This window comes from Ixodes scapularis, unplaced genomic scaffold (assembly GCF_016920785.2).
Source record: "Ixodes scapularis isolate PalLabHiFi unplaced genomic scaffold, ASM1692078v2 PGA_scaffold3__209_contigs__length_174095766, whole genome shotgun sequence".
NCBI lineage: Eukaryota > Metazoa > Arthropoda > Arachnida > Ixodida > Ixodidae > Ixodes > Ixodes scapularis.
In genome coordinates this window covers 78619864-78691952 of record NW_024609868.1, presented here as the reverse complement: position 1 = coordinate 78691952, position 72089 = coordinate 78619864, and the positions used below count along the sequence as shown (strand labels likewise).

At 47.0% G+C, this 72089-nt stretch overlaps 2 protein-coding genes across 3 annotated transcripts; one reads left to right on the top strand and one right to left on the bottom strand.

Moving 5' to 3' along the window:
• The first annotated feature begins 37848 nt into the window (after positions 1-37848).
• On the top strand, positions 37849-39000 carry LOC8035480. Its single transcript, XM_029995662.2, has one exon. It carries the CDS (start codon positions 38114-38116, stop codon positions 38735-38737), a length of 624 nt encoding a protein of 207 aa, XP_029851522.2. The 5' UTR covers positions 37849-38113; the 3' UTR covers positions 38738-39000.
• On the bottom strand, positions 39001-70733 carry LOC8035482. Of its 2 annotated transcripts, none has more exons than XM_029995661.4 (8): positions 70456-70733; positions 66506-66691; positions 62525-62611; positions 62156-62219; positions 52497-52629; positions 51213-51381; positions 43273-43406; positions 39001-41661 (listed from the first exon to the last, which is right to left on the bottom strand). In XM_029995661.4, the coding sequence occupies exons 1-8, from the start codon at positions 70487-70489 to the stop codon at positions 41473-41475; spliced, it is 996 nt and encodes a 331-aa protein (XP_029851521.2). In that variant the 5' UTR covers positions 70490-70733; the 3' UTR covers positions 39001-41472. The 2 variants fall into 2 exon arrangements, with proteins under 2 accessions (XP_029851521.2, XP_029851520.2); XM_029995660.4 differs by having other exon boundaries at positions 52446-52629; positions 70456-70685.
• Positions 70734-72089: the final 1356 nt, after the last annotated feature.

The window sequence follows — 72089 nt, the reverse complement described above, 5'->3', positions numbered from 1 at the left end:
TGGGATATGAACCCACGACCCTTCGATTGCGAGTCAGACCCTTTTGACTAGGCCACGCGAGTCACGCTTTCGTGGCAAATGAGAGTGCGATGCAAACGAGACCTGTTAAGGCTATCGCGTTCCACTTTTAAAGGCGAAGCTTAAGCGTCCTCCAAGATTCTTTTTTGTTAAGTAAAACGAAATAGTATTTCACGTTCTACTCGACATGGCAGATACTTAATTGGACACTTTCTGACGGTTTGCGTGCGTAATCGTCATAGTTCCGCCGCACGCCCTTGTTTACTTTGTTTTTGTCCAGCCCACAGACACCATAAAAGTAATGTTCCCCACATAAAAGAGCAATAACAGACTTCTATATGCTTGAGAAGTTATATGTGTGAGGAACACATAGTTATTTAAATTAGCTTCAAAATCAGGAATGTGTGTTAGGCTGTCCCATATCACTTACAACGTCGAGGATAGAAACGACGAAAAAGGTTGGCAGAACAATTTTAAGATAATTTGGGGGGCATTGCTTTAGGGTGGTCGGCCACGTATTTATGTTGTCAAATATTCAGTTAGTAATTAAATATATTTTTATAACGATCAATACATTTTACTTTATAAAGTTCCCATAACCACTTGAGACCGACGCAGAAGGACGATACTCGAAACTACGCGAGCTGTGGAGTCTGCATAAAAGTGTTTTTCTGTTTGCTGATTGGCAGTGTGAAACATCGGGTTGCAGGGTACATTAAAAAGGGCTCTGTGGTCACATAATAGATTGGAAGTCAAATACATGAAATGTTCAAAAATAGAGAGATAAATAATGTAATTTTTCTAAACAATCCCTTACTTAACGCCCTACTGCAAAAAGATATGCGTAAAAATGCACGCAATGAAATTTATAATTTTACATAAATAGGGCGAAGTACAGACAAAGATTCTTAAAATCTTAGTATAAATCACATTTTATCAGCTTCCATGAGCTCGAAACTTCGCCAAATACTGCCTCGGGAGGCTAATGTTATATTCGGTTTTACCTGCACTTGTTTTTGCCCTCACTTTAGAACCCTATGCTTGAATAGCCATGCGCGCTAACATTTCTCTAGGCTGCCATATATCATCGCGAGACTGCTATAAAAATTGCACAAATTTACAATTAGGACATGTATTGCTAGTTTTGCAGACATCACATTTCACCAGAAAGCTTAACTGTTTCACATGGTATGCAAGTGACGTCATCACACTATATTCTGGTAGTCATTGTGATTTCTTCCTGCTGAGAAAATCGAATTCGATGGCGCAAAATGCATGCTGCATAACCTTCAAGCTCAGTGAAAGCCAAGTATTTTAAAATCACGTATTACTATTCTTAGTCGATCGTCGTGAGGAGCGGCGCGAGCGTCTGGAAAGACAAAAACGTGCTATTTGGCAAGAGCCTTTTGCACACAAAGTAGTTTCCGGGCTAGCGCTTTTTGATCTGCGCAAAAGATGCGGGGAAGAGGAACCTTTACAACACAGCCGGTTTTTAAAATTAACCCCCCTCTCCCCCCCACACACGCACGCGCGCACACACACACACACACACACTTCTTTTTACAGCGGAGCTATTAAGAGCTAGTTGCCCCAGTATCGTGTCCGTCAGCAAACAAATGACGACACTAAACTCTGGACAGCTACCGACATCTATAAGTGACGACAGCAACCAGACAACCGTCTTGCCGGTTATCTGGTTGCCGCCGTCGCGCATAGATGGCAGCAACCTCTCCAGCCTTTCCACTCTGGATTGCCGACTTGCGGCCGGCAGTTACTTTATTTCCACCATAGTACAGCTTCGCTGGTCTTCCTTCTTCACCGGAGTGGAAAGGCTGATGGTATTCCTGAGAAATTGTCTCCTCCGTTCGTGTGTGCTAATTCGACAATTTTAGTTTTCACTTGTTAACAGCAACCCTTCACTGCTTTTATTTTGCACCCCGTGAAGTTTAAAGGGGTCATAAAACGATATCGGGTTGGAATGTTCATGACTTTGCAGAGGCGTACTGGTCCTAGTCTGACCCAAGTATACTCGCAAAGGCCGCCACTGATTCAGAAGCTTCTTTTTCGCGATGAAATTGCGAGGCCAAAAATGAGACTATTTCTTTTAGTCTTGCCTTCGCAAAGATTGATGATGTAATTGTGGGATCAAACCCACCCGCCTGTCGACAGTTGAGGGCGGCTCATGGATTGGACAGGAGAACTGCGTGAGCACTGTACAACGGCTCGTAACAAGCAATGCCTCGGTGGACACTTGGGTAGTGGCTCGTGTCCAACCACTGCGGTAATGAGAATAGCCGAACTCTAAAGGCCGGTTCAGACACTTGCGTTTGAGTGCGTTTGACTGCGTTGCGTCGAGAACCGAAAGCGAGTCACCGACACAACTGTGCTTCATATGAAGCATGGAATCCAATTCAAGGATCCTCTTGGCACGCGACATATGCAGCAGGGATGTCCTGGTTTCTCGCTGCCGCAACGCAGTCAAACGCAGTCAAACGCAACTGTCTGAACCAGGCTTAACAATGCCTGGAGCTCCCCAGCACGCGTTTTCTTCCTTTCCAACCCCAGCGCGGGGGTATGATTAACGTCGGCGGAATAAAGGCCGGTTCTCACATGCAGCGAAGCGCTGATGTAGCGCTCCTCACGTGTCGTCAGCTACTTATCGTCTGCCATGAGCAGCAGTTTTGACGGTGCGATACAAAGCTGGTGAACGCTGCCGTCAGCACGCGCTTAGCGCGAGGTTAGCGCTATGCTTGTAGCGCTCCGCTGCACGTATGAACGGGCCTTAAGACAGGCACCAGGCCACGTGGCCGCTTCTGGCTCCGAGTTGAGGGGATGAACGATGCTCATATTTCTCTAACTTTTTGGCGACTGCCGTTGCCTAGCTAAAAAGAAGAAAAGCCAAGTTCAATCAGTTATTAACGTTAGGGAGTGATCCTGAGTAGAATTTAGTGATGTATAGGAATATTTTTATAGCTTCTTTAAGAGAAATACAGAGGAGGTCGAAACTTGGGATAACTTGAGAACGACGCTCGTGTGAGACTTACAGCGACTGCCATGGTTCGGCTGTCCCTCTGAGGTCACTAAAATAATTTTTTTTAAGTATTCCTTCCGTATACACATGCAGTTTTATCGAACGTCATATTAATAAGTCGCATTTAGTCATTTCAATATTTCTATTCTCGGCGACATCTTTCGGATGCAGTTCAGCAGCAACGAAAAAATGTTTGGGTGCCTCAATAATGTAAAATTGGTCTTGCAACATTTTTTTGTACTTTCAATAAATACTGCTAAGAAGTAACCCCTGACGTTTATAGCTTGCAAAAATATGCATTAGTTTTACTCTCCGCGCAATAGCAGATGCAAAAAAAAAAAAAAATAAAGGAAAAAGACAGCTGTCGATTCCTTCCTCAAGTCGCAATTTGAACAAGCGGCCACGTGATCTGACGCTAATTATATACCGTCAGTGTTCATCATAGTCATGCCCTAGGTGGCTAGGGTTTGAAAAGCAAAAGCTTGGGCTGAGCTTCAGATATTTTTAGAGTTGGGCTATTATCATATTTAATTGACATGACCCGAATGTTTGACCCGAATGTCAAGAACCCGTGCACTCGACTGGGTGTTATGAAAACCGCTTACGTCACATGTCTCGTGACTCGGTGCAAAATCGTGATGTCATGTTAAATCACGCTGTCAACAAGGCTAATGCATGTAGTGACTTCCTCAAATTAAATCGAGTTGGCGCAGTGAGTCACGTGACGCCACGAGGTCACGTGACATTACTTGACAACATGTATTGACACTATGACGTCACGTGACAACGTGACACATGGTTAATCATAGTGACAATACAAAAGCGCCACGAAAACCCACAATTGACCATACGTTGCAATTCTGTATAGGACAATTTGATCAATAGAAATACAGCCGCCAATTTTTTATTCCCATATGTTCATTTTGTGATACCAGCAAAAAATAAAATAATAAATTAACTTGAACCGTTTTGAACCGGTTACCGTTATATTTTTTTTCGGTTAGGTTCCGGTTCAGTTCCAAGATGGCGGCGACGATTTCGGTTCGGTTCAGTTCCGGTTCGGCTAAAAATAACGGTTCTGTTCCGGTTTTCGGTTCGGTTCGGTTCCGGTTCGACACCCTGCCCACAGAGAAACTGCTTAATTCCCTGGTTGGTGCAACCCACTTTTCAAAACTAGATCTGCTTCTGCATACAATCAGGTAGAGCTACACCCAGATAGCAGAGACCTGACAGCTTTTGTCACACATGAAGGCCTGTTCCGATTTAAGAGAGTATGTTTTGGCCTGGCTTCTACTCCAGCTATATTCTAACAAATGATGTCTAGATTTTTACATGGCTGTGAAGGAGTGCTATTCTAAAATTAAACGACATCATAGTCTTTAGCAGATCCAGCGAGGAGCATCTTGCTAACCTCCGAGCCGTTCTTCAACGCAACTCCAATGCGGGGCCACGCTTGAATGACAAGTGCGTCTTTGATGTCAAAGAACTCTCTTTCTTGGGTCACCAAGTTAGCAGCCAGGGAATCGCTCCTCTCAAGCAAGAAGTCGACACCATCAACCAGACACGAGTGTTAACGGACATCAGCCAGCTCAGGTCATTCCTGGGACTGGTGCAATGCGACCGAAGTAGAACCACTTCGCCGGTTCCTGACGTTCCACTCATTTGGGACCCCGAGGCTAACGAAAGCATCAAACGGTTAAACTTTCTCTCGTCGTCCAGTCAAGTGATGCGGATTTTCGACACCGCCCTGTCGATAACTGTCGCAACAGATGCGTCCGCATATACCATATGGGCTTGAGGCTGACCTCCAGCAACGAGCGGGGAAACAAGTCCATACTGTTGCTTTTGCCTCCCGTATACGCTCGCTCCAACAGAACGAAAGTATTCTGTCGAAGAAAAAGAAGCCCTTGCATGTCTCTGGGCATGTGAGCGATGGCATAGGTACCTATGGGGTCGCCGCTTCAGATTACGTACCGACCACCAGGCACTGATTGCCCTTCTGTCAACACGCGGTACAGGACATCGTCCGCTGCGCATCACGCGATGGTCCTCACGTCTGCTGATGTATCACTTCACGGTTGAGTATCAGCGAGGCTCTGACAACCGTGTGTCGGATGCTCTGTCACGCTTGCCAGTAGCTGACACGGAAGGTTGGACATCATTTGAAGAGGAGATCGTGGTCGTTCGTCACTCCTTGGGTCACAAAAGAACAGCTGCAGCAAGCCACGACAGATGACGTCATCCTAAGTCAAGTGATGGACTATGTAGTTTCATCCTGGCCATCGCAGAAGTTTTTGTCCACCGACATTGTTCCTTTTTCTCATGTTCGTGACGAACTCTCAGTTGTAGATAACATGCTGATGAGAGAAGAAAATATTGTAATTCCTACGACACTGAGAAATACACTGATTGAGATTGTTCACGAAGGCCATCCAGGAATCGTCAGGACCAAAAGCCGGCTCCGAGACCTCTACTGGTGGTCAGCCATGGATCGCCAAACCGAAAGTGTGATCAGAAGCTGCCCGGTTGGCCAAGCGACAGACAAGCCTGTCAAAGCTTCACCAACACCCTTGCAGCCAGTTCCACTTCCAGAGCGGTCATGGGCCAAAGTCGCCATCGACATTTTTGGTCCATTTGAACAAGCAGAGCCAGCATGCCGGTATGCCATCCCTCCTGTTGATTATTTTTCTAAGTGGCCAGAGGTTCAGTTCTGCCACGACGTGACCACCTCTCGAGTGACGACATTTCTGTCATCAGACTTCGCTCGGGAGGGTTACCCGGTTGCCTAGTGTAAGATAACGGGCCACAGTTCACGTCATTACAGTTTAACGACTTCCTAAAAGACCGAGGCATAAACCACGTCTACTCGTCGGTGTATTATCCGCAAGCCAATAAGCTCGTCGAAAGATTCAATCAAGTACTGAAAAATTTCATCCAGTTCGCTGCCGCTGAGAAAAATCGTTTACAAGAAGCAGTCACCGACTACCCTAGGGGTGCACTGGTGTACCCCACATGCCACAACAGGCCTGTCGCCAGCGCTTCTCCTCCACGGAAGGAAACCGAAGAAGCATCTACATATTCTGGGTCTGTCACCTCGGGAATGTCTCCGCAACCCAGTGAAGGAGATGAAACGTCTACGAGAATGAGTATGCCAAAGGCAACAGTCAAGCAAGAAATACACTGACCAGCGACGAGGAGCCAAACGACCGACATTTGTTCGTGGTCAGTTTGCTCACTACCGCTTCCAAAGAAAACGCGCTACGATAAGTCCAAGTTCAGCGAGCCGTTGAAAATAGTGGAACGAGTTGGAAGTTGGACATTCCACCTAGAGGACGGGAGAGCTTGGAATGCTTCCAAGTTGACCACTGCCGTTCCACCGGAGAAACAGACGACGCCCTCAAGCACGTTTCAGCACCGGCCATCAGGAAGCCTGACAGTTCACTGGATTCCTGAATCACCTCCTGTCGCGGATGACAGTCCGGTTCCTGCCCAGTGTACGGGATCCATCGGTCCAGCCTAACGGTGATTAGAACACTTCCGGTCGAAGATCCACCGGCAACTGGGCTGTGCAGTGGAACGAAGGTGCAGCGGCTGCATCTAACACCGCCGCAAAAGCGCCAGCAAACGAGACTTAGACGTTCTAGACGAGAGCGACGGAAACCTGTGAGATTCGGAGATGCTGTGTGAATGTTATGCATGTTAATGTTTTGTGTCACTGTGTGCGATCGTTTATTACTATTGGTCACATGTGTATCCAATAGATCCTTAGAACCGGGCGCGGAATTTATTTTTGATAGCATGATTAGCAAATGCCTAACGTTTATAACGTTTCGTATCTTTTGTGTGTGTCAACTGCTGTACAAAACTTGTAATTACTCCGTGTATATTATTATGTACAAACCGTGATGATTCCAATTGAGGTTATCGTACCTCTCTGTGTCTGCGCGCCTGTCTGTGTTTAGTGTTCCTTCCTCGTTGGTCCTTGGATTTTATTTTTAATAGTATGATTAACAAATGCCTAATGTTTATAACGTTTCGTATCTTGTGTGCGTGTGTCAATTGCTGTACAAAGCTGGCAATTACTCCGTGTATATTATTATGTACAAACCGTGCTGATTCCAATTGAGGTTATTGTACCTGTCTGTGTCTGCGCTCCCGACTGTGTTTAGTGTTCCTTCCTCGTTTGTCCTCGTCTCTTTGTGCGCGATTTTTAACCATGTTCGAGGGTATTGTGCATTCACTCATTCTTGTTTATCGTACTTCGTATATTGCATTGAGTCCTATGCAATTTGTATTGCGTTTGTTTTGTGCCTACTTCTTTCTTCTTTCTCTTTCTCTTCTTTACATTACGGGGGGGGGGGGGGATCTTGTATTCTCACTTTCTCTTTCATTGCCACATCTTTGCTACATCTATAATTCTCGACAACTAGATGCCACTTCGTCTTTCTCTCCTCAAGCCCCCCCCCCCCCCCCCCCCTGAGTCCTTGCGCCCTAAATAAACATCATTGGCCTGATGGCGGCTGTTCAGTCACGACGTCCCTGCCTTTGTCCCGCGCTGGGACACGACACAGATGAAATGCAGTCATGTGGTCATGTCAAAACTGCAGCTTGGGCGAGTTGGTTGAACATATTAGAGACTTCACAGCGTACAAATATCACACACACACACACTAGTACTTTGGAAAAACAACATACCCCGTACGAAAATGTCCAGGTATGGCCCTAACATATTTTATATACGGCCATATATGATAATATAAGGAGTCAAATATGGCCATATTCCGCAATATATGGGAGCAAATACAGTCATATTTCGCCATATAAGTGGGCAAATACTGCCAGATGTGGCCATATAAGTGCGTAAATACGGCCATATGTCGCCATATATGCTTGCAAATATAGCTTCTGATATTGATAAATGGGCCCGTTTCGGTCGTGCAAGCAATATGTCATATGTACTCGCCAAGTATAGTTGATTGATCTATATTACATGAGTCACGTAATTGGTTACCTACTGTTAACATCCTGGAAGTGAAGTTATTCCAGGTATTTCGACTAATTAATCAAATGCGTATTTTGAAGATTGAAAGACAAACGAAATGTGGTGGTATGTTTGACGTGTGACAATATGACGAAGTGCGATCGGAAAGCGAGTTAATCGAATAATGAATTTCAGACCGCAGCTCTTAGGCACCCGTTTCCGAGTTAAGCGGTGTCGGCGTCGCCATCGGTGTAACCGCCCCGCTAAATTTAGCGAGACATTGAATTGGTACGTATGTCACGTGGCGTCGATTCTCCCGCTAAATCTAGCAGTGAAACTAATTTTGTTCATGTTTCCCCGCTAAATTGAGCGGGAAAACACGAACCGCTAGCTTACTGAAGATGCAAGACGCTACTTCGTCGTCCCGAAGCCTTTTCCCTTCGAACGGCTGCAAAGCCGTTGCGCCCGGAGTAACCTACACAGCATCTTTCAAAAACCGTTCGCGCAGCATCGCATCCGTTCGTTTGCGAGTGTCGGCAATTTATCGTGTGTTGAAAGTCGGAAGATGTGCTCTCCGTGGTGTCTTTCATGTGTAACTCTTTCGTAAAAAATATTTGAATTTTAAAAACGCGAACCTAACAATGTATACATCATTTTAAATTTCTTCGTAAAAAATATATATATATTTACATATTTATTTATCTATTTATTTGTGGACATCGTGCGCAAAAAAATAGTTGCGTTTATTTTTTCATTTAAAATGTAAAACATAATACATTTAAAATGTAAAACAGCGTAAAACATAGTATCTTTAAACTCGCATCGTTTTGGGTCACTTTCGAGCTAGACAGCTTCTTTGTAAGTTCAAAAGCTGGACTTCATAGAGCTGTATGTTCCCTCGGTATTGACAGCAGGGTAGATGCTATGCATGTTTTAGGCCAATCGTGTCTCCAGTTAGGATCACGTGACTACAGTTTAAAAGCTGGTGATAAAGCAGTAGATGGCACCTGCTTGGAACCCAAGGTCAAATATACCATTCACTGCACTGTCGACCTTGGGTACAAGTGACAAATCTGCTCGTTGTGGTCGTTGATGCCCCATAAGATCGTGCACTCCCGTTTTAGCCCTTCATTCTCTCTAATGTGGCGATGCAGGCGAGTTGGTTATGCATGTTGAAAGTAGTGAAAGCGCACAATAAGTGTGGTAGAAGGTGCGTGGTCACGTGGTTTGACGGATGACGTTGGCAATATCCGAATGCGTTCGGCCGGATCTAGTTTGGTGTGGCGCCCTGCGTGGCTGCTACGGATTAATTTCTTCAAAGAAGTCCAAGAATTTTTTGTGATGCGTTTAGTGTTCGGTTCTACAAATGACAGCTTGTTGAATCGTGTGGAATCTTCACGGACACCTTCCTTCCCGTTTTTGTGTTTGAGTGGTGCTTCTGCCGTGGCCGTGTCGACATCTATCTCGGATTACACCTTTCAAGTCCCGTCTCGTCAACGTAAGTGCGCTGCATCCCACTTCGTGACGATTGATCGTTTTCCTAAAGGTACTCTTCCAGATTACCTCTAGAATTAGGCCGTGTCTATTTCCTGGCAGCCGAGAGAATAAGTGTGCAGAATGTTTCGGCATTGGTGCGATTGCGCTACGAGCAGAAAGTTTCGACATGCCACCAACAAAGTTTTGACGTGTCGCCAAAAAACAACAACAAAGACTCTTAATTACGCGTTCTAAATTTGACGAGCGGATTTACGAGTCGCTTGTAGAAAGATTGTTACGATTTTGCGAAGTACTGGTAAACAAAGCAAGGTTACCGTCATAATCTAAATCCTGAGATAAGGATAAATCAAGTAACGGACGGCTCTCATTGACTCAGTGTTTATATTATGCTGTTTCCTAACCGGCTTGGCCTACATACTTTCGCTCCTTGCAAAGGTTACCGTCTCCCGGACGGCACAAACCGATCCCCTGACGGCGGCGTCTCGGCGAACTTGCACACGGGGCAGCCGCCGACCGATCGCCGTCTGGCCGGGCTCGCGGCGTGACAATCGCCCGTGCTCGGCCGGGAGCCCCGAAGGTGCGCTCGAAGCGGGGAAACGGCGTTAGGCAATGATAGGAACAGGACATCTACTCCACCAATGGGCAGATTCCGATGCAAAGGCGTGCGCGAACGTAAACAACGGTAGAAAAGTACAGTTGCTCGCCGCTATGAGATGCGTGCCGCAAACTCGGTAATACGCGGACGTATCCCTCTCCTGCCGTTCGTACTTTCTCTAACTTAACGCGACACTCTGTCTCGCGGTTCATGCCGACGAAACGTTCGTCGGGATACCGGGTAATTGCTACAGCCGAGCGCGGCACAGTTTATCATTGCTTTCGCTGTGAAGGGTCGAAGAGTCAACCACCAGCATGGTGGATACCGGTGTTCGACGTCATGATGTGACGTACGTGCTAGGCATAGATACCAGGTGTTTTTTTTTATTTGCACATTTGTTTTAAAAGAAGCCGTGAAAGCTACACTGTGCAGTTCGAGCGAATGAGTTATACGCCCAAGGGGACATTATGTAGTTTGCTAATCTTTGCGATAAGTCGGATAATTAATTAAAATTCATCAATTAACTTTTAATTAGTGAAAACAGACACATGGTTTCAATTAGAAACTTGCTGAGCGTCGTCCAAAACCCCTAAATCAGTCATTTTTAGAAAGACTTTGAGCGCGTGTGAAGCGCAGTAGTGTGCTGAAGTTACCACTCGTGGACCAGGTACAAGGCTGGGGCTAGATAAGAGACGGAAAAATTGTGCGGGCACCTTACCGAAACCGCTAGCCTTATACCTGGTCCACGAGTGGTAACTTTAGTGCACGACTACGCTTCTCACGCGCTGAAAGTCTTTTTGAAAATGACTGATTTTAAACGACGCTCAGCAAGTTTCTTATTGGAACCATATGTCTATTTTCGCTAATTGAAAAGTTAACTAGTGTATTTTAAATAATTAGCCGACTTATCGCAAAGATTATCCACCCACATAACGTCCCCCTGGGCGTATAGCTCACTCGCACAAATCGCGAAGTGTAGCTTTCATGTCTTTTTTAAAAGACAAATCTGCAAGAATAATAAAAAAAAAAAAACATCCTGTATATCAAGGTTGCCTTATTTGATTGGGGCATATCTGCCCTAATATGGGAGGCAGATATACCCTTATTTGGCAGACCCAGATATGGATATATAAAAAATTGGGCAGATCTGGCTAGATGAGGCTTACATAAACTGATGTGCTTGATATGGCCACATATGCCCAATTTTTTATATAACCATATTTATATATATATATAAGTCCAGATCTGCCATTTTTGTAAGGGACATACCGTGTTGGACTCACAACTCCATTTTGTATTTCATCTTTGTTTTCTTCTTCGTCTGAAAAGCGCCGTTCACACTCTTGCAGCCGAGTACGACCGAGAGAGACCAGACCGGTTTTTAAGCCTTCTGCGACTTCTTAGGACCGGATGCGCGGCAGCGGAGCTGGTCCTATGAAGTCGCAAGAGGCTTAAAAACCGGTCTGGTCTCTCTCGGTCGTACTCGGTTGTAAGAGTGTGAACGGGCCTTCAAGCCAATATACACGAATTGTCCGCAATTATCTCTTCGTGGATAATACACAAAAACCATTACACAAAGTTTTCGAAATAATCTCCTTGTGGCCAGGTAAACTATCTTCGTCTCACCTTAGTATGGACTGTTGTTAGTCGCGCGTGCTAAAAGCGCAAGCTAGTCGCTTTGAATGAAGCCGTGGTGGCTGCACGAGCGCTCGTGCAGCAAGTGCTCTAGTCAAGGTAGTCAAGGCTGGCCGCTCGCGCTAGCACAGCCTTCGCGGTTAGTCCACGCTAGGGTGAGACGAAGTATTTAACTTTTTTTTTCTGACGATGCGCCAGCTTTGTTCAAAACACACCGCACCAGATTTGTTCAGTGCACAGAAAAATTGGTGCACTCCGTCCTTTCGTGTGGAAAAAGATACACCGGGCAGACTGGACGGTGTCTCAACCAGAGTCTCAACGTTCGGCTCCGTGAGCATAACAATATTGCCAAAGCAAACTCGGTTCATCTAGGTATACACTGCCGGAATTGCAGGTGTGTTGCAAGTGCGTACAAAGTTGCACCATCCTAAGCAAGCATGGTAGTCAGATTATTAGGGAAATCATTGAGGCCGAACATATTGCTAGGCTTGACGATAAATGTGTCTGTACTCCACCTCTCACGTTGACAGAAAAACAGTTTGTTTACCGGGCCACAAGGAGACAATTGCGAAAACTTTCTGTATTGGTCAAGAGGGGGAGATGACTGCGGACAATTTGTGTGCATTGGTTTAACAGACAAAGAAGAAAACAAAGATGAAATACAAAATAGAGTCTAATAGAGTTGCGAGTTCAGCGCGGTGTGTACGTTGTGCGTGGAGGAGCTATGTAGTGCCGCCTTTAGAGCGTCGGGTTTGGGTCTGCACAGGGTGGGTGGACTGACTTTCGGAAAAGTTTTATTGTGAGTCGTGAAATAGCACATTTCGTCTGCATTCTAATTTGTCAGACTACAGACTACGGTAACAGAAGTTAGAGGTGCTCGTTAACTATATGGTATAACAAAAACTGCAACTATGATCGAGGCTAGAGTGTTTGCGAACGACCGTGTAAGAAATATAGCCTTATATGGCGCGAACACACTCATATCAAGCGTAATAGTCCACAGATGTTTCGCGGTGATTGAATGTATTGCAGCATTGAAGTTTGGTCGTTATTAAAAATAAAAGACAAAAAAAAATATGCAATAACAACGCCAAGCAGTTGCAGCTCAGACGGATGGTTCCAGTTCGCTCTAATATCAGAAACTAAACGTTGTACACAGAACGGTAGAGAGGCACGCTAATGTCGTCGTCGTTGAAACAGAATGTATCATTGCACAAACGTTGTATCACGAATGAAAATACATATTAAAGCGAAGCTGTTTACGGCTAGGAATCCGTGGATTTTTCGTGTGCTGTGCAGCCTCCTCTATACTGACAAAGCCTGGCAGATCGCCGCGAGAAGCGGCCGCCTAAATTGAAAAGGTAGCGCGGCAGACAACGGATGAGAGGAGAGCCACGTGACGGGAGCCCCGCTGCGTCAAAGATGCGGAAACACACTTGTCCCGAGCGATGGAATGTCCGCTCGTGCTCCTCGCGTTCCTGCTTCTTTTTTCGTCGGGTTTGAAAACCATCTTTCGGGTCCTCGCCGCTGCAAAAGCTGTGCGCTGACATCCAGGTTCCCCAAGAAATGCTCTGTGCTACCAGATCCTCGCGCTCCAAATCTGCGACCGGGCACTCATAGCTCCGTAGTCGAACTGCCAGGCTTTGTGAGCATAGAGGAGGCTACGATTCAGTAGATTTGTTATTAATAGGCACCATTTTCAAGATCAGTACACTTTCAGGTAGATAATAAAGGTTTCTCAAAGACTTGCCGCTGTGCGACCTGCGTCGGCCATGTCACGCTTGCACCGCCCTCTCTTTGTCGTCATTCCAAGCGCTTGCGTGCCCAGTTTCGTTTCCTTCCGCTCTCCCGGGGTGGCGGTCCGATCGCGCGTGTCTACTTTCCACCGGGTGGCGGTCCTGTCACGCGTGTCTAGTTTCCTCCGGCTCCTCGGGGCGGGTCTACGTGCTAAGCAGCTTCGCTGGTCATCCACCTTCAGAGAGTGGAATGGCTCGAGATTTTCTTAATAATTTTACATTTCTATGTTACATAAAAACAGTCGCTGTTTTGAAGTAATGTGAGAGCTAATCGAGTACAACTAAATAATATTTATAATACGTTTTTTTTTTACCATAATTTGTAACCGCAATTCGTTACTTCGACGTTCAAGTAGCTTTAATTAGTTTCTCAGGCATCGGACAAATGCTAGATCGAGAAGTAAAGATAGGTTATTTCGGTTTGTTCGTCCCTAGCATTTGCACACGGTACGCAGCTGGTCCATATTGGGCCGCTTCGTTTCGGGGGAAAAAAAGATAACATATCAAATGTTGCCGTAATTTCTTTTTCGATAAACTCGTTTTTACGAGAGTGTGCGTTCATAAGCGCTTACAGCGCACAACACAAGGAGTTGAAAGTTGAGAGCTCTTTACACAGAAGTTGAAGTGCACTGCCTGTGTTTGTCCCTACATGTTTTATTCTTTCGTGTTTTTCAAAACAAATAACCCGGATACAACATTGGCACTTTGACGCAGTACCTTTTACAATAAAGGTTAGCGCTGGGTAAAGCCAGTGGATTAGCGCCGGGTACCAAACTTTACCGCCCGGTTAGGACCATTGATGAGCACATCCCGCGTTTCGATAAGGGCGCTCTATTATCCGTGACAGCCTGTTGGCCTTGGGAGAAAAACAGGGGGGGGGGGGGGGGGGGGGGGAATGGAGATCGCTCGTTGGAGCACGTCTTTGCACCTACGTTGCAGCCGCTGCCCTTCTATACCTCCCGACCGCGAGCTCGAACAATTGCTTTAAAAATACATATCTCACGTTCCCGCCCAGGAGGCGTAAAAGACGTCCCATCAGCTTAAAACCTAACCGCTCCACCGGCATAAGCACTTTGGACGCCACTTAGTTTTCGTACACCGTTCCGCGTTCCAGTCGATTTCGCCGCGGAGAGCCATTACGAAAGTATGGCACCGCAGGAACGACGCAACACATTCGAAACAGGCCGAACAAACGGGCGAAAGAAGTCCAAACAAACGCCTCTTTCTTCGAACGCCCCTCCGACACAATCGCCGGACCACCAAACATCCGACGGCGTAAAAAAGAAGAAAATCCCTTGAGGTCAAACATTCAGCCAGAGAACAGAAACCACTTTCGATCGCTTTGGGAGACGGCGACGCGTCTTCGCCGTCCAACCTCGTTTTCAATGCAAACGGAAGCGCCAAGAACCCGCACGGCCACCGCAACGCGGCGTCGGCGCCAACAGGCGTCATTATACACAGGCGCTCATTGTCCCAGTCACCTCGCTCACCTCGCGTGGCTGTGCTGCGCGTGTTGACGTGCAGCCAGACCGCACGGAACGAGGACTTAACGCAACGCGTCACGCCTCAAAGAACAGGCTAATATAATACCTCGATCTCCGAGTCACGGGTGGACGTGCGCGCCGAGCGTTTAGTCCGGAAGATTGACCTCGCCGCCGCACGGGCGCTCGGTGAAGGCTCGTGCTCCACGTGCTGCTGCCCAAACGGGGTACGCACAGGCGTGCACGGACCCCAAGTTTAGGGGGCGGAGAAGGGCTACCCTTTCCTTCCATCGAGAGTTCATTGACTACATGCTTGGCTCAGCTCGTAAAGTTCCGCTGTAAGAAGCGTGCTGCAGCTTTCTATAATGAATCACCAGCTCGCATAAATACATGCACACCAGTTTTGAGAGTTTTAGCTCCGGGTGTCCCGAGCAGCTCAGTTGCACTGCGCACGCTCTGTGCGGCGCCCCACGCTGCTCGGGGGCTCCAAAGCGCCTCCTACATCGAGACTCACTACAATAACCGGTGTTACAACTTCTTTCTGTGTACCCATGGTGAACAACTGGTTCCATACTGGTGGCTAGGTAAATAATTCCCGAAACGTGCGTGCTGAAATAATAATAAAAATTGGCCGAAATGAGTGCTGCCGCCACGCTGATCCTCGAAGAAATACGTTAGCATGTCCGAGTACATGGTGAATGCAGCCTCTCAGAGCTTTTCCACGGGGTGAACATTCGTGAAAGCCCTCTTCTCGCTGGTGCAAGCAGATCAGTTCTCCTCGTGTGCAAAAAAAAAACGGCGGCCGCACAGGATTGGCTGGTTATAGAGAGCGACGGCGTGACGTAACAAATAGCAACCGAAGTGCAGAAAGGGACAGCAGGGATAGGGCGTACCTGCGTCGCCGGCGGTGCCCCGCGAGGCGACGTGGACGGGTGGCCCAGTGGCCCAAGGTGGGCTAATATTTTGTAATGCGCCATCCGCAGACTGGCGTGAAAGGGGGGGGGGGGGGGGGAAGGGGGTCAACGCGCTTTAGTGATACACCTGTCGCCCCCCCCCCCCCCCCCCCAGCACCGCGCGCCGAAATTGGCGAAAGGGAGACGCCGTTGGCGTTCTTCGGTCGCTACGTGCTACGTCACGGTAACGAGGCAATCCAGTGCGGCCTCCGTTGCTATGCGTCCTACCGCCAAGTCTCTCGAAATATGCGCCCCGCCGCCATCTGTCGGTGCTTGCAGAAGGTATTTTTCCTAGCCTGTTTCCAGAGCCAGTAGCGCTGTGGGGCCATCCCGTGGTGACGTTGCGAACTTCATATACGTGTGCTCCAAAGTACTTCAAACCAGTCCAAGGTCAGCGCAGCGCATGTACCGGGGAACTCACGCTAACGCATTAATAATATATAGGGGGATGCGAATACCGTTTCGAATCGAACAGCGCTGAGGCGACTACTTCTTTGTGTGGTCGCAGAAAAGACACCAAACGATTTAATTGTGCTGCCTATACATTTTTAAGGTGTTGAAATTTCAACCCCAACCAAACGCCAAATTCAAAGGGACTCTTGAACTCTTTGCCTCTAAAGATTGTCCAAACTACGTTATTTTTCCATACTGGTGCCGTGCCCTGTCCCGGCAACTCGACAAACTGCGCGGCGACACGACTCCCACATAAGTCGTGCGGCGGTCCACTTCCGTCCGTTTTTCTTGCCGGGGGGAAAGTTCCCTCCGCCAAATTTCGCGCGTGTCCTCCGTGGCTGCGGACAGCCACTTACAACTTACAAGCTCTTCTTGCCTGTCGGTCAATCGCTCAAGGCCTCCGCTGCTCTCTGTTGTAAAATAAAAAGAAGAAAACGTGGAGATGCCCGAGCCGGGAAGAGGGAAGGAAGAGCGACTTCGAAGACGAGCAGAAACCGAGGCACCAGCCCCTTTCCGGGAAACCGGGGAGAGGGACGGAGAGCCGCGGGGAGAGCGCGCCCCACCGTGGGGTCATAAACGACGAGCCCCCCTCTTGGACCGACGCTTGCTGGGGGCGACTTCTCCCTTCCTGTTGGAACGACAGTCGAAGGAGGATGTGCCTTCTCTAACTTTGCTTAAATTAGTTTTCAGTATCAATGAACCATGTTCTGTTATTCTAAAAACCAACGAGTCCTTTCCCTAATTCCACACTGTTAAAAAGTTGGTGCCGAAACCCGGGATGAAGGAAATTAGGACATGACTTCAATGCAGAACATTTAACGTCAGAAAAGTGAAAACAACGAACGAGAAGAAGGCACGAGCCATCTTGGATAGCCATCTTGGATTCGCCAACGGCTCAGGCAACGAGAAGAAGGCAGGAGCCATTTGGATTTGCCAACGGCTGAGGAAACGAGCTCCGGACCATGGAACGACGTAAGGGGAAACGAACTGCACTGCGAACACAGGTGACCAAACTCGTTTCTGAAATTGGTTCGTACATCGAAAGCAACGAGAAAAACGAAAAGAACCTCAGCATCTCCTCCGCAAGGCTTAACGCCCTCCAAGCACAACTGAACAAGGTGGACGCCGCCATCGAGCCACTAGTGCCGGAAGGAGAAGCCGAGCAGAACTTTGTGCGAACAATTGAATACAATGATCGGGTCGTCACCTGTATTGCAACACTTCAAGAAGAGTTGAAGGAAGTCCGAGCAAGTGCACCACGAAATTTGGATTCATCGCCGATGAGCAACAACGGAAACGCGACAACGACTGCCTGCCGGGTGAAGCTCCCGAAGCTCGAGCTACACAAGTTCGACGGCAAAAGCATCTCTTGGCAAGAGTTCTGGGAGCAGTTCGAGCAAGTAATACACACCAACGACCAGCTAACGACTTTGGACAAGTTCGGGTACCTCAGGGCTGCGGTGACCGGCGAGGCGTCAAGTGCCATCAGGGGTTTGCCTCCCACATCACGGTGCTACGAGGACGCGGTGCTTCTGCTGAAGAAACGCTTCGGAAATGAGGACATCCTCGTTCAAACACATATGCGGAAGCTCCTAGATCTACAGCCAGTGCGACACGCCGACGACGTCCGGGGTCTCCGTCGACTGTACGACACCATCATCTCCCATCTCCGGGGACTGGAGGCACTCGGACAGAGGCATCAGACCTTCGGTGCTCTTTTGTTTCCTGTGGTTCAGCGTGCACTGCCAAAGGAAATCCTGCTGGATTTTAACAGAACGATCGTGAACGAGCAAACATCGGTCGTGTCGACGCTGGACGCTTCAGCCGGAGGGATGTCCACCAGATCCGAGGACTCTCAGGAACGACCGACGGAGACAAGCACCACTGAACGAGGTATCGTGACACTATTCTCACGACTGCTTGCCTTTTTGAGAGTTGAAGTCCAGAGCCGCGAGAACCTAGCTGCACAACAAGCTATGGACACGAGGCAGCAGCCGCGTGGATTCAGTTCAGAGAAGAAAAACGAGAAGAAGGGAAGTCCCAGAGAACGCTATCAATCCTCCGCAGCATTACTGCATCAAACAACGAAACCTGATAGCTGTTTCTTCTGCAAAGAAAAAAACCACGCGACAGCTGCCTGCTCTGCTGACACTTCAATCGAAGAGAAGAAAAGACTGCTGCGCTTGGAGAGACGATGCTTCCGTGGCACGAAACCTAATCACCGCTCGAATGAATGCAGAAGCAGCATGCAATGCACGAAGTCTTCGAGACGGCATGCGACAACGATGTGCGACCCAAGCTACACGTCAACCAAGGTAGAAGCAAACCGAAATGCAATAACGAGCGTCCCAGTGAATCTGGAAACCGCCACAGGCAAAACTGCCGGGCCAGCTGTCCTTCTCCAGACTGCAACGATCTGGTGTGCAGGAGAAACCAACGGGATGTTCGTCCGAGCTCTCTTCGACGGAGGGAGCCAACGTTCGTTCATTACAAAGAACGCGTCCGAACGTCTCGAGTGCAAGATCTTGGGACAGCAGACACTGACTGTCGGAGTATTCGGCGGACACCAATCAGAACGAGTATTTAACAGGGTACTGGTTTCATTAACGGCACAAAACGGCAAGATACATAAGCTCGAACTTCTTGAAACGGACGTGATATGCGATCAGAAGATCCCTATCCCCGAACCCAACCTGAAAAAACTACTGGGTCAATTGAAGATGGCCGACTTGACTAACAGCAAGCAACGTGGCGATATTGACCTTCTCATCGGCTCAGAGCACTACTGGGACCTTGTGACGGGGAAATCCAAACCACTAAAAGAGAAACTAAGAGCGGTCGAGACCGCATTCGGATGGAGTATCCAAGGCCCCGTGAGAGCGACAGTTCACGACGTACAATGTACGCAAACGATCGCCCTAAAGACATCCGTGGCAGAGGCTGAAGCAACAGACTGCTTAGAGCGGTTTTGGACACTGGAGTCAATCGGAGTGACTGAAGACGAGGGAGCTGACTCGGCAAAACAACGGCAGCTAGACTCCTTCGAGGAGACCATCAAACGAGTTGGTTCCCGATACGAAGTTGCTCTTCCCTGGAAACCAAACGTGAATCTCGACGACAACAGGGAATTAGCAGAAAAACGACTGACCCAGCTGACGAACCGTCTCCAGAAAACACCGGACCTGCTTCGCGAGTACGACGCTGTAATGAGACAGTACTGTTCGGAAGTAATGGCAGAGCCGGTAACGAGGAACGACGTCGACGAGCAGAAGCCGACCTACTACATGCCACATCAGGCGGTGCTCCGAGAGTCAAGCAGTACGACGAGGTTGCGCGTCGTGTTTGACGCTTCACCGCATGGCAACAGGTCGAGGTCACTTAACCAAAACCTTGAAAGCGGACCTAACTTGACCGCTGACCTCGTTGGTTTGCTACTCAACTTCAGAAGCCACAGGATCGCGTTGGTGGCAGATATCGAAAAAGCATTCCTGCAGATTGTAATACAGGAAGAGGACCGGGACGCATTGCGCTTCCTGTGGTACCAGACGACGCCAGACGCGAATGGACCGCAACCCCAGGTACAAGCTTGGCGCATGACGAGAGTTCCCTTCGGAACAACAGCCAGCCCATTCCTGCTCGTGGCAACCCTCAGGCATCATCTGAAGAGCATGGAGGAAGACTACCCAGATACAGCAACGCTTCTTGCGGATTGCCTGTACGTCGACGACCTCCTGACGGGAGCAGAAAACGAGGAGGAAGCTCTGAGGCTTTACAACGACGCAAACGCCATCTTCGGGACTGCTTCCATGACACTCCACAAGTGGGCCTCAAATAACCAGAGTATGAACGAACGCTTCGTGAATGACAGTTGTGAGGCCAAGCACTTAGGATATCTCACGGGCGTCCTCAAGGTGTTGGGACTGACGTGGAGCCCCCACACTGATCACCTGACGTTCACTCCATCGACGACTACGCAACCGGATTCTGGAATGAGCACGAAGAGATCCCTTCTCAAAACAACGGCTCGCCTGTACGACCCCCTCGGATGGTTGTCACCATTCACTGTTGGGGCAAAAGCTCTATTCCAGCAGCTATGGCAACGACATGTGGAATGGGGTGAAAAACTGCCACAGGACTTGGACGGGAAATGGATGCAATGGTGTAGTGAACTGAACGATCTGCAAAACATTCGGGTGCAGCGCTACTACCAAGACGGCACGACTGGAAGTGCGAAGAAAACTACCCTGCACGTGTTTGCCGACGCCAGCCCAATCGGGTACGGAGCAGTGGCTTACATCTGTGTCACAGACGCGGATGGAAGTACTACATCGACCATCCTGATGAGCAAGTCACGAATCGCTCCAGTCAAGCAACTGACACTACCGCGACTGGAGTTGATGTCATGTCTGTTGGCGGCCAGGTTGCACAGCTACGTCATGCGTAGCTTGAAACAAACGCCAGACGAGTCACACTTCTGGACGGACTCGACGATAGCTCTGCATTGGATCACAAGGGAGCCATCTCAGTGGAAACAGTTCGTGCAGAACCGGGTGACTGAGATTCAACGCCTCACCGACATCTCTGCGTGGAGACACTGCCCCGGACTGGAAAACCCGGCAGATCTCATGACCAGAGGGATCAGTGCTGATCAGCTTGTTGACAGTTCTCTCTGGTGGGAGGGAGCTCCGTGGATCAAGATGCACGAGAGCTCTTGGCCACACTCCCCACTAGTGGGTGACTCTCCGCCGACAGCGTTGGTGGAGGGAAGGACGATTGAGGTGCTCCAGGCAACGAGCTCCACTGCTGTTCCTTCAGTGCTGAACATTGAACGCTGCAGCGATGCAGCACGCCTCTTTCGGGTGACAGCGTGGATTCTGCGCTATGTCGGCAAGCTACGGCATGTAAACAGTAACACCGGTCAACTTACAGCCATCGAACTGGATCAGGCCAAAAAATACTGGATACGTCAAGTACAGCGGGAAGAGCTTCAACGGGAAATCGAGAGTACGCAAAGAGGGGAGCGTCTTCCATCGGACTCGCCTCTACGAGACATCCCAGTGCACATTGGTGATGACGGCATTCTCTGTGTCACCGGTAGGCTTCAACAGAGTGACAAGCCGTACTCTGAACGACACCTAAGCGTATTGACAGGCAGACATCGCTTGGGAGAATTGCTCGTCCGACAGTCGCATCGTCAGGTGCTACACGGGGGAGTTCGGGACACCCTGGTCCAGCTCAGAGAGAGGTACTGGGTGGTGCGGGCACGGCAACTGGTGAAGAAGATAATCAAGGGATGCGTGACGTGCCAGCGCTTCAATGCCCGTCCGGCGACGGAAGTGACCGCTCCGCTTCCACGAGACCGAGTGACACGGGCTCAGCCCTTCGAGGTCACTGGCGTCGACTTTGCAGGACCACTGCTGGTAAAGAGAGAAAACGGACTGCACAAGTCCTATGTGACTTTGTTCACTTGTGCCGTAACGAGAGCGATTCACTTGGAGCTCGTCAGAGATATGTCCACCGAGTCATTTTTGATGGCGCTGAGACGCTTCATCTCACGAAGAGGTGTTCCTCGGACCATTTACAGCGATAACGCACTCTCATTCAAGAAAGCCAACAGAGACCTCCAACAACTATGGAGCGCTATTCGTGATCCCGAGGTCCTTGGTTACGTTACCAACGCACGAATCGAGTGGAAATTCATCGTCGAGCGCGCCCCAGGGTGGGGCGGGTTCTACGAGCGCCTCGTCGGATCAACGAAGCTCTCACTAAAGAAAGCGATTGGTGCCAGATGTTTAAATTTCGACGAGTTGGCAACAATACTGACCGAGATCGAGGCGGTATTGAACTCGAGACCGCTTACTCACGTCTACGACGAACCCGGAGAGCCCGAGCCACTCTGTCCGTCTTTCTTTTTGACGGGCAGACGACTGACGACGCTGCCAAGCATGGGGAGGAAAGATGTCGAAGGTGTTCACACCGACCTCCGCAGGTTTTGGACCCACCGACAGATGATAACGGAAGCCTTCTGGCGCCGATGGAGCCAAGAGTACCTGGCGGAACTGAGGAACGTGCAAAGCCAGAAACAACGCCAGGGAAAAGTGCTGGAAGAGGGTGGTCTGGTTCTTCTCCGTGACGGCCTGCGGCACCGACAGCAGTGGAGACTTGCTAGGATCCAGAAGGTGTTTCCGGGAAGAGACGGCAAGGTACGATCATGCCTGCTCAAGATGCCCGGAGGGTCAACGCTCAAAAGACCCATACAGTTATTGTACCCTCTAGAGATCGCATAACGGGACAAAAAATGACGCTGTCATTTTGGGGGGGAATGTGTTGTAAAATAAAAAGAAGAAAACGTGGAGATGCCCGAGCCGGGAAGAGGGAAGGAAAAGCGACTTCGAAGACGAGCAGAAACCGAGGCACCAGCCCCTTTCCGGGAAACCGGGGAGAGGGACGGAGAGCCGCGGGGAGAGCGCGCCCCACCGTGGGGTCATAAACGACGAGCCCCCCTCTTGGACCGACGCTTGGTGCGGGCGACTTCTCCCTTCCTGTTGGAACGACAGTCGAAGGAGGATGTGCCTTCTCTAACTTTGCTTAAATTAGTTTTCAGTATCAATAAACCATGTTCTGTTATTCTAAAAACCAACGAGTCCTTTCCCTAATTCCACACTCTCAACGTTGGCTGCTCTTCACGTCCCGAGAACGGGAAAGAAAAGGGCTGTGTTCGAAAAATCACACAAGTAGATCCGAGCTACTCCGGCAGGTAATTCTTGTTCGTTACTAGCTGAAATATGTCGTGTTCTGTGCTCTGTCCTAGTTGTTCCTTCTTTCGTGCGTAAATTCAACCCTTAACTGCAGTTAAGTGTGAAAGTCAGTAGCCGTGTAACTAGGGCATTAGCTGCATACCTCACCGCAAATCTCGTTCATTATGCAGTAGATCGAGAACTACCAGTTCCTGTTCCTTCGGCAGGTAAGGCAGCAGAATACGAAAGCGTTATCAAGCAAACTAGATCCTATGACTAGGACATCATCAAGGTCGCATTCATGATCGACGATCTCTCTACCAACAGCGCGGCACAGCGCTGTCGGCGAAGATGGGAAGTAGTACAGGTCGTGGGAAGTACGGCCGTAAAGAAATCCTCCGATCCGTCAGAGTTCGTCCAACAAGAGGCGTTATTTCGCCTCGCATACGGCTGGTTCGAGTTTGTTTGGAAACTATCCTGTTTTCCTCCCGGCGAATGGCATTGGAGTTGGAGGTTTAATGTTCCTTCAATTGAAAGACGGCCTTGCCTTGCCGCCGGCAAGGCGGACGTGATTGCCGGCCGCGTCCTTCGGCAGTGCCGGCCTCGACCCCCCTGTCTTGTTTGCGCAATTTTGGGGGAAGTATGGTGCACTGTGCGGAGAATGCGCGAGCACTTTCCATACACAAATCGAGCAGTGAGACAAGCTGCTTGAAAATCACACAGTTTACAGTCCGTTTGCTCAGGAAAAAAAAAAAAATAGAAAGTAAAGGAAATCATTGAACTCCTTTATATGCTTTGGTTCTGATATAGGATCTTGCAACATTCGCGAGATTGGGGCATATATTTTGTTAAAGACGAATTGATACAGTTATCGATTATCCAGTAGATTGTGTCTGTGTGTGCGTTCAGTTAAGCATCTGATTTATAAATTTTTTACGCATTTTTATTTTCTCTCATATGCTCTGTGCCTGTAAGGGGGCTGAGGACCTGTCAAGCTGCTTATACAGCTTTCTTTCTTTAGCACCCGCCATATTTATGTGGTAAATAAAATTATTATTATTTTTTTTTATTAAACACGATAAAAGAGAGCAAAAAAAAGGGGGGGGGGGAAGGATCGGAGGATTTTTGACACTTATAAACGGTAATACTCGGGTCATTGCTGCGCACTAGGTAAATTCAGGTCGGAATTTGTATAGTCAAACCGAGTTGATCGCAGCTATCAGCTGGCGGTAGTTTATGCTGTGTTGGATTGTTGACGTCACTTATCGGAGGCCAGTGCCGGAAATACATTGGCCGCGAGTTCTACGTCAGCATTCGGTTCGTGCTCGATCATTGAAGAAACGAGTTCCACCCAAACGCTCACGCAGTACATGTGGCCGATCCGTGTCCCGCGCTGGCCTCCGGTACGTGACGTCATAAATCCAACTCCTCAGCCTTGTCATCTAGGAGGGCTCGGATGCCGTAAGAAATCGAAAATCGACTCAAAAAATAGTTGTCCTCCTACACAAGTCGAGTTGTACGAACAATAAAATTATCACGTAATCTAAAAAATATGCTGTAAATTCGCTTTAATATTTCACCCGACCATCCGATATTTTTTCCTTGCGATTAACTTTGCAAACAACATATTCCCATCTCGTGAAATATAACAATTCTTTTTCGAAGAGGACAACAACCTCCGACAACACTTGAGGAAGGCGCTGCGTATTTTTTTCCCGTTGTTATAAACCAGACGTACATGGGAGACATCCCTCCCTCTACGAAGGCCTGAGGCTGACAACAATATACCTGTTTGCATAAAAATGCGCAGCTACGATTAATCGAATCTTTATTACGTTTTAGATTCAGCTCTTGAGAAATATCCGGGTCATATATGCGTACGCCCTCCGCAGTAGAGATTCCCGTAATTTGACCGCATTGTCGAAACGGGCGCAACGAATTCGCTGCCACTCGTACTCAGGCTCTAGTCGCTCCACACAATAAACACGGTCCTTACAAACCAGTAACTAACCGCGATAGCAGGCGCCACAAAGCGAGAGCTACCCACAACAGACACGGTCCCACGATTTCGCTCAAACTCTCCAAACCGGCCTCCCGCATCTCCTTTCTTTCAGGTGTACAAAAGACGGTCACAATGAAAGATATATCCCCCGAGAGAGAAAGGAGGACCCAGAGCAGCGTTTTCTTCTTTTTACAAGCGGCACTCACATTTTACGACCCCTTGTGTAGCCTGAATTCCTGCTCTCGCTTTCGATGGCAGTCGGAGAAGTATATTATGTGCCATGGAGTATGCGCCTTCGAAAGGCCCGCCCTGTGGTTGGACATTGCGTTTTCTGGGCGTTGTAACGCACAAGTGCAAGTTCCCAGCAAAAGGAATTGCGCAAGAGATTCAACCACTGACGTTGTTTTGATACATGTTGGAAGGACATTAAACGTGCTCCAAGTACTCCCGAGTTCATATCGATAAAAATGTGAAAGTTTCAGGAGCATGGATACTGCACGATACACTTGTACCGACCCGTACACGACACCGGCATTTTTTTCGCGTTTAAGACATTGCACACTGAAGTTTATAAAGCACCTCAGTTGTCGTGATATACACGCAGATTCCATTGACGCTGTAGTTTGGATTGCGGTCTTTCAGCTGTGAGAGGAAAACCCGCCGGATGCGAGCTTTTGCTAACTGCGCCAAGCACTGCACTATCTGCTCTCCAGCACTTTCCAACGAGTGAAGTTCGCAATATGGTTCTCAATGTTCGCTTTTCACTCACTCACTGAATCGGCTTTTTGAAGACAAAAAGCAGCTACTACTTCGCTGTGTCCACAGCGAAACGATTTCGATGGTACCAGAAGGAAAGAAAAATCTATTGGTTGGTCACCTTCCAACTGCCATTCAGTAATTAGGTCACGTATCAAAGGTATATACGCACTCCACCAAACCGAGCACGACGAGAAAGGCTTGGGGCATTGTAAATGATACAGTGAAAATGGCCGGAAGGTGGCAGCTCCTACCAGTATGAAGCTGGCCGATCAGTTGTAGGACTGAACTGCCCTTTGACGACACTCACACCAAAGTCTCTCAAGGTGCGATATCAGTGAGAGTATAAAGATGCATGGAGGCATCGATAAATCGCATCACGCTAACATGCTGCCCAAGTTTGGTTCTGGTCACAGATGCTTCAAAGTTCAGGCCGTTTCCGTTCGTACTGTACGTGACAATACGAAAAAAAAAAAAAAAAACAAGCAGAAGGGCCATTTCTTGGCTGGAAATGGGAGACGTTTTTCAATAGAAATCCCGAGACACACCCAATGACCATGCATGTGTAAGTGGCAGGCACCAATGAGCAAAACTGTCATCTCACTGATTGGCGTTATTGGGAATACTGCAGACAAGCCACACCAATGGGGAAGCTACACACAATTTCAGAGGAGAAGCCAACTTTGGGGGTTAAAAATTAATGAGCACCAATGTGCCCCGAGATATCATGGGTATCAATGTGCAGAGAGTTCACGTTGCTCATTACGACCAATGCCGTCATGTGGCAGAGCCCTATCGAGGGGGATATTTGCAAACCGCGTATTTCAGAGAGGTTAACTCGGCGCAGTATGCGACATCAAATTCCTACGATTCCCAAACTAGCCGCAAAAAAGCGCGGAAACTCCATTTTAAAAATCGTAAAAGAGATAGTCAAAAATTGGCGACGAATATTTCCAGGCCGGTTTTTTTTATTATTTGCGTAAATTTCTCGAGCCATTCATGCCGACTGTCCTCAAATTTACTATTGGAACATGGAGAATAAATATCCATATGAATGAAAGCTTATTCGTAAATTTTAGTGAATCAGTCATCGTTTAGTCGCATTCTCTCTTGGACCTATCCCAGCAGGCAGTGGCTAATGTCCAATGGCTGGCCAATGCTTGGAAATCTTTAGGACGTCCAAGGACCGGAAGTCCAGCGAATCTCCAACCCTTTGCCGTGCTTTCCATGATACCACCAGGTATAAAATGAGGCCAATAAGGCTCACATTTCATGCGCAGCCTTTTGGTCTAATTCGGCTTTATGTTTTGCCTGGGCCATACGCACCAAAATGAAACTCGCTTAAAAATTGCAAGAACTCGAACGTGCCGTGTTTTACTTGTATCTAAAAAAAAAAAAAAAGACGTAGCTTTATTTAGACAAAAAATAAATAAACAAATAAACGTGTTATATGTTTGTTTGTTTTTTGTATTTCATAAGGACAATACCTGCAATGAGGTATCCATAACGTGCGGGGTCTTACGAATCACGACAATCGAAAACAAGAGGTCCGCTAAAAAAAGTTCGGCAAACTTTTCTGCACTTCGAAGGGCCGGAAAGTGAGCCCGATGAGGCGGACAGGGCACGACCCTATTACGAATCGAGACATCGAGGAAGCCGGCCGCCGCGACCACAAAGAGAAGGCGAACATCGAAACCATTAAAGCACCACCGAAAAAAAAAAAAAAAAAGAATTCCGGGAAGAGTGATAATTATATAACACTCATGTGTTATGTAAAAACATAAAGCACAATAAAAAAAAAACATTCATGACGTTAATCTTAATAAACTTCACAAGTGTTTATGATTTATTGTAATTACTTCATTACTGCGTCCATTGTGTCAGTGTGCCGGACTTCCCGTTCCCGCGCTCGCCAGAGTTCAAGTACGGTTGCGTATGGCGGCAATATTGTTTCTCTTCAAGGTCAAACGGTCTTTCAGGTATTGTTCTTTCTTTGCTTCTGGCAAAAATAAGTCGCACCGTGGGCCCGGTCCAGTGACAGTCGGTTGAAATGTACACATCGAAGCTGCAGATATTGCACGCCGATGGAGATCGGAGGTGAAGACAGCACCATGCTCCCCTGCCGTATATGTGGTAAGGGGTGGCACTCAGTTGGTCGAACGACGTTTTAGCCAACGCCGACTTTTCATCCAAAGACGTTTACGGGTGGACCAGGTATGTTAACATTTTTTGTGACGAACCGCTGCAGACCGCCGCTTTAAGCGCGATCCAAACCAACGCTTCTTTTTGCGCCTGTAGGTCGTGCGGCTGCGGATGTGACGTATTTTCGTGACGTCGCGCCGCTTCTTCGCTCCTTCCGGGCGCGCACAAGAAAGTTGGTTGATTTCAACTTCTTCTCAACGCGCACAAAAACGCGCGGTGACGTAGTAGGGCGCTCCTGTGTCCCGGCCAATCGGTGGAGGGCAAGCTAGTTCCGGCTCCGCGTTTCTCGCCGTCTGGCTGCCCTCTCCTCCCTCCCTTTTATTCTCTTCCAACATGACAACGCGATCTCTCTCTCTCTCTTTCTCTCGCCGTCTGGCCGGCCAGTCTGTCGCAGTTGCACCTTGCTTGTGCGCTCGTGCCTGCGTGCGCGCTCGCCCGAAGTTTCGCCCGTCCAAACCAAAGCGCACGGTTCTGACTCAGAGGGTGGTTCCCGTTTTGACCCATTCCCGAAACAACCTTCCCGTTTCTACCTTCCCGTTTCGACCCGTCTCAAAACGACCTTCCCGTTTCATCCTTTCCCGTTTCGACCCGTCTGAAAACGACCTTCCCGTTTCATCCTTTCCCATTTCGCCCTTTCCCGAAACAACCTTCCCGCTTCGGCCATCGTTTGGTTAGTTTTTATTGTTCGTTAACGGTTGATTAGGTTCAAGTGTTAAGTGTCTGTTTTCCTTGCTCACATCACTTCTCCCTCTCCCGAAACAACCTCGGAGACATGGCACCGTAAGAAAAACGCTGTGTCAGGGAGGGCTCACCCGAACATTTACAACTTCACCGACCTGCAAACGGGATGAGGGCTTGACAAGGATATCGCTGCAGCAGCTTGCAAATGGTGGTGCCGTGCGGGCCAGGTGACCACCGCGAACTATCACAATTGGAGTGTCGCCTTTCTGATGGAGCGATTTTCCTTCTCGACTTCCTCACCCAAGGTGACAGCATTTTGTGGTTTATGATTTTTGGCTGTGTACGCGACGGTTTTGTGTTTAAACTTATAAAAAAAATGAAGTCGCAATTATATGCTCGTGAGCCTGTATGATTTATCACTTTTAAAAAGTATCGCATTCACTATAAGGAAGTTTTAGAATAACGCACGTAAGCGTTTTGGGTAACCTAAAAATAGCGTCGCGATATAAAAACTTAGGCAACGCTAATTTTTGCTTACTCAAAGTGCTTGCCTGCGTTACTCTAAGACTTCATTAGGTGCTTTCGTAGACCGCGTTTCCCCTTTCGCTAAGCTCTCCGCAACGAAGAAGCCGATACTGCGCCTGCGCGCCGATGGCCTGTACTGTAGAGTTCTGGGTATCGTAGCGGGTTGCGAAGGAGCGTCGCGTGACTTCGAAAAAGGTCTACGAAAGCTCCCTGTTATTGTACAGAGCGCGAAACCGTTAGCGCGAACAAGTGATCGTTGGTTTTAGCTGTTTGTCTACAAAAAAATCAGAAGACTGCCATCAATATTACTAGTGTATCTGAAAGTGCTCATCTGGGCCACTAACCAAAGCGGTAAAATGCGATACTTTCTAATACCATTTCGAAGTAAAATTCGAAAAATCGCCAAGATCGTGTTCGTGGTAACGTTGTCGCGCGGTGTACATAGTGCATTTCGTAATTGCACATTTTGGGGACCATCTTGAAAGAAACATTTTAAGTGGTTCAAGTAGAAATTTATTTCCTTGAAGCTTATCTGAAGGTATTGCATATTTTAATAATACGTTTACAAGCAAAAATATTTCAAAACATAACTGAATTGCTCGCCTGCACCTTTTTATTAATTGCATCAACATGATTTCGGGACATATTCTTAAGCAGAAAAACTGCGCAAATCAGGATTAGAACGATGGACACTTTTTCCGAAGAGGTTGAGATGCGCGGGGTTTTCTACCAATTAACGGGTTTAAACGAGACAATTCAAACTTAAAATATGTCTTGGCTACGGGTTCAAATATGAAGGGCGTTTCGGGAACGGGTTGAAACGGGACAGGTTCAAACGGGAAGGTTGTTTCGGGAATGGGTCGAAACGGGACGGGTTTAAACGGGAAGGTCGTTTCGGGAATGGGTCAAAACGGGACGGGTTCAAACGGGAATGGGTTGTTTCGGGCTACACCCGACTCAGAAAGCGCGCCCGGAAACAGCAAAAGCGCCACGAAATGCGTCACATCCGCAGCCGCACGACCTACAGGCGCAAAAAGAAGCGTTGGTTTGGATCGCGCTTTAGACTGCCGCCGCGAAGAACGCAGCACGCGTCTCCGTCATTTGCTAAAACGTCGATTCGCTCAAATTAGCGCTGTTCGCTGAAACGCCATTCGGAGCTGCTTTAATGCGCGAACTACACTAGATGAAGGTAAATAATAGTGGAACATGACGTAAATTAGTAGAGTAAGAGATCGCCCATTTCATTCAAGGTATTTGAAGTGTTGATCGAAACACGAAACGTGCCATTTTCGGCTCTAAGCTTCTGGTTTGTACAAACGTGCTAGAACTATCTGGAATTTTTCAAAAATTAAAAACAAAAAAATATACACTTAAAAAAAAATCTAATTACGCGTAGAGACATGAATTTAGAAGTCTGAACCCGTCGCGGCGTTTCCCTTTTTTATCCAATTTTGGCAGATAATTTTGTTCACTGTTGCTTGCCTTTTTTTTTTTTCGTCCTTTTCAAACGCGAATCTGGTCGAAAAAAAAAAAAAATCAATCGAATGTTTTGTTTGTATTTTTAGGTTAAAACTTTTTTTTTCCACTTCAGCAGAGCGGCCGCGGCCAATGCCGGAGATGAGGTCACCTCCTCTCCAGCGTTCGCTCTGCCAAAGAGGAGAGAGATGGGAAGAGCTTCCACATTACTCTTCACCGACTTTAGGCCCGCAGATTTGTTTGACTAATAATAGCAGGAAAAAAATAAGAAAATTACTTGAGTAAACTTAAAGGCCCGTCCACACTCTTGCGACCTCTTAGAACTGGGTGCCTTGAAACCTCTTACAACAAGAGGACACACTGGCGCCACCTATTGGGTAGCAGTGTAAACTTGGCGGTCCGGCATATTTTCTATTTCTCTCGCGCATTATTCTTTCTTTCTTGGCGCGAAAAAACTCTTGTCAACGTTATACACGAGCCTTTCTTATAGGTATTACGCACATTGTCTCGGAAATCCCGCAAAACTTTCGCTCTTGGAAAATGCAGTTCCACACTGACCGCGTAGATAACGCCAGAATGCCAGAGTGTTGCCTCGTCCTAAGAAATTTTAAGAGGTTTCAACAGGTCTCGTCTCTCTCGGTCGTACTCGGTTGCAAGAGTGTGAACGGGGCTTAAGACTGCTTACGTGTAGGAAGGCGAAAGCATTATAGTCCACCGGGAGAAATGTTTTCGAGTAATGTTTCTACACGTATTAATGTTTAGAACCACGTATAGGACGACGTCGAAGACGACTTCCTAAAGATCGACGCCTTGTACGTTGTCAAGGACGACCTCTCGGACGACTTCAAGGGCGATGTCTAAGACGACGTCGAGGACGACTTCTAGCACGCGACGTCGAGAACGACGCCTAGGGGACGAAGTCGAAAACGACGCCTGGAGGACAACGTATAGGACGACGACTAGGACGACGTCAAGAACGATTCCTTGAGTACGACGTCTAGGACGACGTCGAGAACAACGAACTTAACGTGGGCGGCCACTGTTGCCAGCGCAAGCCGCCGTATATGTAGGCGCTGCTGCTGCTGCCGTAGATGTAGACGCGGTCGCCTCACAGTCCATCGCACGAAGCACACAACGAGCACAGATGAGGTCCAAAGCGCACCTTGTGCACATGGCGCTCTGGCGGTGACATCACGCTGATGTATGACGACGCTTGATGACATCACGCTGATGACGCTTGATGACGTATTTTTATGGCCATCCTTCGGGCACAACGCCGCCGCCGTTTGTTTTTCACGTAATGTGACAAATGAGGTCATCCTAGAGGTCTAAAACGACTTCTAGGCGTAATGGGACTAAATGTCCCATTACGCCAAGGTAATGGGACATGTAGGGCCGCCCATTGAGCGGCGCGCGCCGCTCAATCGCATATTTGCCGGCTTATACGACGCTTTTTCGCTCAATGGGACCAAGTAAGGCTTTCGCATTAAAACAAAAAGAAAAAAAAATTGATGTTTACTGCACTGGCTATCGGGTACCGTAGTCAACATGTGTAGCAGTCGCAAGCCAGCTGCCATAGCGAAAATGAAGCGGGCCTCAGCGGGCCCGTGAAAATTGGCGTCGCGGGCTGTGCAGGGCTCCTAAATATCGGCCACGCAAGCCTCTAGTTGTCGGACTCCTCGAAACAGCTAGCGTAGTTTTACGCGAACCGCCAAATTGCTTTGGCGATCCCCGCACCTGGCGACAGCTCTCGCTGTCCCCTCAATGGATATAACAATTGAAATCCTCATCAATTATATACGTGCTCGTGCGGTCGAACACAGCAGTTCTGCCTGCCTGTTTTGTATAGTGTATTTTTTTTATTGCCTATCATGTTTAAAGAGTAATATTTAAATTACCTATTATGTTTAAAGAGTCATATTTAAATTGTCTATCATGTTTAAAGAATCATATTTAAATTGCCTATCATGTTTAAAGAGCGAATTTTAAGAGGCTCCTTTCGAGTAAGAACTTTTATCTAAACAATGTTTTAAACTATTAAATAAACAAAAAATACTCGTCACTTTCACCGCACCTGCTGATTTGTCCCCGCAACACCTAGTAAAGCCACATTTGAAAAACCTCACTCGCTTGTTTCAGATTTGAAGTCTCAAATGTTTATCCATTAGATAAACATTTATGGAATAAAAATGAAACACATGAAATATACAGGGAAAAGCAGAAGGCGGTCGGACTTTTAAATTGAGCACCAAATCGATTTTAAAGAAATTTTGGTGTAAATAGGTACACAGGTGTAATAAGGTGGTGCATTTGTTTAGTAAACGTGTAGAATGAATGGTTCGCTTAGTAAACGAGCATAGAAAAAAAATCTACATTTTCTATAGTTCCGTCGCGTGAAAACAACAGATGATTTTTGGGTCAGCGCCGTGTTTACTTTTGCCAAACTGAAGAGGGCATCTAAGTAAATTTGCTTATTTCTTATTACACCTTCTTTGCATGCTTTATAAACGCCGCAATGGCCTAACATGCCAATTTATGATTTCGCAGAAAAAAGGCTCAACGTAAATTCGTTTATAAACCAAACAAACTCTTTTTTTTTGAGGAAGCTTATATTTTTACTCAATGAATTCACCCTGCTGCACATTATTTACCCTGGGATCGTGGGATCTTTTTTCAACCTTGCACTTGGGACTGGGACTTACACCCACTTTCAGTGCTGCAGAACGAAGTACTACGAATGTATGCTGCTAGCCATAATGAGGTATAGCATGCTCTCACAAATGTCCAACACTCCCACGATGATAGCGAGTGAAGTGAACAGACGAAATTTAGGAAACGCTCCAACCCGTCAGGCAGAAATGTCATCAATTCTCACCTTACCAACCTTCGGCGTCATGTAAAAAAAAAAATATTTTTATTTTTTTGGGGGGAAGGGGAGGTTGAATTTTGACAACCCTCTCCGTCGGTGCACCACTGCTAATGCCTAATCTTATGAGACTGCAAGACAACCTAGAATACAGTGGCCGTATGAGAAAACGAACTATCCATCTCCAGAAAGCTGAAACTCCGCAAAAACGTGACAGTAGTGGTGGCAGGATGAGAAAGTTTGATAACACAAAATAATTGTCAAAAATATATACATATATATTACTGAAATAAGGCTCACAGAGACCCTAAATAATGTTTCTGAATTTTGCAGAAAGTAGCTGTAGTCGGCGTCGGCCCGCAGTCTTGTCTTTTCATCTATAGGTACATTATGTTCTCAAGCTTTCTCATTTTGCACTGCCAGCGTCACATTCTGGCAGAGTTTCAGCTTTCTGTTATGCGTAGTTTATTTTCGTGCCCCCCAAAGACCTCGGTTTAATTTAATCACACGGCACGGCCGCTGTACAACCTCTTGGCCGTTAATACAAACTGCCAATTCACTAGATCATTAGTCTGTCTTTGCAGGGCTTAAAATACGTAGACAAAATGGCCAGAACTTCCCTGTGTACGTACGGGTAGTATGTGGGGTCAGTTGCCCAGCTGCATTGCAATACACTATCAAAAACAATGTGTTCATATGGCGCATTCATGATAGATCCATGATAAACAGTTCTACAGTATCTGGTATAATTTAACTTTGTGTTGGTGAGCTAAAAAGCTGTGAATAGGTACCATGTTCATTCTTGTTCGACTGTGAAGACACAACCTGCTGACTTCCCGTTGAGGTATTGGGCACATAGAAGTTTTGAACATATAGATACTGGGCAGTGTGAAGTCACATTCAGGCTAGCACCGGGAGATTTCTTTAACGCTCTTAAACCAAGTGAACACACACTGCGGAAGGGACGTTAACTGGCCACCTGCGCTTACAGCCGTTAACACAATGCCTTCAATTGAAAATGTGAATATAATATGGACACTAAGTAGACTATACTTTTCAGTTAATGCCATCTTAGTTCTGCACAACCCAACCCTAGTGGTAGATCGCAATTAGAGTTTCACAGGTCTGTCACCATAATGTTTTGATACAATTTTCTATTATTCAGACTGCTATGAAGATTGACTCAGGCAGCGTGGAGCAAGTGCCCGGACATCTTAGTTGAACGTATGGAGCATATGAATGGCTACACGATCAGAGATTCAGGAAGAGCAAACAAGAGGCTCTTCGAAGACCGACAAAGGCCAGCTCCCACACCCCTGCTCTCAACAAGAAGCAAGTGTAGTGGCAACATTTCTTAGATAACCGAGCCGTAGTACTCAATTTGTTGCGTTACCTAAGGAAGGCCACCATGAGGCAGATTGAATACGAGTGATGCATCAGTGCTTGGCTGGGACTCAGATTCTCGTTGACCGGGCGCGAGACCCGGCCAAACGCTGAGACCAGACCATGTACTCAATCTGCCCCATTGTGGCCTTCCTTAGGTGACGCAAAATTCAGCATTACAGCTTGGCTATCTAAGAGGGGTTGGTAGTCGCCAGGTCACCACAAGAGAGAAGGGCCCCTTTTGTATTTCGGCTGCTTTTTAAACATTTCCTTAGCAGGCCCCACTAAGCATCAAAAAAGTTTGATCTACACCGGCCTGACATTTGCTCCTAGTTCGAGATTTAAACTACACTGCGAATTGCTTGGCTACTAGAAAAGCTTTACGAAAGTTTAAACTGCTTCCAATTTTTTATCTAATAAAATAACCATTTATTATTGATAAAACACTGCACTTATAGCAGCACAAAAAGGCAAGCCATTGCTATATTGTAACATCATCTGCTTGTTACTTTTTTAGTGCTCTTGGAACTGTTAGGGAATGCGTTTAGTTCTGATGCATGTGCGCGACACTGTTAGTGTGAACAAGCAATCTGCGATTTTTTTCTGGGGCTTTAATTTAGGCCCTAATAAAGTTTGACGCCCGTGAAAACTCTTGAAAAAGAATGCAAAGTAGCGCCGAAGCCGTGTGCGCGCTAACAGTGTAGCGCAGTGTGCGTGCCCAAATTTAAAAGCACAATTTTCGTTAGGTGCAGGTTGAATTTTGCATTTCATGCTGACTGGACTATCGTGAATACTACTGATGTTTCAGATCGTCCATTTCAGCTTTCCCCATTTGTATAAACAGATTTTTTTTTTCTATTATTTTCTTGCTTTGAACATTTGCGTTTTGGGCTTTTCACAATTTTTGACTCAAATGCAGCTAGCGGTGTATTAGACCTCTTTCCCGGAGTTTATTAACATATACCTCTAGCTGCATTACAGAGAAATTATCGATGGATGCAAATAGGTTTCTGCGCTATAAACCTGTACAATGCTACATGCATTACAGTGCCAGTCACTAGTAGGTGCACATATGTTTTAGTGTCATAAATGCGTACACAGACCTTTGTGCATAAAAATACCTATTCACCAATAGCTGCAAATAGCTAGGTTTTTGTGCCGCGAGTAGATACTTATGTGCATCAGAGTACCTATTACCAATATCTGCGCGTAGGTTTTTGTGCCATAAATTCATACAGACGTATGTGCATCAGAGCATACCTTATTCTAATAGCTGCACATAAGGTTTTTGTTCCATAAACCCATACGACTGAAGGTGTTTGAGCCTGCAATGGCTCATAGATTCAATGTGATTGTAGGGTCTACTTCAATTGGTCCATTTCCAGCAGGGTTCTAAGTAAATCCAACGATCAATATCAGGTCCCACGCAGCGGCACCAAAAGGCCAAGAGCAGGCGCGAGCGCTTATTTATTCATTTATGTGTGCACGATCAATACCTACGGCGGCCAGTTCCCATGGCAATCTGGCGACCATAAAACAAGTCGGATAGCACGGAAAACGTTTTGCGTTCGAGATTGATTAGAGCAAAACGGTACTACAGCGCTGTCAGGGATTACTCACGTTATTTGCAAACAAGAATGTAGCAAAAGCGCAAGAAGACGATATTACACTTGCGTATTTTATCATGGTATGCACCAACAGAGGTTTGCACAGCTTGCGCTGCGCTTTGTCCAGCGAGTTCGGGCACGCGCAGACGACGAACGTTAAATGTTGATTTTTTTTTTTCCTTAACGTTATAACTTTTTTTTTTTTTCTCGTAAATTACGATAACGGTTACGAAGGAAAATAAATACCGAATTTTGTTTGGCGACAAAATAAAACAAAAGAGCTTAAGTCTATGCTAAATGCATAATGCTAGTATTCCCGAGCATGCGCGCGCATGACAGCAGCAGACCCACTCAAAGCGTTGTGCGGTGTTGGTTGTACCGTTGTGCTTTCTGCTGTAGCTTCTTCGCTCGCTCGCACTTATGATTCCTGGCCCTCAAACACGGTGGGTCAAAATAAACCCTACATAATTATTAATTTAACAATTTTCACACAAAAAAACATTCTACAATTGCACATTAATTTAAGAGTTCCGTGACTTACACACTAAGAAAAACATACTGGTTTATTGGTGCTCAGCAAGCGCTCGTTGCATTTTCGCGGGCTTCGGCTGCGCGTAATATAAAGTGCCATCAAAGGCAGAAAGCTCGCGCACAAGGGGGGTCATTTAATGGTTCAATTTTTGATGCGTGAAATGACCAAACGGCAATGCGGCAAACGGAATTACACCGACAATAAACAAGCGCGAGGTGCCCGATTATACAAGGACCCGTATTACTTTGCCCGTACGGCCGGAGCGGTTACCCAAACAAACACGTGCGTCACTTACCAGTTTCTGCGCATCGGTATCCTCCATATTGAAGAGCAGCACTGGGGGTTTTGCGATAGCTTGCACACGGCCTTTTACAGCCGGAAACGTTCAGTTTTCAGGCTGCAAACCCCGCACTTCGGCACACACGCAAAAACGCTCGCAAAATGTCCCGGGTTCCGCCATTACCCTACACAAAAACCGAAACAACATTTCAGAAAAAAAAGGAAGATATCAAACTATAATGTGATACTTAACTAAGTTATTATTAAAAGTAAAACAAAAGTAATTGAAACGTTAGACAAAATTTTAATTGTCTACAGTTGTTTTGCGTGTTTCGCCCTACGTTTTCGCCATCTTGAGCTAGAGGGCGACTCGCTCCGTTGGCCACCATCGCTACCGAGGACGCGACCGACGCCACCCACCGATGCACCGACGTTTGAAAAACTCACGGTGGCCCCGCCAGCCCCGCGGTCGCGCCGTGGCCCGTGCGTCTGGATTTTGACTTTTTACATTTCCTGCGACGTCTTCATCTCGGAGCATAACGGACGAGACGCGGCACGGCACAACTTCCAGTTTGAAATCTTCCGTGAAAGAGCTACCCCCGGTGCGTCAATATTTCCCGTGTGAAAATGTCACAGAAGCGGAGATCCTCGGACCGTCACCGACGGAGGTACAGCGGTCTTTCGTTGCTCGCTTCCGAAGACGAACTTTACAGCCAGATTCCGCAAGACATTCCCGAGGAAGAACGCTCTCTCATCCTCATACGCAAAACTCTCGCGCGAACGGTGCGCAAACTCCAACAAGAGCACAACGTCCCCGAGGACCTTGTCCGGGCCCTCACCGTGGACGGCACAGCCGCCTTTCAAGACCTCGACAGCGACGACATCTTGATGAAGATCCTTCGAGCGTCCCCGACAAAGGAGGACACGGAGTACTATCACAAGGAGTTCGGAGCCCTGGTGGCCGAGTCGAAGGCGTGGGATCAGCTTTTGCAGCCTGGATACGAGTTCACACCCTACCTGCCGCCGCCGCCGAGCTGCCCCGACCCCGCTGACGTCGCGAAGATAGAGAATCACTACAGAATGCTGGCCGAGAACTGCGCGCGCCTCGACCACGCGAGCTCCTTGCAGTTGGCAGAGTGCAGCATCCTACAGGCGCGACGGAAGTTCGCGTCTCCACCGGCGGAGGCTCTTGCATCCAGTGCTAGGCAGGGTGAGAATGTTCTTCGACGGAGTCCGAAGAAGCCGGTTTAATGCGGTGTCAAAAAGACGGCCGATTTTTTCGTTTCGGTGCCTTGAAGTTCTCAAACAATGCTGTGAAGTGACCGTTGACAATCCCCACCTTACCCGCAGGCCTTCAGAAGCAATTGTGCTATGTGCATGACATGCAACCCATGCGACTTATTTAATAGTGGTGCTGCATGACTCAACACTGTGCTCTTACCCAGATTTTCCAGTGAAAATTCCAAGCAAGCGTTTATTTTATGTTCCACGAATAAACATTCTACAAACTCTCATTGTGTTAGCAAGTTTAATGAAGTCAAATTACAGTAGATGAGTAGGGGTAGTACTTTGCTGCTCCGACCACACCAAGCCACGGGTACGTCACAGGTGTGCATATACACATTGTTCACCAAGCTGCTGTCACTAGTCTCCTATACTCGTTTGTAAACACCCTTGCTATCGCCCACTATATGACCCCCTGCTTGTTGTTTTTCGTTCTGCTTTCAATGCAAAGAGACTTCTACAAACCTTTTGGAGTCACTATACTCTATTTCATGCTCGGCGTGTAATGCTGTCAAAGCTGCCAGCGAGTATACGGCTTTGCCTATGCTCCGTTTCTCCTTATGATGCACCTGCAGCAGATGCTAGCAGCCATTAGAGCCTGTCCAATGCCACAATAAAGTTGTGTGCCCTTCTGGAAGGACATGCGGAGTGCAGAGCTTTACAATATGCTTGAAGCTCTGGATTGACTACAATGACTTGTAGCGTCCACTGCGCTCAATCGTAAGGGAAAAATGAGCATAGTGCCTCGTTTACGCGAGAGCACATGCCGACGAACAGCAAGGGTGGAAGCACACACTCGTAGCCAGCAGCTTTGGCAGTGTTGTATGCTGAAACCGAGTACAGTTCTCTAAAGAATTTTGCCTTTTACAATCGTCGCATGCTGCAGAACAACAAATTCACGTGGCTCCATGAGTCTGCCCAAGCACGACATGCCTTCGGTGTCCCCGTGCCACCAACTCGTGCCGCAGAAGGCGAATAAAAAAAGGTAGGTATAAAAAAATGTTCCTTATTGGAGGGTCTGCCATTGCCACCACTTCCATTTAAAAGGTGGAAGCATATTGTTGGCCCACTGATCCAGTTAGTCTGGATATGCACATTCTCTGCAAAGATGAATTGCGTGGCCCAACAAGCAAGCTCGATACAACAATCACTGGAATGACTGAAACAAACAAAATAGATATATTGCACGTACAAAGAAAAATAAGATGCCCCACCCCCTTAGTAGTGACGTTAGGATTCTTTACCTCGGGTCCTCTGATCAACAGCCTGAAGGCAATTTCCCTTTCACAGATGCAGAACTGGGAATGCGTTGCATTGTCGGAACATGGCGAAGGAACAGACATTTCACTTACAAAAATATTTCCTCCACGAGATCGTCTAAAAATATCGTCCGCCGAGCCCAGCTTGTGGGAAAGACCCAAATTTGCTCGCAATTATGAAAAATGTTTCTGGGGACCTTGTTCATGCCGATATTCCGCGAGACTCTGAAGCTCTGAGGCAGACGGGGCGATTGTCGTGCCCGGAAAACAGAATGAGACCACCGTGCAATGCAGTAAAGTATGATGCCAAATCGAGGCATACTCTCACGGTGCACACTAAATCGCTAAGGCTCACTGGAATATCTAGGTCCAAGGCTTACGTAAGATATGTGCGACTCACATCAGGGGTTCCCTAGGGTATCGTGACTAGATACGACCACCAAAGCCCTTTGTAGGTGGTATTCACTGGTCGCCCTACACGAGTGTAACAGCACACGCTCAGAATGAGCTCCCATCTGTCGTCTGCCAAGAACAATGATTCCAAGGATGTGGAACACACATTACCAAAGTGCCGTGGACGCTCGCTGTCAACACTTGCTGAGAGGTCAGAGGCTCGGCTATGACCACCAGTGAACACCACCCTTTACATTATAAAAACTATAAATATCAACAAAAGTAGATGAAAGCCAGCAAAAACATGGTGGGGTAGGGATGAGAGCAGCTGAAGCAGTAACAAAAGTACATAATGACTTAGTAGATATTAATGATTAGTTTAACTGCTGCACTCTCCCAAAGACTATGGCATGTTCTACATGCCAGGCTTGCAGCCCCTGAATGCTGGGACCCATACAAAAGGAATGTTAATGAAGTCTATGGGGCTAATCAACCACAAAGGAGAATATTCCTTGGGATCTATACCACAACAACTTGCTTATAAAACAGCTCAACAAAGGTAAACAAGGTGTGAAATCTCTGCCACCTAATGGCGGTGGTTGTGACCAGGAAGCCTTTTCTCTTTTCTTTTTTTGTTTGTAGCCCGGCTAAATGCACACTAGCTGTAGTTCAAGCAAGGCTGCAGGAGACGACGCTCCGAGTTTACAAAAATACCAAGACACTTCAAACAGGTGCACGAGTTACTCGGAAATGCCACTGGAATTACCAAGATTGCAATGCCCGGCACTTTGACATTTAGCTCGTACCCTTCGCTACTGAAAAAATGGTCCTGTCACCACACCTGCCAGCAAACCAAAAGTCAGAAACTTTTCGTTCGAAACAAACGTGCAGTCATCAGCTGCAAAGCTGTTTGGGAGGACGACCGTTGACAAGCACAAACCGAGAACACCAAACGGCAGTGCCAAGACGGACCCGCTACGGTGGGAAGCCGTGGTGGGTCCGTCTGCTCCCGCGACCCTGTGCAAGCGAGAAGGCATTGCGTGTTGCATTTCAGACGGCGGTACGCTCGTCATAGACAACCACTGCCTCGTTGTCTACGAGCGAGTCGGTGTCATTGTGGGCGGAGGGCAGTGTGTGGAAGGGCGTCAGGTAGCGCTGCTGGTGGTAGCTGCGAGTGGCAGCTATGGCCGCCGCACTGTCGTTGCGCATCCGGTTCTTGCGGCGCTTGCTGAAGTTCACCTGCGTCCACGGGAAAGAAGGGATAAAATTAGCATCTTTTACACCCAAGTTCCTTAATTAATACGGGGATGCTGTTAGTGACTACATCTTGTGGCTTGGATACTTAGCTGGTTTTACAAAACTAAAATGAACAATGCAATTATAAATGATCAATAAAGAAAAAAATAGTTCAGAATCATTTGTGATTCGACACCCCCAAAACCTTAGCCCATTGTGATGAGGCCATATTAAAACTGCTATTGTACAGAATATGGTTTCATCTCAAGAAATAGAAATCAAGCATTAAATACTGTTAAAAATGAATGCTTGACATACAATAACTTAGAAAACATGTGCAAGTTTTTTTTTTTCTTCAAGCACCAAAATTTGCAAAAAAACATTGGCGAAAAACGAAAAACATTCACGGTCGAAACAAGGAATTGCGCTACGCGGTGCGGGTTTAATGCTGTCAGTGTTCAACACATTTATCCGCTAGGTTGGGCAATGCAAAGGGGACGGGTCGTGTCATGGACATTGTAAGAGTTCGGCAAATGCTTGCAGAGGTATCGGTTGTACACTACATCAGCTCAAGTTGAGCGCCAATGCAGAGCTCGAGTACAATCCACGAGTCGCGTTCAGCTCACACACTCCAGCGGCGATTCCTATGACTGCATTGAGGTTTGCAAAGGCGAGACGAAAAAGAATAGTACACCTCTACTCTTGAAACTACACAGAAATAAAGAAGTTTCTGGCTCAGTAGCACTGCGCGCGAGTATACCTCTGCCACACTTGTAGCTGTACGCTGTACATAGCATGCAAAACTTCAATATCATTCCATGGACCTTTTTACCCACCGTGAGAAATATGTGAGCAAGCACCGATCTCAAATTTGTGCCAAGAGCGATTCGGTTGTATATTATATACTCCGTTCACTCTTAAGGTTAGAGTGGGGTGGCAGTTACGCGCTGGTTGGACCAGTCGTATGTCCATCGTTTGGCATGTAATCACGCTGGCACCCATTTTCATGCGCCGAAAGCGGGGTCAGGTGTTGAAAAGGAGCTGGTTGATTGGCCAGGCAAGTGCGTAGGTCCTACTGGACCGTTAGCTTAAAGGGATACTGAACCGAAATTTCGAGCTTAATAAACAAGGCCGGGCGGATAGGCGGGAAGTTGCAAAACCAAAAAATATCACTGATACGGCAATATAAATAACAGATCGCCATATTTTTTTGGAAATGAAGTGCGCGATTGAACTCTGCCTACGAGGCCGACGAGACGAGGCACGTCACGATTCCCATTCTCTCTCCTCCTCGCTACGTCCCGTCAAGATGGTGAACCGCAGCGATGAGGAGAGAAGCGAGGCCGCTTCTCCTTATTCTCAAATTCTCCCGGAGGACAGTAACGTCAAAGAACTCGCTTGATCGCGCCCTTCTTTTCCAATAGTACGGCCATCTGTTTGAGATATCGATGTACGGGTGATGTTTTGGGGTTCGTAGCGTCCCGTTCAACACTTCTGCAGCCTTGCTTTGCGAAAACCAAATTTCGGTTCAGTATCCCTTTAAGGGTGGATGGAGTATATCAATGACAGGGAATATTGAAACTCGCAGTGCTCTCAGATGCAGGAGATTGCTACCTTGGCGTAGAGCTCGCCAATGTCATCCTCGGTGGAGAGCGGCCGCTGCTTAGAGCGGCCCCAGGAGGGGAGGCTCCGTGTCTTCAACGTCAGCTCACTGCTCCCGTACGGGTTGTAGAGGGACTCGTCAAGAGCTGCAGGAAAGGGCACAGGACCCACAACGTTTCTAGGAGCCACCAACACTTCTACCAACTACAACTTGGGCAAAAAAGCGTTACGGGCACCTTGTGAATGCATCATTCAAAATTTGAAGCCAGGACATGGCAGGAGCCATGAAGTAGTAGTAGTATTTCAAAGGTTATCCAGCAAACAATGTGTGGGCTTTCAATAGGCACGCTACCAAGTGTAAGATCGTCATGTATGATCTTCCTTGCCCTCGCATCATTTATTGTGCGACACTGGAGAAAGTAAAAGAGAGAGAAGGTAACGCAGTTACTTGCCTGCCCTTGCCTGCTCGCCTATGTTGCCTCTGTCATTCGCTACACCCGGCTCTGTACAGTCCCTCCCCAGCATACCTTTTTGGCACCGGTGCTGCCCGTTTTGCGTAAAGTCTATTGAAAATTGCGGTGGCTTAGCTCGGCTATGCCAGGATATACGTAGCGTAAGCTTATGCGCACAAAATGAGAGGCGCTATCAAGCGGCTCCGGTGCAGTGTCAGACTTGGCTACTGTGCAACGGAGGCGCACAGCTGGGCACGCGGCGGCGCCAATGCATCTGGCGCGGCTATGACGTCACTCCTCTGGAATGCGCAGACCGGTGAGGCGCATGTGGTGGCAACGGTGCGTGCGGCGGCAGCGGCTCTGGCACGCCAGCTGTGCGCCGTGTGACGTCACTGCTCCTCGCGCATGCGCAGACCGGCGAGGCGCGCGCGGCAGCAGCGGAGGGCGGCGGCAGAGGGCGGCGGCTCCAGCACGCCAGCTGTGCGCCGTGTTACGTCACTACTCTTCGCGCTTACGCAGCACGGCTCTTTGACAACCACGCGAAACTGCTCAGCCTCGGCCAGAGTAGCTCACGCTATAAAAAGCCAGTGCCTAAGTAAGAAAGCCTTCGGTCAATTTGCCCCAATCTCGAGCTCACGTGAATGCGCTGCCTCAATCAAAAGTGCTTCAGGTAGTCAATGCGAATGTGCTCTTCGAACAACTATCTGGTACTTTGGTTGCATTCAAGTCAAATTCATTCTTTGGATATCTAGCTGACATGACGTTCATCCGTCACGAAATGAAACTGCTTCTGCAAAATGCCAAGAGGTATGCAACTCAAATCACAATCTCCCTATAACAATAAAGGATAATACAGAAAGTCATCACAAAACAGTCAGCGAACCCCCCATCCCCCTTCTGTCTATCTCACACCTTGACAAAAACATTACTGAATAGCGGTTGGCATTGTTCCAGAAAGCTATACAGTTGGTGAAACTGCTCATCAGTGCCCTAGCAAGTTCAAGAACCTTTCTGTTTAGTGGCCTGTCTGAGTGATTTTTGGCATAGATGTCCAATTTGTTATGCTGATTTCATAACTGCAATCATATTTCAGATATATCTTCTTTGTCTAAAGTTATCAACAGAATAAAAGAATTAGCTAACTTTTTACAGGGTTTTTAATTTTTTTATTAGTTAAAACAATAAATAATTGCTTGCTAAAAAAATACATTCAAGCTACAGCAATTTTCATTTCTTTAGCACCTTATATACAAGTACAAAACTAAAGTAATTGTAAGCCATACAATAAAGGCTGTAACAATGTCCAATTATAAAGTACTTCGTAGTTGTAGCCTACCAAAAATATAAGAATAAAAATAATTTTAGTTTGCAGTCTAGTTATTTTCATAAAAATATAATACCAAGTTTATGAGAATTGGTTGAGCAGAAGTGAATAAAAAGACCCGTAAGGTCGGAGAATATGCTGAAAAACCAAAGCCGAGGAAATCGACGTTAAGTTTTGGGCATGCATAACTAAGGATGATAGAGATTGGTGGAATGATTTTGGTTTGGATAGTACATGAACAGAGAGACATGGGTGAAGAGATCCTCCCCATATGCAACAATCTGTTAGCCCTTAGAAGGGCTTTTTCATGGGGGGATGCTCAAAAAGCTAGCTTGGAAACTGGGGGTAAGGCACTCAGAGAAGCCCGGGACTGTACTCCTGGTCCGCGTCTGTTCTGTGCTTTGTGGAGAGCCTCTTCTTCGTGCGTTCCAAGAACTCCTCGTTGGACTTGTTCAGCCTCCGACTGTCCTTTTCAATGCTCCTCTTGACGAGGGCGGTGCCAGTAGCATAGCCTGGCTGTAAGCCACACTCTCGTTTGTCTTCCTCACCCCCTGGTTGAAGATGGTGGCAGCTTCAGCAACAGCTCTCTGTACACTGATGCGTGGGCATTCTTCAAGACCCGCACAAGATGACGGAGTGCAGGCTCTCACTTAGGTTCTGTGTCTTGCTGACACTGCACCGCTGGAGCAAGTCCTTGTCCCCAAGTCTGGCAAACACGGGTTCCAGTGTTTCTCAAATAAAGCCTGGGAGGGAATTCCTGTGGCCACAGGGTTGCTCGTGATTGGCAGGTACGCAGGTACTCTGTTGTAGAAATACTATGAGCTGGTTCCTTCGGGACAGAGGCCGTGGTCTGGAGACTCGTCGGTGGACTACATGTGGCGAAGGGCGGCCTCTTTTTGCGTCGCAGGAATATCATGGCTGTGACTCCAAAGGGCATAAACATATAGTCTGTTGTCTTTTCCATTCCCTCTTGAGTCAGCCTGCCTCTTCCCTGCAAGCGCTTCACCTTGAGCCTTCCTATCAACAGGCGCCTGCAAAGCTGTTCCCATGCACTTGTGGATGTGATTGAGGCAGTCCTTTTCAACCTCCTCAAACCGGTAAATGGCCCCTTCTTTCAGGGCATGGTACGTCCTGCTGTTTTCTTCAGAAAGAACCATAGAGTGGTGCAGGCCATACTTCTCAAAGGACCTTCTGAACACGAAGAGTGCTTGCTTCCACCTCCATTTGCCTAGACTTGCAATCAATGTTCCTTTGGCAGTCTGGCTCATGCTTGGCAAACCATGCACTGTATCCTTCCTCTTCGAGACTTTGGGCCAAGTGAATGTGCTAGGTAGACATTGCACGGGACAATGTGGTCGATCACGAGACCGCTGTACAGCTCCACAATGCAGCCCATACCAGCGTGAGACTTGCGGCCCACAAAGTCTTTCAGGCACCATCGTACTAAGTCAATGTTATTGGCAGGGTCGAGAAAGTCCGCGTAGAGGGCTTTCACAGCTTAGACACTTTCTGCTTCGCAAACTGCTGCTGCCTGCTCGCAAGCTTGCATCACCATGGGCAAGTGGTGTTGCGAGGTCTTGTGGCAAAGGCTTCCGTGAGAAAGGTTCAAGGCTGCGAAGAAGTCAGAGAGGGCAGTAGACGCTTATCTAATCGACTAAATGCCCTTCACAGTTCCAATGTTGAGATCAAAAGGGCGTAATTAATGCTTCCCTCCAGTTCTGGGCGACGACAAAGGCTTCTCGCACGGATGGCACGTCAACACCCAACTTCGCAGCCAGCCCATTCTTCTTTTTGGTCCTCTCCGACGTAGGCCCGGGCAATCCGCACCATCCACATTTCGTAGCCGCGAAGAACACATTCAGCCCATTCAAATTCACGATCACGAACTGCTTGCCGGAATCCATCTCTTCAGACTCCTGAGTGACGTTGAGGAAGTCAAACTTGCATTTTGTCGGGGATTTGGCGACCAAATCCTCCTTCACCTTGTCAGCCAGCACCACACGTTGAGCATTTTTGCTTGGCGAGTGGAAATGCGTGTCAAGTCGTGACGCACCAAGGTCGAAGCCGTCGTCCACTTCATCGCTCACGTCGGAAGTAGGCACCTTTGAAGATGATGCAACTGCTGGCAACTCAACTTGCCACATGTCAGATGCAAGCAATGCGAGCACAGACTGTTTCTTGTTAAACATGCGATGCTTCTGCTTGCCATACGCGCGCTACATTGACCCCTTCAAGTGAGGATTGCTAGGCATCGCAATCACTACCAATGTCTCCTAAAGACACTGAGCTAAACAAAGCAGGTGAGTGCCAAAAAACAGTGTTTGTCGACACCAGTCCAAATACAACAATGTAAGCATTACCGAGCAGAAGACAAAGAATGATTTTGGCTGCTCTCGGCTCTCTGCGGCACACAAAAACCGGAGGAGCAAGAGGGGGGTGGCATATTTCAGGATAGGAGGCATACACTTCGGCCAATAGCAACAAGACTCGCTGCAGCCCGTGCTCCTTAGCTAATCGGTAGCTTGGTTTCTTTCTGTGGGTAAAATGCAGTCTCTCCAGTTCCCCTGGGTAAATGCCATTTTGAACGGCGCCGAAAATTTGAACAAGGAAACAACCTTTCAAACGAGACCATGATGGCGGCAAACGAACATGCAATGACGGGGCACAACGAGCACGCATTTTGACGTCTATTTACTCGTTTGTGGTGATTTGGGACATATTCTCGCAATAAAATTATAATTTTTGAAAATAATTTGGGCTTGAATATGGCATGATATCTTTCAGAAAAGTGGTTAGAAGTATAAGGCATCCAAATGTGGAATTTTTAAAAATTTTTACTTTGTACGATTATAGAGCTTGCGAGATGCAGGTTCTAAAAATCACAAAAAGTTCATTTTTGAGAGGTGCCCCCTTAAAGGCCGCTGTACAAACGGGACGTTCTGCAGGGAAGAACCTTCTCTCCCGAAGCTGGAGACGGGGAGGGAAAGGGCCAGCGTTGGGTGGAAAGGGTGTCTAGAGAAGGGGATTAGCCTCGGGGCGAGGCCATCCTCTCGAGAGGGAGTGGGGACGGAACATAGCTGCCGTTGGGGTTCCGGCTACCAGGTGGAAGATAAGCTTGTCAAACGGCGACCTCGGATGCGAGGACGGGCACGTCAGAGAATTTGAAAATAGCTGCTTGATTAGCTGGACGACCCAGTGCGGTCTACTGGCTCTAGAAGGTGACTCGGATGAAGAAAACTCGTTTTGCTTCAAAACTCTAAAAGCATTCTGGAACGTGAACTCTTGCCACAAATAAAAATAACACATATATGAAAAACTACGAAGGCACCTAAGCTTTCTCCTATGATGTGAAAATGCGCGAGCATTACAGGCAGAGTTATGTTGGCGCAACTTGCAATAAAGAAAGAAAAAAAAAAGTTATGTCGGCGCAACTAGGCGCAACGAATAGCGCGCTAGTTTCACAATCAAGAGGGCCTAGCTTCGAAACCGGGCAGAGGATGATTTTTTCTCGTGTTCTTTTTTTATTTCGTTTATTTTTTTTTTGTTCGGTCACGTAACAATAAAAATCACATGAACAGAATTATTTTTTTTGGCCACGTCGCCAGAGATTTTTTTTATTATTATTACTTCTCCTTTTCTTCTGTCTTTTTTTTTTTCCTTTTTTTCGGTTTACACTTTCTTTTGCAAAACTCTTTCCACCTATTTCGCGTTACATTAGCGTTAGCCAAATCATTTTATTTATGGCAGGGAATTCTGCCGTACGTATCTTATGTTACTATTACCAACCCTGGCTTACAATACGCATAGAGAATTTCGTCCGGCAACCAGTTTGGGAATGACGAGGCCAAATTTGTGTTATAATTTTTATGAGGTATAAGCATAATTTCGGCCTCGTTATCCGTCGGTCTCTATGATTGGCTCTTCAAGTATCTTTTGGGAAGGCAGACGACTGGCATTTTTAGTGTGCACGTGTGTCGACCAGAGTGAACATTGCTGAAGCGCCTCCAGTGTGATTTTGGCCGAAATAACTGGAGGCCCCGGGCAAACCCACCCATGGTAGAAAAGTATCTACCTTTCTCGTTTCATAGAGAGCTATGAAAGGGACGAATCCCAGCCGAGTCAAACTAGAGGCTTGCAAACGCAATCGTGTTGACAATAGCTGCAAGGAGTTTGTATGACTCTCTCTGGCAGTGTGCAGAGGGTAAAGGCACGGAGGTAATATATGCTTTCGCCTAGTCACCTCGCAAACGGTTGGGTATTGGCTGCAGAGATCCATTTCGCTTTGTTTTATTACCGGGATTATAGCTTGATTTCTGTGTTCCTAATTTCACAGACAGAATGAAATCGCTTTTCTCGAGTGGCGTCACGGCGGTGAGACAGAAATGAATCAGTGTACCGGAATTCGACGCTTGTGCTCGTTCTATAGCGCTTCTAAGAACCGTGTGATCACGGCTGTCCAATTAACGTCAACAATGCATAAACTGCAGTTACTTGTACTCGTATTGCATCGTGAGGGAACGACTATGACTGGGTAAACAGGAATAGGGAGAATGGGTGCGTGTGATTTGTTGAAGTTCGAATCAACAAATCAAGCTTCAACGAATGCGATAGTATTGCATTCACTGAACCAGCTATATGAGTTTTCAGATGGTATATACCTTCCAAGTATGCGATTCGTGTTCTGCCAGTGGTGCCTCAGCTAAATTAAAAAAGCAAAATCCACGTTGAAAAAAAAAAAAAAAATGTTTACGGTGACTTGAGCCGCTCCCACGCCGAATCATGTTCCACGTAAGCGTAATCTTGGGGTCGATGCACGACGAGTTGTCTTCAGTCATAAAAATAGTTTGATTACGATTATTGGCAGCGCTAAGAATTTGAAAGCCAAGCAGTGAAGACAACGGTGTTCTTAGAAATATTATATACATTTTATTTTACACTGTTTCACTACGCTGCCGTCGTTATGTTCTTGAATTATTGGCTAGCTTGTGGCGGACAGGGAAGTCTTGCAGGACCATATGATAGGACCTACACTAAACCTGCCGCACTTCAAAAAATGTTAGTCCAATGCATACAAGCTTGTTCAAGGCGGACGGAGCGTTGCGCATCCGGCAAAACGCATACAATCGCTGCCCGCAACGTTTTTTTTTTTTTTTTTTTTGAGCAGCGAAATAATTTTTAGTCAAGCAGCAGGCCCCCTCTTCGGCGGGTTAAGCCGGATTAACGGAGGCGTCTCCTAATCCATTCTCCATGTTGTCCCCTCGGGGGAGGGTGGTAAACAGGTGGGGGAGGGCGGTGAAGGAAGGAAAGGAGGGCAGGAGAGAAGGAAACGTAGAAAAAGTGGAAAGCGCGAACTGTACGGCGGCCTTTAAGTTAGAAAGAACACCCAAAGAAGAAACTGCATAACATGGAGCCAGCAATGAAAGGCTGGCATATGACTAAAGAGGAAGAAACCTTCCATACTTTCTGCAGAGATTAGCTCTTTGATCCACTTGTAGAGATGCTAAAAAAAATATACCAAGCAGGAACAGAAAAGTTAATGGGTGAATATGACATTTTCAGCTGTTGATGGGTTTCAAGAACTTTTTACTATTCAATATTTTGAGGAGTGCACGTTTGCCTCTGGTATGTGTTCATGACGTGTGCCACAGGAAGCAGCCAATCAAATCGTCTGCTGCTGTTCCACTTTCTTTGTGTCCCAAACCTATCAGACGCCCAAACACAAGAAAGGAAGTGCAGAGCAAATAGGAAGTAAAATACTCGTGGCAGGCCGTCAGTGACATCATTCTTGACAATTGGCTCGCAGCTACAGTACAATTGGTGGACTGGTGCAGGATGACGACTTCAATTACTTGACATTCACAATGGCAGACTCCCAAAGTCTTGAATCTAAACAGAAATGTTTTGCATGCAAGGAAATCTTGCCGTTCAAGCATAGCGTGTCACGTTCAGCATATCTATGCGGACAACCTTTTACGATGAGAAAGAATGAATACAGTGAGAATAAATAGAAGAAAAAAAAGCAGGGAAAAGCAAGTCAGCAGGACTTAAAGCAGCATTTTGTCAGTGTTTAACCAAAACGGTAAAGGGCAGCAATGGAAAACGTGACATGCCACCTTGCCCCCATCCGGCGACTGTCAACCCTGCAAGGAGAGATGGTAAGGAAAGAGGGTGCTCACGGTTGTAGGAGCTGCACTGACTGAGGGAGGGCACCTGCAGGGTCACCTCCCCATCAAGGCTGGGTACAGAGGAGGGCTGCACAAAGCCCATTGTGCGGACTCCGCACTCGCTCAGGGGCCGCCCCACAAAGCCATTGCAGAGCCTCGGGCCTTCCGGGTGCTGATCCCCCTGCATTCCGGTGCATTCCATAAAGCGCGCCACGAGGGTCACCATTGAAGGCCCCGAATTTGCCCAAACCTCAGAACTTTCCACAAGCCTACGACTGAAAGCTTGGTAGAAGTAGCCAAAGAAGAGTCACTCAACTAAATCAATGAAGGATTTTGGCCCTTTCCACCCACATTTGCAATGTCTCCAATCAAAGTGCCTCCAATTGTGCAGCGTATTATCAGGCAGCAGGTTGATGACCTTGATCCTAATGATGCACAAAGACATGCTATGGGTCAGTCTGCCAGAACATGGTGAACACAAAGGTAATGGGCATTAGGCAACCAGTGTTTTCCTGTGCTGCCGATGGATGTTTCCAGTTGGAGCTTTATCGAAACTGAGACATCCGTGGCTTCAATTTAACCTAGCGCTATTGAACCAAGAACTGCACAGTCAACACCAAAAGAGATAAGCACAAACAAGTGATATCTTTTTTTTAATTGCCACTTCAACGTCACTGGTCAGATGAACTGACAAGGGTCATGATGACAGCATCAATTTAGCAAAAAAAAAAAAAAAAAATATTTGTAAACAATCACTATCTGCCAAAACATCCCAGAAATTAAAATGTAAAAACAGCTTGAGCACTCTCGCTTTCGGTATACAGGTGACACTGCAGCGCTGCGTGCTGCGTTTTCACCGTTCCGGCCATTGATCATTTGTGCTAATCTCTCTTAGGGTATACCGTACATTCAAGCTTCCCTTCTCAGGCAGGTAAAATTCCATAATCACTCAAAAACAAGGCAAACCTTTTAAACAAAAGCCCATGTTTTCTTTCTTACACAGTGGACAGAGATCCAATTGTAGCGATACACGTGTTAACACACTTCACACGGCCAGAATCCCAGACTAGGTTGTGGTTTCGAGTTCAAACACAATCTGTGCATGCTCAATCAGCAGTCTCTTTCCATAAAGTGCAACGCTCGGATGTCCATGCACCATGCTGAAAAGAAGACATGACAGCATGTCCATACAAAGTTTTTCCCCTTTATGTCATAATGCGGCATTATGTTTTTCATGTAGCTCACATCTTTTCCTTTGCAGGCGGCCTCCAAAGCTATCAGGTGGGAGTCACTCACCCCACCCCTGTGACTAATGTGGACTGAGTGCAGCTGGGACATGGTATCTGCAGCTTCCGTGCTTGGGCTGGCCTCGTCCATTCGGCTGCCAGTCGGCCGGCGAGACTTGGCGCTCAGGAAGATCACAGAGTCACTGCACGAAGAGGTAGCCGGATAGCCCCACAAGACATGCTATAACTATGACAAAGCACTAGGGTTGCCACCTGCCCGGTTTTTGACCAACATGGCTGCTTTTTTAGATGACAGGCAAGTTGCAAATCTATACCGAAGGAGGGGATAGGTGACTGAGCAGGCTAATGCACAACAGCTCGGAGCACAGAGCGAAAGCTTGCGCTGCAGAACCTAGAAATCCTTGGTTCAATCCCCACCTTCGCCCGTTTCGATATGAATGAGCATCGTACCGGCGTGCAGTCGATGCTCATCATACTGGTCGTGCAGACGTGTATCACTACTCCAAAATGCACGCTAAAGACCCCAGGCTAGCTGTTGTACTGCACTGGCTAAATTGCTCATCTACGGCTGAGAGACAAGTCGCCCATTGAGGCAGACTAACTTCAAGCTGCATAAACATGCACACAACACAATTTTATACCAAGACTGACTTTCATTTGCTGTTCTTTTTTTTATCAGCTACCCAAGAATAAAATATTTTTTGCAGGCATTTATTAACATATTTAAACTGCCAAAGCAACAACCACCACAAAAAAAAAAAGTGTCACGAAGTATGCAAGTAGAGAAACTACCTATGTGGGCGAGTGAGCAAACTAGAAAAAGAATAACATTAAAAAAAAAAAAAAAAAAAAAAAAAAACGATTCACACAATTTTAGGATTAAAATGACCACTGAGTGGGCTCAGAAGCAAAAGGGAAAATGAGAGAAACGGAAAAAGTGGGAAGCCAGTGCTTGTGGAAGTGTAGGGAATGCAGGACTGTCCTGTCCTCCCAATAGCTGTGCCTTCCGGGACATGTTGGTTTTACAACTTTTAAGAGTTGTCAGCATCTTGACAAAGACACGCACGATGCTATTGCTCGTCCACCAAGGCAGGCGCAAAAGACTAGCAGAAAATGAATGTGACCACACTCTCATGAGCGCTTCAGTTCGCAGCAAAAGTGTGGAGGGCACTCGGCGGTCTTTGTGCAGCTTGTTTACACTCCGATTCTTTTTTGCAGTTTAATGTCAACCAGGAGGCATTAATTCACCCATAAGCTGATAATGCAATGGGCACTATACCCTCGCCAGACCAAACAGCCGCCTCCTCTTCGTCATGTAATCCTGCTCACTGCATGTTGGTATGGATAGGAGCAGGATCACATGGCAAAAAATAACCGTGCGATGGGTCAAAAGAGCATAAAGTTTCTATGCACTGCCAGCTTAGGGGTGGATGGAGTCTACGTCCATTCATAAAACAAGAAGTGTCGTTCGGGCCATGATTTTGAAAAAAGAAGGAATGCTGGCACCCGAGGCTCGTGACGACGCGTCTTCGGACTGGGTCAAGTGTTGCCTTTGTCTCCCACACTCACTGTACCTCTGGCCGGCTTGGGGAAACCAGAAGAGTATCTGTAGGAATATACCCACTTAAAACTGCGTGCCCCGTTTTTTTTTTTTTTTTTTTTTTTTTTTTTGCAGCCTTTTTTGTAGAGAGCTTTGTCCGAGTGTGTTATCATAGGACAGAGGAATGGTCGAAGCCTGTGAGGTCAAGGTCATATTTGAGGAGGCGCGGTTCTAGCAATGCATAAAGGAATAGCAGTCGGCACCATTGCTTTCCCGACGTGTGCTTTCTTCTAGTGGAAACGTGTTTCCTACCTACTCTCACCTTCCCTCCCCTCACCCCAAACATTAAACAAAGTTGGGTCTGCGAGGTCCTTGTGCAGTACCTCATTCTACTGAAGACTTCAAATTCATTGGTGTAGTGTAGACAGAGGTCCCTCCCAGCTTGAGACGTACTATATTGCAATTCGAATTCGAATTTGAGGGTTTTACGTGCCAAACCAACGACGGGCATCTGGCACGCCCCAGCGGAGGACTGAAGATTAATTTCGACCACCTGGGGGTCTTTTGACGTGCAACCGAAAGCTCAGTTACACGGCGTCTTCTCCGCAATAAGCCTCCGTCAGATTGCGGGCACCTCGGCCGGGATTCGAACCCGCCACGTGGGGATCCGTAGGCCGACGCTCTCGCCTCGGAGGCACCGAGGCGGCACGCGCTATATTGCAAACGCTTTCTTTCATTTTGATAAAACATGTGTAAGAAGTCTAGTAACTTGCTCATCAGGTCCGAGCACTTTGAATCCTACTGCAATTTCAATTTATTGAAATTGGACTTCTTTAGTTGGTCTATATCATGGTTAACGGCAGGATGGCTCCTGACAAGCATGTTGTGCAGGCGCGTTACCCCAATCACGTGGATGTCGCTGAGTGCTGAGAGGAAATGCTGCTGACGTCACCAGTTACGCTGGCCAGGAGAAGTAAAAACAAGCAAAAAGGGGCAAGGGTGATGACGTTTAGCTTAATGTTGGCTAAGCCCACTCCATAGCCTTGACTACACTGTTGGTTGTTGAGTTTAAATTGCCACACTTATAGTGATTTGGCATGAATTGCCTCCCACTAGGAGGCCAGAGCATATCTTGTTTTCTTCTTACTGATAATAAACGCCCCGCAGCAGTTGGAATGAGGGTGCGATAGAAGCAGGCGGTGTGCGTTGTCTCGATTTCGGACTACGCCCGCTAAGGTCCCTAAGGCGGAGTTACAACAACTGGCGATGAGGATGGGATGACTGGACAACATGCCCAAGTTTCACTAGTTCCACCCAGACAAGGAGACGTTTGACAACTACTTGGAATGCTTCCCGATTTTCATGAAAGTAAACGCTGTGAAATCAGAAAATGAGGCGGCAACGTTTTTTTAACTTTCTCGGAACAAATGCCTATCACACACTAAAAGACTCGCTGGTGCCCGAGCTTCCAATTTCCAAGAGCTTGTCAGAACTGGCGTAGGTACTCGAGAACCATTTCTCGCCGGCCAAGTCCAACATTGCAGAGCAAACAAAATTTCACCAGAGGCACCAGAAAGCAGGAGAAAGCTTGGCAGATTTTGTGATTGCTCTAAAAAAAGCTGGTGATGACTTGTGACTACGGTAAATTCCTGGAAACTGCCCTCTGAGACCGGTTCGTCCAGGCTGCCTCGACGCCGAGATTCAGCGACCGCTTCTCGAGATGGATGGAAACTCCAAGTTCAAAGACATGTACAAGGTGGCACCTGCAAAGGAGCTGGCTACACAGCAGAGCAGCGAGCTGCAACGACAGAGCTGCGCAGACACCACTGAGGTGCATCAATTATGGGACAGACCACACCACGAGCAGCGACAACAGCTTGGAACTGCTTTCGATGCGGTTCTTCGGTGCATCAGCCGTGTAAGTGTCTATTTCTCAAAGCAAAGTGTTTTAATTGTGGAAAACAGGGACATATCAGAAGTATGTATAGAGGAAGGCAGACCAAGGGTAAGGCAAAGCCGCCTAATGATAGTCCCCGAGACGTGTGGATTGTGCATTGTAACGTAGTGGCAGGTGCCACAGGTACTAACTTTGAAAGTGGCAGGTCGCAATGTAGAATTGGAGATACTAGATATGGGCTCGGCGGTTACCCTTATGCCAGAGGAAGCGTATCGAAAGATTCTACCTCAAGGAGAGTTAAAGCAGAGTAACCTCAGCTTGCGTACCTACACCGGAGAAAATATTAACATTGCCGGAGTCGCAGACGTCAAGGTAGATAGCAGTAATGGGAAGCATGTGCTGCTTCTTGTGGTGGTAAAGGACAGCAACATGCGGCTTCCATTGCTGCTTGGTAGAGACTGGCTGCAGTATGTAAAGCCGAACTGGAAGTACGTTTTCGCAGTTTTGAGACTGAAAATTATATTTCCGTCAGTTCCAGAACCATAGTTGGGTTCACTGCAAACTTGTTTTCAAGGATAATGCTAAGCCAGTGTTCTGCAAGCACTATACCGTTCCATTTGCTTTCAGAGATGATGTTGAATGTGAGTTAAGGGACATCATGGACAAAAGTATCTTGTCGCCTGTAAAGACGAGTGACTGGGCAACACTACTGGTCATTGTTCCGAAGGCTGGCGGAAATATTCTTATCTGTGGCGATCACAACGTATCACTAAATCCCAACTTGCGTACAGAGCACTACCTCTTGCAGTTGGTGGACGAGTTATTTGCGACATTTAGGAGATGCCCAGTGTTTACTGTTTTTGACTTGCGTGCTGCATATTTGCAACTGGAACTTGATAACAATGCGAGAAAAGCACTGACTGTAACCATGCACCTTGACCTTTTTAAATTTTCACACCCGCCTTACAGTGTAGATAAAATTTCGCCTCGGTTGCAAAAGGCTGCATGCTACATCAATGATCTGTTGATTGGAGGCAAAAGTCATGAGTGCTTCGACAATGTGAAAAGGGTGTTGGAACGGCTTGCCAAGCACAGTGTTAGCTTGAATATAGAAGAGCAAGTACTTTTTACCAGAAGTGAAGCACCTGGGGTAAGTGCTTGACAAAATGGTCTTCGACCGTGTCCCAAAAAGGTAGAAGCAGTCAAAAGTGCCCCACCTCTAACAAATGTTCACAAGCTTCAAAGTTTTTTAGGAATGTTAAACTTCTACGCAAAGTTTCTGCCAGATCTGCCAACACTTTTACGACCTCAGCATGATCTGCTGGAAAAGCGGGCTGACTGGCTGTGGTCCAAAGAATGTGAACAGTGTGTGAGAAAAGCTAAGGAGCTTCTTTGTAGTGCTGCTGTCTTTACATTGTATTGCCCAAGTAAGTCAATTCGGTAGACCTGCTATGCATTTAATTATGGTGTAGGAGCGGTTTTGGCTCATAAGGTAAGCAAGGATGTTTACAGACCGGTCAAATACACCTCAAGAACGCTTACGACGGCTGAACAGAACTACTCAGAAATAGAGAGAGAAGCGCTTGCCATCATATTCGCCGTCAAGAGGTTTCATAAGTACCTTTTCGGAAGGAAGTTCACACTAGTAACTGACCATTATCCTCTCACTACACTTTCGAAGCAAGGGCAGGAGTCAACCGACATGGCAGCTGCACATATGCAGAGATGGAGACTTCTGTTAGTGAAGTACGACTTTGTGATCATGTTCGCAAAAAGTACCAGCATTGGTCACACCGACGCCCTTTCAAGGCTTGCTCTACCCACGAAAACAGTAGACTCTGACCATGTGCGCTACTTTTCAACGCTCGAGTATCTTCCTGTCACCAGTTGGGTAGTGCAGCAAGAGACTAAGAAGGACCCACTACTGATGTCGGATTATCAAACTTACAAAACGAGGCTGGCCTAAGAAAATAGACGATCCAGACTTAATTCCTTTATTTTAGAGAAGAGATGAGTTGTCTACTAACCAGGACTGCTTGGCATCGGGGGTGCGAATGGTTATTCCGAAAAGCTCTGCACGATCTGATCATCAGTCTTCTGCACGAAGGACACCCAGGAGCACCGAAAATGAAGATGCTTGCAAGACAGCACGTCTGGTGGAGTGGACTAGGCACTGCCATTGAGAACCTGGTGCAAACATGCGACGTCTGTGATGCAACGCAAAACATCGCCCTCCCATTTGCCTCTTCAACCTTGGCCGCTGTGCACTAGGGTGTTTGAACACGTGCACATAGACTTTGCCAGAAGGACCAATCGAACATTCTAATCCTAGTGGATGACCACTCAAAACGGCTGGAGGCTATCGCAATGCCTTCTTTGACCACTGGGCACACCATCAAAAACCTGCAGATTATATTCTTGCAGTTTGGGTTGCCAGAAGAAGTGGTCACTGATAATGGACCGCAACTGGTCCCGGAGGATTTCTGATCGTTCATGCAAGAACATGCAATCCTGCACACGACTACGCCCCCTTACCACCCAGCATACAATGGACTGGCCGAACGTGCAATTCAAATGGTGAAGAAGTCCCTCCTGAAGCAGCTTCTGGAGACAGGGTATGTGTTGACAAGAGGGGCATACAGTTGAAGCTATCAAACTTTTTGTTCCAGTACCAAACAACTCCCCACGTGGTAACTGGAAAGACGCCGGCAGAGCTTTTTCTTGGACGCTTGCCACAAACGCATCTCATTTTGCTGAAACCCGGTTTTCTTAATGTGCGGCGAGAGAAGCAACATGAAAGCAAGAAGAGTGTTGACAAACATGCAAGGACAATGGAATTTGATGTCGAGGACAAAGTGTGGGTGCGAAACCTAAGAGGGGAGGGGGTAGGATGGGCTAGAGGAAAGGTAACGAAGAAAATTAGTGCTGTCCCATACTTGGTGCTAGTTGCAGGTATAATTCACTTTGTGCACGGTGAGCACCTGAAGCCAAGAGCCCTAACTGGTTTTGATGCGGGAAGGAACTTGCCACTAGACCACGGGGAGACAGAAGTGCCTATGGAGTGAGATAACTCGGATTCGAAGCCTGACAACCACTCCGACAGTCCACATGATGAAGAGCCTACTTTTTCCGTTTCTTCTGCGACGGCAATGCAAAATGAACCAAGTGCAAGCTTAAGGTATAGCTCGTGGAGCCGTAGGCAACCTGACAGGCTTACATATGACCATCTTGACAGACCCACTAAAAGTGTTACTACTTGTTGCATTGTGTTACTGTGTTTTGAGTTAGTGGGGGGAAATGTAGCGACTCGGCATGAATTGCCTCCCACTAGAAGGTTTTCTTGTTAGTGATAATAAATTCCCCGCGGCAGACGGGAAGAGGGTGCGATAAAAGCAGGCTGTGTGTGTTGTTTCGATCTCGTACTCCACCCACTAAGAAGCATTTACAACAACACTAAATAGGCCATCATGTCTAGGGTGTATACAATTAATAAAAATGCCATGCCCTACCTGGGGGCATAGGGCGACTGAAATAACCAGGCTTGATCTAAAATGGGCTGTAAAAATTGACGCCTGCACGTAGCAATCTAAACGTCTCGTCAAAGGTGTATTTCACAGGTTGGTTTTATCATGCAAAATTATAAAGCGTAGCTCTCTTTCTGTAAAAGATAGGGCCAAGAAACTTGCCAGGATCAACAGCGGGCGACGACGTTGACGACCAGGTCAATAAGCGGGGCGCGTTTGGCGCTCACATTGATAGATGGCACTACCTACTTGTTCCAGCTTGGTTTTAAAGAAATATTGCAAGTACCCACGTCGACCGTGTTCTATTCACATGAACATAATATTTTTGTAATGTATTTTTGCTTTAAAAATAAATGCAGACGAGAGCAAAACTTGAAGTAATAAAATTAAAAGGAGGTTGCATAACGACGGTGCCTTCGCTGCCGACGGATTTTGTCCGAGTGTCTTCTGCTTTCTTTCTCTGGTTGGTTGCACCTTCCGACGTTGCTGCCGAGACCTTTTTTGTCACGGTTCGTGGGAAAACAGCCACAATGCGTCCCACTGGATGCTGCTTGGACTGCACTTTTGAGACATTGGAGGCTACCAAAGCGAACTCTAAATAAACAGCAATTAATGGCTCTGAAAAGAACCCGTCAGTAGAAGCCCGCAGTTGTCAAAGGCGCTAGTCATATGTACAAAACGGTTCGATACATTATTTTCAGTAAACATGCACACTTGTGCAGTCTTCACACCTAATCCCTGAAGGCTGCCTTTTGCATGTCGTCCTAATAGCATCGAAGGCGGATATAATCTGCTGCTTTACTTCCAACACCGTGCACAGGCAAATTCTGTAGATTTGGGCTTTTAAGAAATCCCAAACAAAAAAATCACAAATTGTCAGATCAGGGAACTGTGGGAGCCACGGCATTGTCGGTGACCTTCGACCCAACCAGTTGCCGGGAAAGGTCCTGTCAAGCCAATCCCTCACTGCAGTGGCATAGTGCGGGGATGCAACATCTTCATGGAAGGTGCACACCTCCCTTTGCATGTGTAAAGTTTCAGCTCCGGCAAGACGTCCTATTGGAGCAGGCGAAGGTAGGCATCGCCAGTGACCGTGCCCTCAAAGGAGAATGGGCCGACAACGCCTTCCCTCCAAAGTCCACACCATACTACGACCTTTGGTGACTGGACAGCCTCTTCAATGATCCAATGACGGTTTGTCTTGGGTCAGCAGCGGGCGTTCTGCTTATTGACATGACCGTCCAGATATAAAATAGCCTCATCCGTGAAAAGCAGGAATTGAAGGTGGTTCCTGTTTGTGGAGATGTGCCCAAGTTCGTCTACGCAGAACTGCTTTCGCCGTTCATAGTCATCAGGCTGCAGCTCGAACAGGACCTGTGGCTTGAACGGATACATTTGTTGGCAGATCACCCTCCAGACGAATACTCTACTGATATTAAGCTGTCTTGTGACCTTTGGCATGGACAACCATGGGTTGAATGCAAATGTCACAAGCACAGTGTGACGTTTGTGCCGCTGTGGCAACCTCTCTTCGCGTGCTCGCAGCCTGGTTCCCACCGTGTTCTCCGTGTTGAATCGGTTTGCCCAGCACATGACAGTCCGACAGGTGGGTGGACACCTACGAAAAATGGCTCGAAACTTCGAGCTTACTTGCCTCATGCGCCTGGTTTCTGTAAACCAAAGGACTACCTGTGCCCTTTCTTGGACTGTCAAGTGACACGTAATGGCTGTTTTCCCCCCCAACAGTGACAAGAAAGGTCTCGGGAGCAGCAAAAGGTGTAACTGACCTGCGAAAGAAAGCAGAAGACACGCAGACGAAATTCGTCGGCAGCTAGAACGTGGGCACTTTCAATATTTCTTTCAACGCAAGCCAGACCAAGGGGGTAGCGCCATCTATCAATACGAGCGCATAACACGCCCCGCCACTCGACTCTGTCGTCTGCTTCGCTGCCCGCCGTTGACCCTGGCAAGTTATTTGGCCCCAATTTTACACAAAGGGAGCTACGCTTTGTAATTTTGCATGATAAAACCGACCTGTAAAATGCACCTTTGACGAAAAGTTTAGATTGCTATGTGCAGGTGTCGATTTTAATGGCCCATTTTTGACCGAACCTGGGTATTTCATCCACCCGATATATACTGTAAATCTATCCTATCATATAAGACTACAGCATAAATATGAGACAGGTATGTCTTCTCTTTCAAAACTATTAAAGGTGCTTACTAATGTCCAAAGGTGGCTACTTGGACTTCGAAAATGCACAAAAAGAAATGAGTCCCATATATGCAAGCATAAATTCAATTCATCTATAATCAAACATTCATAACTAATCTAATGTCATGCTTTAGTTGGGAGCATAAATGTCAAAACTAGCAAGAGGACTATAGTCCGTTGCAACCTAAGAACGAAGGGCGAGGGTAAGACGGGCTGGGGAGGAGGAAGCAGACTGAACGCTAAAGAGAGAAGGAGGTTTCCCTCTCTTCTCCAGCGTTCCGTCTGCTTCCTCCTCCCTGGCCCGTCTTACCCTCGCCCTTTGTTCTTAGGTTGCAACGGACTATAATTCTCTCGTTTTTGCTGCTGCTAATCACAAGAGCTGTTGTCACACACAAACATCTTTGCAAGTAGCAATGACAGTCATAGAAGCTGTGAACACAGTAATATAAGTGCTTCTTCACAATACTTGTTCACTGGTCAGACAACGATTTCACTAGCAGAAAAGCTGAGCACGAGGCATCCAAGGACCCACCTCTGCACCATGTTTGATGTGGCTGGTCTCGACACACTGCTGCTGCGACTCAGGTTCTCCACAACTGAAAGCAGGAACCCAAATCATCAACCAAGAAGCAGAAACCGGCATAACCAAACAATGGTTTGGCTATGCCGGTTTGCATGTTGCATACAAAAATGTGAAACATTCACTGCAAGCCATGGATACAACAATGCTCAGCAATTTGAGTCCCCACAAGGAACGAGCAAACTAAGGTATAGGAATCAACAACAGCACAAAGAGAAAAGTGAAAATGTAAAGCAGGATGCCAGCACTGCCAGGAATGTCACTGTGATGCTGCAAGTTCCAACAATAAGCTGTGCAAACTTGTTAGAGAACCAGGCTCACCATAGGCTTTGTCGTTACTGCCGTTCCGTGTGCAGCAATGCCATATAACCACAGCTGTCAGGATGATCACAATTAGGCCAATGGCACCTGCATAACAAGACGAGAGAAGAACATAAAGTGTGTGACACACAAGACTACAAATTCTCAATTGCCTGTTTCTCTAATTTTCTAGTACCATGCAAGAAATTCTCTAATTTTCTAGGGACCATGCAGGACACTATTATTAACTCAATATAGAAAGACCATACGAGATTGTGTCAGTTTTGTTAAATCAACACTTCACCCCACTAAAAACAGACATGCATACACATGCCCAATACCTCTCATCCTGTTAGTTATACTACCACAAAGTTAGATAGTTGCAGTCATGCGATTGACCCGAGTCATTTTGTAGCACTTTTGGAGCAGCCAAAAGTAAATTATGGAGCAGTAAGAAGTACTTTTAGAGCACGAGCACACACTTCATTTTTATTTATACGACTACTATGTTGGCTTATCCAACTAAAATATGTGCGTGCTTTGCCTCCACACTTCTGTGCAACGGCAGGTTTGATTTCCTTGAACACAGCACTAGCTGTTTAGTTTCACATAGAAGCGCTAGGCATGGCAACAAGATGCTGATCGATGAAAGACAGTATGGACTGCTGTGAATGGTAATTTCAGGTAAAATATAAAATGTAATCCAAAAAGTATATTCCAGTAAAATAATGTTAGAAAACTGATGTTTCATTCACATAAAAAAAAATGCACATAAAAAAGTGAAAGCTGCTTACAACTCCCTGTAACGCCGAATTAGAGCGCAGCTCTTGAGGAGGAGGAGGGAAGGGCACTGGGGGGGGGGTTAAACTAACCAGGGGGGGGTCACGTGACCTTGGCTGGTCACGTGACCCCCAATGCCGATGATGTCATCACTGACGTCACTGATGACTTCACCAGTGATGATGACGATGACGATGCGAATGTCGGTGACGTCGCTGATGACGTCATTAGTGATGATGACGATGACGATGCGGATGTCGGTAACGTCATCAGTGATGATGACGATGACGATAACGTCATCAGTGATGATGACGATGATGATGCGGATGCCGGTGACGTCATCAGTGACGATGACGATGACGATGTGGATGCCGGTGACGACATCAGTGACGTCACTGATGACGTCATCAGTGATGATGACGATGACGATGTGGATGCCGGTGACGTCATCAGTGATGATGACGATGACGATGTGGATGCCGGTGACGTCATCACTGACGATGACGTCATTGGGGGGTCACGCGACATCGGCGGGGGTCACGTGACCTCAGGGGAGTCACGTGACTTCGGGGGGTCACGTGCCCCCCACGAGGTCACGTGACCCCGGTGGGGGCTCACGCGGTGCATTATGGGACATTTCCTATGATGCACCGGGGTCACGTGACCTCGGGGGGGTCACGTGCCCCCCCACGAGGTCACGTGACCCCGGTGGGGGGCTCGCGCGGTGCATTATGGGACATTTCCCATGATGCACCGCGCAATTACGCCGACGCCGACGGCGACGGCGACGCCGCTCAAGCCGCAAACGGGCCCCTAAGAGCTGCGCTCTAAAAAGTGAAAGCCGTTTACAACTACCTGTAACCCCGAATTAGAGCACAGCTCTTGAGGAGGAGGAGGGAAGGGTACTGAGGGGGGCAGGGGTTACATGATCTTGAAGAGTGGGGGGGGGGGGGGGCGGTCACGTGACTCCCCACCGAAAGAACCCGAGGTCCTCCCAAGGTCCTCGGGGGGGGGGGGGGGGGGGTGGCTTGCGGTTACACTGACGGCGACGGCGCCGCCGCTCAAGCCGGAAACAGGCGCCTAAGAGCTGCGCTCTAAAAGAAATTATTATTAATTTATGAAAATTAATGACATTTTGTATGTAGAACTTCATAATAACAGAAATTGCCATGTGAACAATAAGTATGCCTTCTTAAAACAATCCTGCCAAAGTTGTTCAGGTTATTCCCAAGCTTCCTTCCACTGCTTCACCTAACTGAGTTTATTCTACTGACTGCACCTCAAACGGATAAAACATACATAAAAGTGACAACTAAACAACAGAGTTCAAAAAATAATAAAACAGCCTGTAAAACAGTTTACATAAATTTTAATGCGAGTACCCTCGATAAATCACCAATTTGAAAAAGGTATATATAGAATACCGTAGTCTATCATAAATAATTGCCACAGCATAATTCAGAAATTTTTACTGCAACTGAGCTGTTACATTAATACTCATGAAGTTCCCTTTTTGATACACCCGACGCCTGCGTGTATTGAAGAGATACTGAACCAGAATTCGGATTTTGCAAAATAAGGCCGCAAAAGCATTGAACAGGACTCTACGAACTCCAAGACCTCACTCATACATCAATATCTCAAAAGGATGGCCGTATTTTTTTAAAAGAAGGGCGCTATCAAGCGGGGACACTGACATCCCGACCCTCCTAAAAACGTTGAGGATGAGGAGACGCGGCCTTCCTTCTCTCTTCCTGGTTCCGGTTCACCAACTCGACGGGATGAAGCGAGGAGTTGAGGGAATGAGAATCGTGACATCACGTCTCGTCGGCCTTCCATCGCGCATTTCTTTTACAAAAATACTTCCATCCGTTAGAGATATTGCTGTATGAGTGGCGTTTTGGGGTTCTGCATCGTACCACCTATCGCTCATGCCCTGTTTTATGGGCTCGAAATTTCGGTCGAGTAGCCCTTTAACGTTCCGCTCTGGGGGAACGCTTTCCCTTTAGCACTTGGATGCACTGCAGCGAAGCAAGGTAAGCAAAACTGCCATGCTTACTTCACAATTACCGCTTCACTGCAGTACACAAGAGCGCAATGAGGAGCGCATTCAACGAAGCTAACTTGCACGCCACAGCAGACTAGGAACATAAGAGATATTGCAAAAATTACGAGTACTGTCAGTGTTTTACACCAATAAAGAGATCAAATAGGATAGTACATTATTTGTGGCTAAAATCGAAACTTCCGAAAATTCGTACAAGCCTACCAGAACGATCCGGACATGAAGCAGGCCCTGAGCCATTATATATAATAAAGTGAAATCAAGTTTTGGAGCAATGTTGGTGCAAGTTCCTCGCATTTGGGCTAAATGTGGCAGGATGTAGCAGGGTAAGCCCTTTGGAGCAGTTTGGCACAAATGATGCGGCAATCACATCACTGCAATTGTGCCCTAAAGATACAAGATAACCAACCACGTGACTAGCAATACTTGAGAAGTGGATTGCAAAAAAGAAAACAATTTTATCGTTGAGCATGTCAGCTGAAACATCAATATAGCTTGAACAAAATAAGAATTGCCCGCTTCTGGTTTACGTTTTGAAATAAATCATCAAATTTATATTGGATGGATATTAATGACTGTTCTTTGTTAATTTATTAATGTTGTTGACCATGTACCGAGAGTCATAGAAAGAATCCATTCCCATAAGCAGTAGTACTGTGCTTATGAGAATGGATTTTTTACCCAGTATCCTTTGGGCACAACTTCCTAACTTTTGTGGGCAGTTACTCATTGAAACTAAGCAAGTGACTCCAGAGCAATAATGTTGTTGTACCACCCCACTCTGATTTCAGATTGACTTTATTTGTTTTGCTCAGCAAATACAACTTTACAACAGAAACAAAAATGTTTGGTAGTGTCTTAGCTTTATAATCAAATGTATTCTCTGACTATTTTTACAATCAAACAGTTTGTATCCTTTTTTGCGAGTGTATGAGGACGTGGAAGCATGTTTAAGAAAAAAATAAGTGTTTATGTCATAACCACATATAGTGTGATTTGATGTCGCAAGGCACATTGCCCGGTACAGCACACCATGTGAAGATATCTTGTTGTTCCATTGAGCCACTCCACTACTCCTAACAGGCACGCTCAAAGAAGAAAACTAACCATGAGAGGTGGGAGTATGAAGCACAAACATGCACAGCTGTAGGGCGTACCTGTGGCAGCCCCGACTAGAATGGGGAGGTCCCTGGAGTGGGTCACACCCATGGAATCCCAAAAGGAGGTGGGGGTTTTCTGGGCAGAGGCGTTGTTCTTGTCCATGTAGGCCAGCATGGTGACACTCTGCTGCAGGATGATGGGGTGCCGCTTGCCCTGGCCGCCACGCAGTGGGTCCTCCCATGCTGGACAGACCATACACAAGCTTTAAAGGGGTATGGTGACAAAATTCTAGTGCCTATTTTATTGTCTAAATGACAACTATCCTTCGGCAACACCATCAAGACACCAATTTTTTGTCCAAAAAGACACCATAATTTTATTTAAAACGAATAAACCGATTATTAGATTGCACCTGGTGGATGTTCCCAAAGCTACTTCGAATGCTGTTACGTCAACACTCCCGTAAAAGCAGCGTCGCTCCGCAAAAGCATGGTGGCAAGCTGTGCTCGCGCACTCCTTGTCGTACTAGGTTGAGCCTGATTTCCCTTCTCTCCTGCGCCTATTCAACTCCTGCGAGGAGAGGAAATGAGACTGAAAATGGGAGGAGGTCGGTGGAGTTTGAACAGTTTGAAGCGCAGGTGAGTCACTTTTTCGCCTCTGCTGGCATTGCCAAATCAGTCCTCAGGCATCAGAAACAGCTAGGTTGTAATACGTTGGTGCCACCAAGTGGCGAAGCTCATAACCAAACCAGCCTCCCCGTAGCCTTGCTCTTGCTGGGTAAAGTGACATCACGAATCCGCCAAGTCCGGAGGTCAAAGCGCATGCCTATATTTTAGGGTTGGCTGGATTTCAGGGCGTGCTGAAGCCCCATAAGCCTCCCTCCTGGCTACGCCACTGGCATGCGGCCTTCTTGGTAGCATCAAGTTTCTTGTGTATCGGTTTCTTGGCATTTCAAGGGCAGTTGTGGTCGGTCAGTGATTGTGATGTAATAACTAGAGAGTTTTAGAGCGCAGCTCTTAGGGGCCCGTTTCCAGCCTGAGCGGCGTCGGCGTTGGCGTAACTGGGGGGGCTCACGTGACCCCCCCTGAGGTCAAGTGACCCCCCCCCCCCCCCCCGAGGTCACGTGACCCCCCCCCTCCCCAAGGTCACGTGACCCCCCGCCCCCCCCCCCCCCACCCCCGAGGTCACGTGACCCCCCCTCCCCCGAGATCACGTGACCCCCCCCCCCCCCCCGGGGTCACGTGACTACCCGCAGGTGACGTGACCCCCCCCCAGTACCCTTCCCTACTCCTCCTCAAGGGCTGCGCTCCAATTCGGCGTTACAGGGATTTGTAAACGGCTTTCATTTTTCAACTTCCAATCACCCATCATGGATGAAGGACCCAACAGTTGTGCCTCTCATTTCTGAGAACTCTTCCAATTCTTTTCTCGACGCAGAGGTGCCAGTTATGCTGTTTAGTGGTAGAAGCATATCGACGACCATCTTAACTCTTTAATACGTGCTGGCGAAAGCTTCAATCAATTAGAAGCTTCAAGTTCCTGGAAAGCAAACTGCACCCCTGGTGTTATTTTGCAGGCATCGCAAAGAGCTCAGATCAGTGATGCCGAATCGTGGGAAATTTCAAACAAACATAGCTCCAAGGGACAGCGGGGAACTAAACTCGAACGCATGTAAAATAAGAAATATATTTATTTTTAAATATATATTTTACATGCATTCAAATTAAGTTTATCTTTACCCCCTGGCATTAGGCTTTCCACACGAGGTTGGAAAATTTCCACAATTCGGCAACACTGACTCAGATCGGTTTAGAATTTCTAAAGCACGACGTTCGCAAGACTATCCGACGATCTCTTCTGCAATAAACAAGTTTGATCTCAGCTATGGCAAGAAACAAATGAGAGGCTCCGCAATGAAGTTGGTGTCGATGGTGTTTCTCCCACTCTCAACTTGGTGTCCGCAGCGTTGTGTCGCTTTATTGCCAAAGCCGAGATCAATGCATTAGCTACTGCGATAAACCTAAGGAAGTGATGTAATCAAACGTGGCATTTGATAAAATGACAAGAAAATCCTGCCTCTGTGAAAGTTGTGTCTGTTCTGTTTCCCGCTGTCCGTGATTGTTCTGTTTCCCGATCTGCATTCCTGCATTCTAATGATTATTTGACCAATACTCTCCTGCCTAGTTTTAAAGCTAGTGATGTTTAAAAACCTTGTTTATCGATGCCAGATCAAGTGTGTAAGACTCGCTGCTATGCAATAATACTATTTTCTGGTTGCTAGCGATTGCTTTTTTGTTTTGTTTTTTTAATATGACTTTTTACTTTGCATTCCCTCACTTAGTCTGGTTTACATACACTGAGCTGCTTTCTCACCATGAAAAAAGCAGGCCGACCCTACAACGCGCACCAGAAAAGAATGCTAATTCAGAAATTAATCCAGTAAAACTTCATGAAAGAATTTGGACTCAATAATATTTTAAATTAAAAATTAAAACAGCGCAAGGACATGGACAAGAACAAGAAGGTAGACAAACAAGGCGCTGACTTGTAAGTCAGCGCCTTGTTCGTCTACCTTCTTGTTCTTGTCCATGCCCTTGCGCTGTTTTAATTTTTAATCATAAAATATCAACTAGCCCAAACTTCTACGTTAGTCAACTTCATTAATAATTGAAAGCGAGCGTGTTCATGAACAGATACGAATACATGAAATGTATTCGTATCTATTCACATAGAATAACATAACTACCTATTCACATAGAATGACACAACTAACCAGTTGAGTCATTTTATGTTGTTGTTGTTAAATGAAAGCTGTTTCCGTCCCCATCCTCGATATCTTATCCTTTCATGTATTTGTAATTTCGACTCAGTTCAACAGTTATAAGCATGTTTACGCCGAGCAAGAATGTCCACACATTTCTTCGCATTGGCTATGTTTTTTATTGTCAAAACCAGTGTAAATTAGCAAAGTAAAAAAAAAAGAAAAGCATATGCACCTTGCTTTAGCAGAGATTTATGGTCACTCGCTGCTAACACAGCATAGCGCAGCAATGTGTTGGCACTGCACCTGTCAAACAAGGCATGGCCGTTTATTTTGATGTGTTCTACGCCATTCCAGTCGCTGGTTTTGTTTCCTCACCGCTACCAACATGGCGGACGTAGTTCCCGGTGCACTACTAGTAGTAGTCTTCTTAAGCTGCTAGGGCCACTGCTGCCATCTGTAGGTTGTTGCGCTAATCAAAGGGTGCGTGGTTAGCAGACAGGCGCCGTATGTAGAGAAAACCAGGTATTGTTTCTTTTCTTTTCGCTCGGGTAAGTTTGTTCTTTGAAATGTTCATGCGATGCTTTAACCACCTTCGAACACCTCTGCGGTGAATTGCAGCATAATACGTTACCAAGCCGAATTACGTGGTCACTTTAAAGGCTTCACCCAGATTAGGGGGCACGCGGTAGAATCGTGTATGATGTCTTTTCTAGTTTTGCTTTTCAGAATTAAAATCCAGCATATAATTTCCGCCAAAAAGCTTTTTTTCTTTTTTTTTTAATTATTGTGATAGGTTTTAGATGCTGTAGTAATAAAGTCCAGTTAACGCTTAACTACTTCTACTTATTAAGAAATAAAGTATGAGCAACTGAAGTGTTCTGTTGCGACTAATCCAGAACCAGTTGACAGAAGCTGTCAGAAGTTCATGACACTTTCAAAAAGATACGAGGCCAGACGAAAACGCAGCAAACCACTCTGGTATATTAAGTACTTTTTTTTTTTTTATGTGGGAAGAAGCATTTGTTTTTTTACGGAGAAGAGTGGGGAACGCGATCAAATCCGATATGAGCGAAAGCGTCGCAGCAGCCAGCAAGAACGCCCACTTCGATAGATAAGATGTGGTGCTTCTCTTTCGCAAGGCGTTTCAGACGTCATCTATGCCGCTTCGGAAACTACGCAGGACCAATGAGCACAAAGCGGACGAATTGAAAAACATTTCAGATTAGGAAAATGACAACTTACCTGACTGGGCTTCCCTGGCCTCCTTTACCGCCATGCTTCCGTTATGAAGGCATTAACTGTTTTTTAATCACCGCACCAACTCTTTTGGGCGTCTCTTCTTTCGCCGATGAAGGAACTAAATGTACACAACATACTTACTGTGAACTTAGGTAATGCAAACCTACAACCATAGCACGAAGTAAAGTCAGAAAGTTTCACGACGACAGAGACGACAGGACGCGGCCAGACCAGAAAACAGGTCTCGGTTTGGCTTTTTAATTGGCTTGACTTGACTTTCTGACTCATCTTTCCATCCCCTTGCCACCCCCTTGCCATCCCCTTGCCACTGCGGCTTATAATCGGATAAGTTCAAGTGAACAATTATGCAAGCTTTGAGATCCCAAGAAATGCAAGACGAATATACCTTAAAAATCGTGAGAATTGTGAAAACAGAAAGGAGTTGGAGACAGTGTCCATATGTGGCAAAGTCGAATCCAGAGCAGCCGGATAGCCCGCCCACTAAAAGTGGGCAGAGTGTTGTAAATGTACAGATGCAGTGCCTGAGTGGGAATTGGTACAAAAAAATATTTAGTGGAATCAACCGATAGAGAAAAAGAAAAGGATATGCGTAACGCGTTTGAGTAAATCAAACAAAAAAAGAAGGCCGAGACATCAGTCACGATGCATACTTTCTGGCCGCGACTGCCATTGGAGATATATCAGAGAGCAAAATATCAAATCATACAATGCTGATGCTATGCTGTGCACAACGTCATGGAAAATTTTCTATGACGTTCCAACAAGGCTTAATTTCCTCAACTGGAGCCGGACGACTTTTAAAGATGGGGCTTCGAAGTTCTTTATCGTCCCCGCCGATCGAGTACACCCTCAGTGGGAAGTGCTGATTGAGGTCTCCCTTTCTCGCGTCACTTGTCATCTCAAAACAACGACAATGACGGGACACAGATAGGTCAAGGCGTCAAGGTTCCTTTGTTTCTTCTTCTTCAGATGTTGGTAACATCAAAAATCCTCGGTATTAAAAAAATTGGCTAAAAAAAGTCTGAGGGTGCACCTAAGCAATACGAGTTGTGAATGCGAAAGCATGCCGCCTGCGACGTATTGCTTCTGCCTCGCATTGCATGTCGAAGGGCCTCGTCTTCTTGCCGCCTGAGAAGCTTTGAATCGCGATCCGCTTGCGCCTCCCGACGGCCGAGCGCGCGCTCTCGTGAAGTGGCCGCGCCACGCTGAGCTCGGCCGTGCAGCCACTCCGGAATCTGCCCGTGCCATAGGCCCGTGCGGGCTCTGCTGGCTCGGCGGCCAGCCGCTCCCTCTTACTGGCGGCCGGGCCGCTGCGCCGCCATGGAGAGGGCTTCTCTGGTGGCGTTCCTTAGAACTATGCTGCACGAGAGCCAATGGGAGCCTCGTTCCTTGAAACTATGACGTGCGCCCGCCAATGGGGGCCTATCCATCAGATCACTGCTACACACGACAGGTTTCGTTCCACCGAGACAGGAGAGTTTAGGTGACATTTGGCGCGGCTTCAAAAACTGATAACGCCATGGAATTAATGCTTTCACATTCAAATAAAAAGAGAGAAAGAAATGATTACAGCGTATTTTACTGTTCCTCATTTTCGGGTATATAGCTTTCTCTTA

Coding starts and splice junctions, on each gene's coding strand:
- LOC8035480 (XM_029995662.2), top strand. CDS start 38,114: ATGTCACAGAAGCGGAGATCCTCGGACCGTCACCGACGGAGGTACAGC.
- LOC8035482 (XM_029995660.4), bottom strand. CDS start 70,489: ATGGCGGTAAAGGAGGCCAGGGAAGCCCAGTCAG. Junction 51,382..52,445: donor CCGCCTGCAAAGGAAAAGAT/GTGAGCTACATG, acceptor ACCGGAATGCAG/GGGGATCAGCACCCGGAAGG. Junction 43,407..51,212: donor TCAGTGCAGCTCCTACAACC/GTGAGCACCCTC, acceptor CCTTTCCTGCAG/CTCTTGACGAGTCCCTCTAC.